Raw genomic sequence first — 72,089 nt, forward strand, 5'->3', positions numbered from 1 at the left:
ATGGACCCAAATTTAAATTTAATATAATTTTAATATACAGTGAAAAATTAGTATGCTTTCGACAGTTTTTGCAATGATCCCAAAATGTGAAAACCGTACTAAATCCAGCCATAGTGAAAGAAGCGGCAGGTCAGCTCTGGCCCACGGGGGTAGATAGTCTGCCACATCTTCGTACACAATTCAGGGTAGTTCATTGTTCCTCGTAACAATTGTGCTGAGCTGATAAGTAAGTTGTAAGGTAAAGCTTTACAGGTAGACCACCTGTGCAGATTATAATCAGGAGAGTCACGAACATTACAACGGTGACATAGCCATGTTTTCTATTTCTGATTAAAATAAATATGTACTATATTTCACAAACCTCCTAAAATTTGCTAAGAAACTTTTCCTGGGACTACAAATGAATAGATGCATTCATAGTTGGATTATATACATGTATAAATATATAAGCTATTAATTTTTAAAACATAAAAAGCAATGATGTTTCCTTATTTGATAAAGTAATTATAAAAGTAACTTTCCCCCTCATTACTTAAAGATTATTTCAGAATTTTGTTTTATCTCCTGCTAATTGTAGCTCCTCAGCTGATACTCAGCTCATGTGATGGGGGCTCTGCTCCTGCATACAGGAAATGTAAGTAAGAGACTGTTAATGAACATGATTTTTAAGTCGTTCTAGGAAAAGGGCCTTTATATGTACATATATTCTAAAATGAAATGTAAACTTAATAATTGTTGTGGATAAGCAGCTTGACTGCTTTAATAAAAGAGAGTACACTGAATTTATTCTAATGCTACATCCCTGGGAGTCTCTGAGTACCTACAGCCAGGAATAATATGTCCAAAAAAAAGGCTTATTTGGTATGATTTCTTGAACACTGAACCCACTGAGGGAAGTCCTCCAAGGAGTATATGAGAAATGGCCAGTTTATTTTCCTCTTATTGGTGCCAAAGAGAAAACAGTTTACTTGCCTGTGTCTCCAAGGATGACACTGAGTCCCACAGAACAAACACAGGGAAATGCCAGGTAAACTGCGTAGATCTGTCATTATGTAAAACCACACTGCTTTTAAAGTTTTGTCATTCACAGGTTAGATGTTTCCTGTTAGTATAATTCAGGCTTTTATTTTCATTTTAATTTTGGCATGTACTTTTTTTTTTTACTTGTATCGTAGTGATTTGATGTCTGTAGAAGTGAGGAGTTTCTCTATTTTCTTCCCAGAAATTCATTTCCAAGCTGACATGAGCACAAAGACCTTCTGTGCTGTGTTGGAAAATATTTTGTGTCTTAAGAATAAAAATTTTCATTAGAGTTAGTCAATACATCACAGATATTCTCCTTCCTGGCAAGAGGAATGCAAAAGTACAGACATTGTGCTGGGCTATTGTTCTCAACGGAAAAATAAAGCGTTTCAAAATGTCAGTCATTGTCATGGTGGATGTTTCTTAAAGTCATATTTATAACCTGTTTTGAGAGTGTATATTACATTATTATTTTCCATAGCTGTTAAAATCACATTCATAATGTTAACTATCATTCATTGAGTGCTGTGTACTAACATTATGAATCAGAAAGTAGTTTATATTTAACCCTTATAATAATCCTGCAAAGTAGAAATTATTATCTTATATTATAAATGAAAAACAGGTACAGAACAGATATAAATTGCCCACATCACAAAATCAGTAGCATGATGATATTATAAACCTTTTCAGTTTTAAGTGAAATTCATTGAACTTTACATTAAACAGTATACCTATAAAGTAAGTGGATACAACTGTGATGTGATCATAATTATAAAAGAGCCTGACTTAAAACCTTTGAAAATGAAACGGTGCAACGACACACAGGGAGTAGAATCATGTATACAAAAGAGACATGTGCCAACTCCCTGGGTTCACTGCAGGCTTTCAAATGGGTTCTGTGAAAATGTCCCTGTGTCACACACAATTGTGTTTCTTTAGGTTTTCCTTGATAACTTTCAAATCTGCTTCTGATAATGAAGCATTTCTTGCAAAACCTAACCCTTGATGTGGGGTGAGCTTCAGGCAAAATTGGGAGTTGCTAGCTAACAAAAGTAGCTAATATTTTAATGAAATGTCCTAATATTAAACTAAATGCCAAGCACTGTTTTTCTATTTATTAAATAGTTCATTAACTACCACAATTATATGTTGTAGGAATTATCATTATCCTCTTTTTAGTTGAAAAACCAAGGTAGAGAAAAGCTAAATATCTTACCCAAGGTCATATTGCTTGTGGAGGAGTTAAAATTTATATCTCAGTTGTCTTGACCTAGAGTCCATAGGCTTACTCACTTTTTCAGACTGTTGTATGTGGCTGGCATGTTCAATGCTCTCCCAGTCCTTCTGTCATTTAGTGATGTCACCTTGGCCCCTACTCTTCAAAACTTCTCCTCTTAGGTACTATTCTGTATTCCAGAACTAATTCTGTATTTTTTTAATGTCCCAGTCACACTACAGAAACAAAACAATAACAACAAATTACAAGAAAGTCTTCTTATTTTCTAATTCAATACATATTATAATAATTCAAAAAATGCCATTGAATGAATGAAAGAAAAAAATAGGTTAACTGCCCAGAAGCCAACTCATTTACTTAAGATCAATAAATAGCAGGAGATTTTACTTGATATGGTATTAGTAAAACATATCTTTGCTTTGTTCCAAACATATTTTTAAATGTTTGCTATTTGGGGAATATTATAGTCTGTGCTATCAATTTACTTTGAGTTACAAATGCCGGAGGAAATTAGAAATAGAAAAAATATCTCATAATGGCCTTAAATCTTCCAGCTATTGATGTTAAACATACTAAATTCAGCAATTTGGAGGAAATCGATATGAGTATAAATAACCATCAACTTTCTTATACCCCTAAGCAATTTATTTATTACCAGCTATGAAAATGAATCAAAAATCTTTAGGTCACATTGTTTTATTTTTTTACAACTGTAATTTTAATTGTTATACATGAAAGCCCTATTCTTTTTAAAGATTCACTTGAAAGATTATACAAAGCAAGCTCGCTATTACTTTAATAGGAACCTATATTGTTCCAGTGAGTTAGCTGAGGTCAGTTTCAGTAAAGTGGTAACATTCATAGAGAAAATTATAGGCATATTTGGATGTCTTTTAAAAATGTTGATTGTGATCTTTAGCCTTGTAGAAGGGAACAAGCTGTATGGAAAAATATATTTGAAAATGATATCTCAGACAAGGGTTTGATCTCCAAAATATATAAAGAATTCGCATGACTCCACTCCAGGAAGACAACCCAATTAAAAAGTGGGCAAAGAACCTGAACAGACACTTCTCCAAGGAAGACATACAGAGGGCCCATAGACACATGAAAGAATGGTTAACATCACTAGCCATCAGAGAGATGCAAATTAAAATCTCAGTGAGATACCACTTCATACCAGTAAGAATAGCCATCATTAACAAATCAACAAACAAGTGTTGGATAGGTTGTGGAGAAAAAGGAACCCTAGTACACTCTTGGTGGGAATGCAGACTGGTACAACTAATATGGAAAACAGTATGGAATTTCCTCAGAAAACTGAAAGTGGAACAGCCTTTTGACCCAGCAATTCCACTGTTGGGACTATACCCTAAGAATCCTGAAACATCAATTCAAAAGAACCTATGTACCCCAATGTTCATAGCAGCATAATTTACAATAGTCAAGTGCTGGAAACAGCCTAAGTGTTCATCAGTAAATGAATGGATCAAAAAACTATTGTACATTTACACAATGGAATATTATGGAGCAGAAAGAAAGAAGGAGCTCTTACCCTTTGCAACAGCATGGATGGAAATGGAGAGCATTATGGTAAGTGAAATAAGCTGGGTGGTGAAAGACAAATACCATTTGATGTCACCTATAAGTGGAACCTAAATAACAAAACAAGCAAGCAAAATATAACCAGAGACCTTGAAATTAAGAACAAACTGACAGTATCCAGAGGGGAGGTAGGAGGGGATAATGGCGGGGAATGGGGGGAGGGTCATCAAGGAATATGTATAAAGGACCCATGGACAAAGCCAAAGGGGGGGGGTAGGATCAAGGGTGGATGGTGGGGATGACTGGTGTGTGGGGGAGTGTTGGGGGGGAAATGGAGACAATTGCACTTGAACATAAATAAGATTTTTTTAGATTTTATTTATTTATTTTTAGAGAGGGAAGGGAGGGGGATAGAGAGAGAGAGAGAAACATCAATGTGCGGTTGCTGGGGGTTATGGCCTGCAACCCAGGCATATACCCTGGCTGGGAATCGAACCTGCGACACTTTGGTTCACAGCCTGCACTCAATCCACTGAGTTACGCCAGCCAGGGCTCAATAAATTTTTTTAAATTAAAAAATAAAATAAAATGTTGATTGTGGTTTGGGCTGGGGTATCACATGATATGTGTAAAGGACAGGGTCACACAGGGACTTTTGAAGAACCTGGGGACAGCAGGTGGGCACTAGCATTTATTTAGAGGGCAAGCAAGTATCAACTCAGCACTATGTAAATTCAGTACAACATAAAAACAAGCATTCAGTTGTGTTCCAACACAATGTTATATTTATTGGGGTGGCAGAACTTTACAGTGGTATTGACAGAAGGGAAAAATGCCCAATATGTTCATGACATTGTGTCATATACAGGAAGTAGAAAAACATGCACCTTCAGAGGTGATAGTCAGTTTGGGTATTCACTATGTTAATCATGCACAGAAAACCAAAATTTACTGAGTACCTGCTGTATGTGCTGAGTACCAGAATATGTGCTAAGAATTTTTTTTGTGAGTCTCTTACATAAAATTACTTCATTTCTCTGAAGTAATTTTATATTTGATAGATAAGGAACATGAGGTAGAGATGAGGAAATTTAGGTACAAGGAGAGCAAGCAATGCATCCAAGAACATAATTGCTAAGTGGGGCACACCAAGATTCAAATCTAGGTTATACTATCAATTTCACAAATAAATATGTGTGTCTAACTCAAGAATTGGGCATTGTTTATTCTATGAGTCAATAATGCAAAAAAACAATTACAGAACTTATTTTTCAGTTGAATTCGGTACAAATTTGACTTTCTGATACTATAGGGTATGGCAGTAGTAAGGCTTGCTTGAGTATGGTTGGTAGGGTAGTAAAATGGGTATAATAATTTATAGTTTTAATTTGAACGTTTCACCTAAAATGTTATATGGTATGTTTGAGTGTGATATTGTTATGTTACAGAATTACATGCTTATGATTTGGTAATAAAAGAGTTTGTAATAAAAAGGGACCTTAGTTGTGCTGAACACCATATAATTCCAGTGTTTAAATATTAACTGTATAGCACAGATTAATATCATCTGCCTTAAAATTGCATAGATAAATATTGCCTTAATAATACTGTCATTCTTTATGATGAGTCAGGAAATGCTTGAAGCATGTGTGATATCAACTAATGCTTTCAAATAGTTAACATAGTATGTAAAGTTATATCTTTAACAGATCAACTAAGCCTCAGAAGATTTAAGTAATTCTATTTACATAGTCTATGAGGAGTGGGACTGGGTTTCGACCCCAGTCCTCTGACAGCACTGCTCTCATCTGTGTGTGTGTGTTTCCAGGGTCACTGTGGGAGAGGGCAAACACAGTGAGACAGTGCATGGGGTCCAGCAACAACTAGGGTCTTATCTTGTGTTGGAATTTGACAGAAGACATTGTGACAGTCTAGTAATACTATAATCTGAAACACAGAAAGAACAATTCAGAAGGAGTGTTATAAAGTTTCCCAAAGCAAGTTTCTCTTGTGACTTCATGATCAATGTGCTTGTGTATTCTAAGCATGCCTTACACAGATTTTCTGGGTAAGCAGAAAAGGGCTTAATTTAAGGGGGTGCCAATGGAGGTAAAACATTTTTGGGTTCACTGCAGAGGCTGGCTAAGCTGGTTACTACAGTAAAACTTTGCAAAGCTGCTCTGATTGTCTTTGAAATTAATTTATAACAGCAAGACTGAATCTTTTTCCATCTGCTGTAAAAATTTTCTAGGGGATTTAGTTACTTAAATTCCCTACTTTATGTAGTTTAGTCCCATTTTATGACTGTCTATCTTTTGAAATAATTTCAACAACCCAATCTGTTTAATTTGTCTGATTGCAAGGGAATGATCGCTAGATGACAAATCTAACAGTTTAAACCAGCGGGCTTTAGGTAGTATATCTGAATGTGCCATGAAAGGAATAAAGAAACTCACTCCAGATCTCCCTATTAAAGAGATTAAAAATATAATCCCTATGGAAAAGCAAATCTCAATAGATACTTTGGTAATGGAGCCAAAAGAGAGAGAGGATTTTCCTAGAACTCAAGGGTCAGTACTTTAGTATACTTAAATAGCAAAGGAGATGAGAATGAACCACCCTGTTATCCATTTGGTAAGGTATGGAGAATATCTCCCCTTCAGAATAAATGAATGAATGAAGTCCTGTCTGTGGAGAACCATATTGGAAACCCACAGTTGGCAAGCTCCTTCAGGATTTGGTCATAACATCAGTATCTCACTGATATCTTACCTTCCATACGGGCTTCACTCATCTACTTTCTCATTTGTTGTTGAAATGTCATGAGTACCCTGGTCAAAGGTTGAATTCTTAAAAAACAGTATCAACACCACCACTAACAGCAAAACACTTCGAGGACAACAGAAAATCTGTCTTTGATGCAAATGTTAATTTTATTATTTTATTTTTGTACAGAAATGTGTTTTTCTTTAACAAAACAGAGATATAACACAAAGCTACACATTAAAATCTACACATTTTTCTTTCGTAGAAGGCAGAGGCTCTCATGCAACAATCATTTCTAGAAGTACCCACAGAAACAAGGGACATGGATTGTTTGGCTGTTTATATAATCATTAAGTGCATTTTGTTATTTGTCCTTGGAAATGCAGCATAAATAGGTGCAATGACAGTGTTTGTACAGGTTCCTTAGAATTTACTTGAATATAAGCAAACCTGTATTTAATGTTTAAGGTATATTGTAGCACTTTTTAAACTTCTTTGAGAAATATTCATAGTTCAACTAAATACTGTAGCAGTAATTCACATTTATAGACAAATTAGTGAAAGTTTGAAAAGTTTGAAGCAGGAAAGAAGAGTCATGCACTGTGCTACAAGTCACCTAGTCTAAATTGTATTTCTTACAAATCAGCTCCCAAGGTACCACAGCTTTAGCAAGATTCTATATTTGCCTTAGGTTTCCATTTTTTTCACTGACATAGTCATTTATTGCTTCCTCCCTCCCACTGTGTCTGATTCCCGACACTGTCGAACTCGTGGCTCTCCGGCCTCTTCTTTCCCTCTCTTCTTTTAATACCCTGATGCAGCAGCAATAGATGGCAGGATGCATTTCATTCAGGCACTCAAGGCAGTCAGAGTTCCACTTGAGTTCCTGTAGCATCTGTTATAACTTGGTTAAAATTACAGAAAGAACTCAACTCTATTGCTTTTAGATGAAGGACAACAGAGGTGAATTTTAATGGTTCCTTGTGGAGAGCTGCTTCAGAGAAAGAATATTTTGGAGTGACTAATCCTGAGTAAAGGGACTTAGTTCTTAATGTTGGTTTTGCCATTAGCCAGGTGGTTTTATTATTTATTTTCTATAAGCCATTATACCCTTCTGTTAGTCTCATGTTGATTCTGCCCACTTGACAGGAAATAGAAAGGCCTCTTGCTAGCTCCCTATAACAGGAACAAGCAAGTTCTCTCTCTCTCTCTCTCTCTCTGAGGATAAAGAGGATTGGAATCAAAAGTGGGTTTGGATAATATCTACCAATGGGCAATTAGTGATACTCAGACGTTCAGGGTAAAATAACGAATAAGAGTATCGTACACTCCTCCTACATTTTCAGTGACTATTAAAAAGGAGTATGAAGGGAAAAAAAGATACTGGGAATACTTTACAATCCTGATCACATCTTATCTGGATAACTATGATAATAGTAACTGTGGCCTTTAGGTTCTTTCTCTGGAAATATAAATTCTTCAGGAAATTGGAATAATCCCAAAGCCAAAATATGTTTGTACTTGTTACTATGATTTCTTTCATAGAGTTCTTCCTAAAGGGATTATTATTGCTAAAAGGAAAGTTAGAATACTTATGGAAGCTCTGTGGAGCAGGCATTTCTAAACAGAATGTTACTTAGAAAAATGCTTATGATTATCCCAAGCGTTTATGCAGGTGATGGGTCATATTGAATATCTTCCTCTCTTCCTCCATTATGATCAAAGAGAGAACAAGTTTGATGATATGAAAACAAAGGGAAAATAGGCTGCATTGGATGAACTCTTTCAAAGGATGCTCTGACAGATATATCCAATAGATTAAAGAGCAGCCTTGCCAACATTTTGTGAAATGGAAAAGCTAAAAGAGTCACAAGGTTTTAAGGGAGATTCATGTATGCTTCTGGCATCTCTTTGCCTAACTATTTTTTTCCTCAGAACTCTCAACTTTCCTAGCCACAGCTGCTGATGTTAACAAACACAAGGGCTGGACAGGGCAAGAGGAAGATTTCTGACAAGACTGTTGTATCAGAGAGAATGCATCCTATACAGAGTGACAAGAAGTCATTCCTTGCTTGTTTCTTATTTTTTCACAATGACAAACTTTTGTGTTTTAGAAGAATCAAGAAGTAGAAAGTTGCTTTTCTGTGCGAGTATGGGTGCATTTAACTTAATTCATTGAGCACATATTGGACATGCAAAACTGTAGAGGATAAGGAAAATTGATACAATGTGGGTCCCGCCCTCAAGGACTTTAATCTCCTCCCAAGAAGAAATCTAGGAGAGCACAGTAAAAAATGCTCTTATCTCTCTAGAACAGATTACGATGGCTTTGTTTCTAAATCCAGTGTAATAACTGTACATTTCAAAACTGAAGTAAAAGTGTGAAATAAAATCTAGACCTTTATTTATGTAAAACTTCATGTGCAAACCCATTGATTGCACATATACAGAATCTAAATGTACCTACCTCAGCTGGAAGGCAGTAAAAATGCATTATTATATGCTTATGCAATCCAGCGTGTGTGTGTGTGTGTGTGTGTGTGGAAATTCTAGAGGAGGCCACAACTAAATTAAGTAATTTAATATTTGAGTAGTTTAAAAACACAAAATTAAAAAAGGTAACAATACAACAAATCTGTACAAACCAAGGATGAATAAAAATTGTGTCTGAACATGGATTAGTATGGAAATTAATATGGAACTTTGGATCTTTTGATATGGAAAGAGAAGTTAAATAGTCCAAAAGTGAATTATTTAAATTTTGAATAATCTAAACTTTTCATATTGGAAACTCTGATATTAATACATGTACTTACTATAAAAGCACAAACATATATACATATGTGTAACTTAATCAGATGATAACCAACTTCGGTAGCAGCCAAAAATATGTTTTGAAAGTAGAATATGAAAGAAAGTGGTATGGAGAAAATAGGAAACTATTTTTTTAAAAGTCCATTTAGAAATACCATATACAGAGAGAAACAGTATTGAGAGCATGCAACTACTAAAATATAAGTTATTTCAGTTTCTAAACTTTCAAATCCAAATTCCCAAAAGCTAACTCTTGAGTACCCTATAACCTCATCTTACCAGGGACATGTCATCGCTTCTGGCATATGCTATTGGTCACACAGATCAAGGCTGGTCCATGTGGAGGGGGACTACACAGACACACAAATACCAGAAAATAATGATCATGGGAGCTATTTTAGCAGCCAGCTACCACTGTCTGCTCTCTGGACATCACTTGCTCACCCCCCCCATTAACTGTGTTACAAGTCCTTTAAAAATGTCATCCCATTACAGCATCAACTCAAAGTCTAAAATCTTGTCATTTAAATCAGGTATAGCTGTGTATAGGGCTATTTGTGTCTAGTTCCTGAGTTACAGCTTCTGAGTACAGGTTCCATCCATCTGAAGACCTAAGAAACTAAAGTGACGGGTTATTTGCCTCACTCACCCCACCAATAAATTGTGAGATAGGGCTTAAACTGATATCCATAGGCATTACTATTCAATAAAGGAGAATGAGAGTCTTGCAGAAGCAACTAGTCCATGGAAATTCTGAAATCCAGCCAGGCAAATGTTAGAATTTCCTTGATTAGGATTTAATCCCATGCCTGCCCAGGGATGATTCTGCACAGTTCTTGATTCTACTCTCTGGGCTTTTTCTATTTCTTGAGCTATCCCTCTTTCTTCACAAAAGACAGCACATGTTTGAATCTGAGTAGTCTGCTAAGCCCACTACCTGCCTGAAGAAACTTTGGGATCCATTTTGAAATGTCTCTGTGTCTTTCAATCTAAATTGCCAATATTTCACTTATAGAGTTTTCCATAAAACTTTATGGATTTATTGAGGATCTTACTGGGATTCACTCTATTAAACAAAAGCTAACTCATTAATCTCTCCAAAATAAGCTCTTCTTTACCTTGGGCTTTGATTGAGAAGACTGTGGGAAAATATCCTAAGCCCTCTCCGAAATCTATTATTTGAATAAGTAGATGTGAGTATCACACACTATTATATTCTAGAGGGCTTCTTGTCAAACTGAATAGCATTCCAAAACACCATCTGAGACCTTCTAAAATATATTCAAATAATTTTATAGTTACGTCTTTGGCTTTATCATTGGTCCATAATTTCCTGGTAGTGCCTTGAATTGAACCTGTATTCAAAAAATCACTTCATGATTTTATTATCCTTTGCCATCTCATCTGTAGAGGCTGAGTATTTCCAAAGCCATCAACCTATTATTTTTTCAAATATTGTATTTTTGATACAGGGTAGACAACTGCAAGCAGGTATGGAAGATAAAACATTTTGAGTCTACAGAGTATCTTAACCAAAGTTTTCCAAGAAGTAATTATTGAGCATCAGCTTTGAGTTGTGCCATCTCTTATCTGAAGTAAAAAAAAGAGACATAGTACTTACTCTCAGAGTGGCTACATTAGATTGGTTATAGATAGGTAACAAATAAATAAATACTTTGAATAAATTTTAATGATTGAATCAGAGCAATGAATGAGCTAATAATGAGGGGTATTCTCCATTTCCACTAGGATAGTCTGGGAATGCGTGTGATGGCTTAGTGCAGTTAGAAAAGGCCTATCTTTGAGGAGATGTCATTGGATACAAATGACAAAGAAAAGAATGCCATGTAATGGTCTTATAGATAAATAACAGCATGTGCAAAGGTGCTGAAGTGGGAAGAAGACTGGCATATTTGGAAAAAGAAAAAGGTTCAGCTATAGTTTTCCTGTGTGTATGTGATTTACATGTGGGGTTACGATAAAGAATAAATCTAATATTTTTATCCAAGATGACAAATTCAACTGATAATTTAATAAAATTATAATTTAGTAGCATTTTTATTTTCCATAAATTCTTCTCTGCTGTGGAATTACTTTAATACAGTTTATCTTAATATAGTTTCCTTTGTTTCACTGAATCTCAAAGCATATTAATTTGTGGAATCATTATAACTAATATCATAAAAATCTTACTCCACTTTGTAAGTTGTATCATACTCTTTCCAAAATATACTATTTAACACAAATTGTATCTCTTACAAAATATATTCTCTGTTTATACGTCACAAGGTGAGACTTTGAAAAATAGAAAGTAGGATTGTCACAGTAATAATTTCTGGAATGACTATTTTAACTTTTCTTTTGTAATAACTTGTAAATGAATGTGTGAATGCACTAGAATTATTTCCCCCAAAGAAAAGACTGACTTTATACTATTTAGCCTTTAACTTTATGCATCTTTCCTGATCTTAGGTTTTATTATCCTCCTGCCTCTAGTAGACATGCAACATAATACTCACAGTCACAAACATAGGCTCAAACCACAAATAATATTGTTTGCTATTTGAAAGAGAGAACAAAGAACCATGAGGCTGTGATGGGAGATTTTCACAAGAGTCTAAAAGAAAGTAGGATGAATGAACATCTTTCTCACTACGTCTTTCCAACTGTTTCTGTTTGGTAAATGTTGGCTTTCTGTAATGCCTAAAAACACACATATATGAATGTATAAAAATAATATTAAGTGTGTGAGTAATTAAGGGTAAGCGGATGGTTGTTCATAGCTTTTATAATGTTTAAACTGTATTTTGATTCATTCATGTACCTATAAATTTCCACATTAGAGCATGGACCAAAAAAAAAAAAACCAAGGCATTAGCTGCACTCTCTGAGCCCATAAAAATTAACACATAAACCTAGAGAACATAATTGCCAAATTATTTATGGAATGCTCCTCAGCATTAATATTTTTAGGCTGCCTATCCATTTCCAAAACTGCCTATGTAAATCTGGAAGCAAATGAAATGAATCCATCCAATCAAAAATATAAAAACCATTTACTAAGCCCCAGATCATTCAAAAATATACTAAGGTAAGTGCAGGCCAATGGTTACTAGTGTAGATTTGGACTTAGTGGGCATTGAAGTAGAGGAATAGCTGTGGGTGTTGGGGTTTAGAAACAAGCAAAAGCTTAGAGATATCTGTATATGATCAAGGTTGAGTTTTATATAGTTGTCACTCCCTGGAATAAAGATGTAAAACTCCAGAAGACCAAGAAAAAGGCAACAGGAGGTATTAAGGTTTTAAAAATATTTTAATATCCTGGGGGTAGGATGTCATTCACTGTCTACTACAGAAGTAGAAACAGAAAGTCAGGGAAGAAAAGGAAGTTTTATGTAACACATTCCTTTTTCATCCTTTTTGCAAGGGTTGTAACTGGAGGCAGAATATAACAGACCCCTGGGAGTGTGACCTATGAGTTGCAAGTCATTTCTGGTAGCTGGAAGTCTGGGACCACTTAAAAGGAAGTATTAGTTTTGACTAGAGAAAATTTTAGGAAAAAAGGGAGCTGACTAACCAGCCTAGTGAACCCTCAGTTTTAATAAAGAACATTGTATTCTTTTTTCATTTTTCCAGTGCCATGGGAAAAGCCCACAGTTTTTGTATTTTGAGTTAACCAAGGAAGAGATCTTTGAAACACATTTTGGTTAACCTTCATTCTGTGTATTGAACATTATAGAAGCATATTACTCTTCAATGTGTTATTTCCAAAGCATTTTTCTTGATTTGAATATAATATTCAAAACAGAGTTTCATAATGGGAAAGAGTAATAATTTTGGCTTTCATATTTCAATGTATTCGAAGCCAGAACATGTGTGAATCAGAGGTCAAAAAAAGCCAAATAGTTTTTAAAAATAATTACCTTTCAGCCTAACTATCAAATTCTAGAATTAAAAATGAGTTATTGGTAAAGATCTAAAGTGATAAGGGATTTTTTTGCATTTTTATACATGATTGAGGTGACAATACAAATTCTTGTCTAAACTGGGGGAAATCTTTAAAAGTGCAAACGGGGGAGGAACTGATGCTTAGCTAGTCAGGACGCCAGGACAACGTGGGTAAATGAACACTGCCCGTGGCAAAGCAGACATATGAGCATCCTATACAGAGGCACTCGCCTCCACTTGATATGATCATTCTACTGTCACCATGCTAGTGTCATCTTCAAACCACTCCAAGTGACATCTCACTCGGAAATCTATTTGTAACTCAGTAGCTTCTATTGTTGTTATTATTATTATTATTATTTTCTGTTTTTTTTTTTCTCCTCAGGTAATCATATCATAGAATCACAATAGCTGTTCATGGGTGGCATCTTTCAGCACTTCCAACCTTTCCTTCATGTTTGATTAGAAAATAGATGGATTTCCTACCATGTTAAACTTATTTATGTTCACTTGTTGGGAAAAAATACACTGGAAATGGAAATCTGGGAAATACTTAGTTGCATATTTTATTTACTTACAAAGGGCTGGAAATGGCACAGTCCTTGAATTTCTATAAGAAGATAAAAGCAAGTATTTATATTTCCACATATTTGAAATTCTGTCATCATCCCAAAAGCAAACCTCAAAAATGTCTCTTTTTTCCTTTAAAGGTTAATAATGTGAAACTTTTGGCCTCATCATCTCTGTAGACAGAGTGAGAAATGACTCATTAAAAATTTATTTTGATCTTTCATCCACATATATTCTGACTGATAAAATTAATTTCCCTTTCCTTTATAAATGTATAGTTCAGTCAAAAGAAATTTCTTGACATGTTAACAGTGAATTCTTGCAGGCTGCTTGAATATTATTGTTCAAATATTAGTTTGTTAATAACAAATATACTTATTTGTACATTTCCTTTTGATGAATGTGTCACTCTTTTTGCTGCACTGTTAAGCAGGAAATAAATGAGCCTTCTCAGAGTCTCTGTGGTGAGAGAAATTATGCTCAAAAGAGTAGCTTTAGCACAAAGTTCACCCATTAGAGTTGCAAGTAGATACTATAATATTCTAATCTCTTTCCAAGTTTAAGCAGTAAAACATGAAAAAAGCCAGAGACCAGTTAAATGTATACATTTAACTGGTAGCTGTCAACAATTATACATACAGAAACTATTTGAATTATGAATTTAAGTTGGAGTAATTAATTCCAAAAATATGCAGTTCATTTTGAATTAACAGTTTACATTGATTAGAACAATTTTATTAAGATATTAAAATAATAAAACTCCTCAAAGAAATCTTGCTGATGAAGTGAGATCAAACGAATGGAGAGAAACAGGAAAGGCTTTGGGGAAGAGAAGCCAGGAACAGTGGGTAGGGATTCGGACGTGGTTCCCTCTGCGAAAGTGAAATCCTAGCTCTTACCCAGACTGGAGGTGGCGAGGAAGCATCCCAGGTAGATTTAGCCCTGACACAGACTACTGTTTCTTAACACATGTGACATGAAAAGGGAATATGAAGAGTCTGGATACTTTGAGCAGAGATGAGGAAACAGAATCTCTGTCTGGCATACTCCCCAAAGAATATGCCAAACCCCTTTGATTCAGAGAATGTTAGGCAGAGGTTCAACAAATCTAGCCATTCTCTCCCTGGGTACGCACTCATGGTGCTGCTCAGAGTGAGGGTGGCATCTGCTGCTGTTAAATCCAGTCCGTCTATCCACCATGTCTCTTCAGTGGTGGCACCTAAGGGTCTTCCTCACACCCTGTACCAACCAAATCCATTGTCCACATGTCAGGTCAGAATTGTATTGTCCAATGCGTATCTGACCATGTCACTGTCCTACTCACAATCATTTAGTGTCTCTCCTGATTACCTGAGTTTTGAATTCAGGACAAACTGTATGTATCTGCAAACCTGTCATGTCAAACTTTTTGAGGCTTCCCTAATCCTTACTGCCTTTTCTACCTCTGATTTGTGAATATTAGGCATATTTTAACCTCTAAGCACAGAAGAACTCTAGATAAATGTCATTTTAGTTATTTATTCACTCACTGAACATTTCTTAGTACCTTCAATGTGCACAGAGCAATGCTGGCACAGGGTGCAGGACAATGAATAAGGTGGTCACAGGTGCTGTCCTCAAAGAACTTAGTAATTAACCAGGTGATTTTTTCCCCCTGAATAGGTTACATGCTTCTCTTCTGGCTTCTCATGGCATCCTATTCATACCTCCATCTTAATTCTCATAAAAAAATATAGAGAACTATGCTGTTTACTTTCCTGTAATCTCAATGTATCATAAGCTCGTTTAGTATAAAAATCATTTGCATCTTCATCCCCAGCATGACTTAGTTTTATAAAGTTTGCATAATTTAAGAGTGCTCATATATATTCTGAAGATACCTACTAATTGCCAGCTGCATAAAAAGTGTGGATTATAAAACAACAGGTGATGGTTAGGAATTTTATATTTAGAAAACAAAATAATATAAAATTTGAAAAACCTTAGATAAGAATGAAAGTATAAATTTACTGAGAAAACTCTACTAAGGATCTGTCTCACACACACACAGATAAGATCAGAGAGAAATAACATGAAATGTAGATAACATTAAGGAAATCGAGATGGAGTAATTGCAATGTAAACTACACTAAGAATCTAGTTATTCTGTGGACCAATTCAAAGTATGAAAATGAAGTGTTACAGGGTGGATGGATGCTCATGAGAAGTGGTGGTGTATCATTCGACAGTGAGAGGAAAAATGATAATTTAGTATGGAATATTAAGGATAAGAAAGATTTAAATAAAAATATAGAGACTAAGAGGCTCTATAAGGAGGAAATGGAGTGGCTGGTGACTATGCAACATTTGGATTCTGAAGGGCTAGGGAATCACTGAAGGCAGAGCTGGAGGACAGCGGCATACAAGTCCCCAAGAACAAGGATCAGGGTTTACAGAGGCAGAAGTGTTTAGAGCATCCTGTGGATCACAGCTATTCAGGTAGTACAGCAGCAGGGAAGTATAGCATTAAGATGTCAGATAGGCGGAAGAGCCTGAAGCTAGTGAGATGGAGAAGACAGAAGGTATGCACACAGGAGGCAGTCAGTCCAAGGTCAAGGAGAGATGTGGAGGAAATGGCAGCTGAGTCAAATGACTTGGAGAAGTGAGGCAGATAAGGGTTTCTAGGAGTCAGTCAGGAGCCTCTGGCAACAGGAAGAATGAAAATCTGTAATATCTGCTCACTCTTTGTTGATGGTCGGCTTTTCAGTTCTTATGTCAGTACTGGGTGAATAGGAAAAGGGTCCTCTATGAGTCGGGAAGCATGTGCTAATTCCAAGGCAAAATACATCTCAACAATAATAAAGGGATTAAAAGAAACACCAACCATGTGGTTAGAAGAAACTGCTTATAAAATAACGGCAGGGCACACAAACAGCAAGCACAGGACGGCTCATGTCACATAATGACGACATAGTTCTAACCTGGAAGAAAGACACAACTCCTACCTACCATCAAAAGAACCTTTAAAAATGTATGTATCCTGAACAAAAAGAGATATGAGTCAAAAAATAATACCACAAGGGTTTTAAATATATTATCACCAACAATAAAAACTCACATAAGGTTTTAAAAACCGAAACACCTCTCACTCATATATGAGGATATTAAAAGTTGTAATTATTTTTAAAGCTGTCAAATAGAAGGAAATGGCTTTTTTCCCCCATCTTCCTATCATCATCAATTTGGAAATCAATGAAGAAAAAGGCTAAAAAAGATACAGAAAAGCTCATATGTAACCTTAGTTGAGACTCAGAGGATGCAGAGGAGATTGTGAAAACAGTAAATAGTAACACTTTGAATGTGCAGATAAACAATGCTGAATTGAAATGACAATGACAAAGAAAGAGACATGCCCCTGTGACAACAAATAATAGAGACAAAAAAACTTCAAGGAAAAGTGACAACTGTGATAAAGAATAAATATACCTCTCAGGGAGAATCAAACATTTTTCTTAAGTAACTAAACTTAAAACAATTAACTACTGTCTTTTATATTTTATATTTATCTACTATTCTTCAAATATCACTGGTAACGATATTTGATATGTGTTGGCATTTAAAAAATACATGGTATCTTTTTTTACCACAATTTGGGATTATTCTACTTTGAAAAATAACTTCTGTCTGACAATAAGGTTTTAGATTTTTGTTCGGAAGAAGCCGCCTTATCAGTCAGTGAAAGCCCAAAGGTCAAATGTGAAACATTGTGTTAAAAGTCAAGAAACTAAGGCAGAAAAATTCCTCCAGCTTCATCCCAGTATAAATTGCAGATCAAACAGTGATCTGCACTGACAATGGCCATCCAATCTAAAATGAATTGTAGTCCATTTAACATCTAAAATGTCACACTCAGATTTGTGTGTGGCTTTAATTTTCAACTGCCCAGCCTTGTACTTGGTGTTTGTACCTTCTAAATGAGCTTTTTGACCTTCAGATGATAGAATTTTATACACTGAAGGAACAAAGAGAAAGCTTTGTAGTCAAAGATAGCTTACTTGCTTATTTATTTTTGAAATATATTTACTTTGTGAATAAACAATGAAAATATAACTTGAACTGCTTTATTTTTAGCAGACAGTCAATTACAAATAAAAGTACTTAAATGTAGCATTCTGTGCAATGGGAAATATTGAAAAATTGGAACTTGCAACACATTTTTTTCACGTAGAATCACAAACTAACAGATATAACTAATATTTAGCAAATACTTGGTGTCCACTTCATGCCACATACTTTATACTGATGGCTGCTAAGCCTCACAGTACAGCTCTTTAAAATATTCTCAACTTTGTTATTCTTTGCAAAGAGCAGGTCACTATGGAGATAAAAATAAAACCACCATTATGGAAGTTTACTTTGAAAGAGCAAATTTAAAAAAGAGAATGTTTTACTTCTTGCCCTTTACATCCGAATTTTCCAGATTCCTGTCCAATACATGTCTTCCTGAAAGTAATATTAAGGAGAAAAAAATGATTTAGAGCTCTTATTAGTGTAAATGAAAGATAACCAAGAGAAAAGAGTATGTAGAAGTGATAAGAATGAAAAAGAAAGCATAAGTGACTGAATAAAAGGAAATGAACATAAAGTTAAAAACGGGCTTTTGAGTCACAGTAGTGTTTGATAATCAAGCTCACCAATTATTAGTGCTGTTAACTTGGAAAGACTCACTTCTCTGGACCTCCATTTCCTTACCTGTAAGAGAGTTTTGGTCATGCTTATCTCAGATAACTGTTCTAGGAAATATATTAGCTAATGCCTGAAAGCAGACAATTGAATGTAAAATCAACAATATGTTTTCTTTCCCTACCAAACTTATTTTTTAAATGAGCTGTAATTATTGTCATGTAATCAACAAAATAAATATTTTTCTCTCTGCTGCATCAGGCAATCCCACAGTTTTCCTGGCAATTTTTCTGGCCGGAGTAATAGCTAAGTATTTAATAACACATATAATGTGGGTATTGACCAATCAGAACAACAAAAACTGTTCTAGAGAGTTGCTAAAACATTAGTCGCTAAAAAGTGGTAGGGGGTGGACTTACATGATTGAGAAATGGTTTTCTTTTGATTATGTGAAGGAAAAAATCAAGGAAACAGGTTTAGTTTCATGTATAAATAAACTACCAACAGAAGAAGGTGTATAACCGTAACAACTATAAAATAAAGAGATCAGGCTTCCAGAATGCAGGAGCATAAATAACCATAAGAATGAAGCCCACAAAGAAATTACAGAAAAAAAATTACAAGGTTATTAGCTTTATCTCAAATCATAAAATAGATTTAGTGTTCTTCAAACCCTCATTTTACATTTTAATCTAACTAAAAGAAACCTCTTATAAAAATAAAATGATAACATGAATACTATACTGTATCTTTTCCTGATTGATTTATTTAAACCCTTAATTCTCAATATTTAGATAATTTTAATTTTCTTAACATTAGAAACAAAACAAGATGCCAGTGAGTTAGTCATAAAACTTCAAGAAAACAGCTTAAAAACTGGAAACCATATGTGAAAATATGGTTTGTGGACACTTAAATTATTGTTTTGCTTTAACTCTCTTTTAAATTTATTTTCAGAAATGATGTTATTGGATTTCTGGATTGCCGAGGACAAGAAGAACAGCATAGTCAAGCTGTTTCAGTGAGCACGTGGGTGGTAGTGTTATTGACATTGTTATGGTGAGGTGATTATATTTATGTTGTACTACAAAGCAAATGAGTAATGGTGCTTTGTTTTGGAAACTGCAAATTTAATCATGAAAGAAGAGAACATTGTTGTGAAGTTGAAAAGATTAGATCAAAAAAACCTTGGGGTCCTAAATATGAATTGCAAATATCACTGTGAACTCATGATGTGATTCACCATTAATAAAATAAATTCCTAGATCTTTCTGTGGTAGCCTGAATAATAGTTCCCCAAAGGTGTCAACTCCCTAATCCCTAGAATCTGTAAATGTTAATTTAGATGGCATAAGGGATTTTGCAGATGTAATCAAGTTAAGGATTTGGGTTTAGGGAATTTATCCTGGATTATCCTAGTGGGCCCCATATAATCAAATCGTCCTTATAAGAGGGAGGAAGTAGAGTTAAAGTCAGACAGGAGGCAATAAAATGGCAGAAACAGGACAGAAAGAGATGGAAATAGGTCAGGCTGCTGGCTTTGAACATGGAATATGGGATCAGCAGCTAAGGAACGCCTGTGGCCTCTAGAAGCTGGAAAAGTCAAAGGAACAGCTTCTGCTTCGGGGCCTCCAGAAGAAACAGAGCCCTTCAGGTCCATTTCGACTTTTGACCGCCACACTTAAGAGAATAAATTTCTGTTGTAAGTCACTGTTTGTGGTAAGGCAATGTCTACTTTAAACGATCTATTTGTGGTAAGGCAATGTCTACTTTAAACGATCTAGAAAGATGGCAGTAATTTGCAATGAGTTCACTATGTGGATTGATTGAATCTGAATAGATTTATCTGAATAAAATTGTCTACCAGAAGGAATAAATCAAGTGTCCTTGAAGAAATGGCTAATTAAGTTGTGAGTAAGAACAGTCAGAAAGAATAGGTTGTAACACCAGGTAACAAAAATAATATCTTGTGAAAACAAAGAGTATCTTGTGATATGTAAGTTCGTTAGTGTCATGTCAAAAACCCAGAGATCAATTTGAACAGTGCCCTTCCTGGGTAAAATTGAGTCAATAAGAGTTTATTCATTCTTTGCTATAAAACTATACCTCAGTACAAATAAATGACTGATAGGAAAGTTATTTTTCATAAAATTATGCCAATTACCTTTAAGTGAGAAGATGATATTGAATATCACAATATCCAACTTCTCACAATGAAATGGGTCCTAGAATAAGGCATCAACACCTATTGACACCACACGAAGGCAACAGGCCATCGTGCATCTCCTGATAGAAATGTCCATCACCCAAGAAACACTTTTGTCAAAAAAAGTGGACCTGAATCTTTAAATCTAATTTCATTTCTCCAGAAATATTAGAGTCAGTATAACATGTTAACTCCACAAGTTTACATATAATATCTAGATTCCGAAGGTTCTATAAATAAGTTACCTGAAATTAACTTTTCCTTCAGGTATGGTAAGGATGTTGTAGCTATGTATATTTAAAATATTCTTATCTTTTATAGGCATATACTTACATAATTGTAAATTAAATGATATGATGTCTGAGACTTGCTTTAAAGTAATACTGGAGAAGGGTTGAGATGAAATGAGACTGACCCTGAGTTAATAACTGTTGAAAGAAGGGAAACGACTTCTTTCTACATTTGAAGTTTACCCTCATGCAAAATTTAAAAAATTATTTCCATAATTTCTATGAAAAATGAAACCTGGAAGGATCAAATAAGACAAGTAATGAAGAGTGTACCTTTTAAATGATTATTCATGCCATTTAAAAATTAGCACCATTGCAAACAGCTTATGAGTCATTTTGGAGACAAGTTGAGCAGATATATTCTAGGAGCACACTTTTATACAGCAATGACCAAACTCTGAAGACATGCTGGCAATTCAAACTAGTAGTTTGACTAAATTGCTGGGATATTTTTTTATAATCTGCCTTAAAGCTGAAGGAAAATTTCTCCCATGCACACACTCATATAAAAAGAAGAAAATTATAAATCACAGCAGCTGATCCTCAGAATAATTTTATTTGTGTGAGAAGTGGAGCAGATTCATTTCCACTTGGATGGTGAATGAGCTTCAGCTATTATGAAGACCCTCAAAGTTCGTTATTGGAATTGCAGGTACGCCTGAAACTAATCTCTCTTGAGCCTTATGAGAAATTTCACCTCATGGAAAACATGAGTCTAAGCCCACATCTTTCCCAGACTATGCTGTACTCAGAGACCCATAGTGAATTATATTCCCCAGCCTTTTCTCTGGAGCAAGCCCCTGTGGTTCAGGTTTAGTAATGTTTAACTTTATATTTATTTTTAACATTTATAAGAGCTTGGCATTAACTTTTTGCTCAATACTTACTGAACACTTGATAAATGCATCTTACTCAGCATCGGTTTCTTTGCTACATATTTTAATGAGAAGTGATTGGATACAATTAAGTATTAATAGCTCCATGATCCAGAATAATCTCCCTTTTCAAGATTGATTTAATCACTTCTGAAAAACCCCTTTTTATCATGTAAGATAACTTTTGTAGAACCTGGGCATTAGGGTATGAACACCTTTGAGAGGCCATTATTCTGCATACCACACATTTACTTTAATTCAAATAATGCATTACTTATAGTATAATTTCAGATTTTGTTGGGAGGAGAGATGTGGATGAACTATGTCAGGACTGTTTCCAAAAATGTCTCACTAAGAGTAGTTAGGTGATGACACACACAACTAATTTATGGTTCTGATGTCTCTCTGTCAAATATGGATTAAGTACCTCTGGATTACCTTGATAACCAAATCTAAGTAAGAGAATTCTATGTAAAGCTAATCTGATCATATTCATAGGAAATGTTACGTGATTTATTGCCTATGTCTCACAACCACAGGTCTTTGTATTCTCCTTCCACTCCAACAGTGAGTGTATTTAAGGGTAAGGAAAGTTGGCTAAGCAGGTATCATTTTCTTGGAATGCATTTTCTGTCAATGAGTGAAAAGATTAAGTTATTTAAAAATAAAGTGTCACTCAAATAACAAATGGCATATAGCTTACCTGTGGATTATACTGAACATTAATCCAGAAAGACAATCTAGTTGCACTCACAGATTAATTGCTTCAAGGGACCTGTTGGCAACACAAAACAATGTCAATGACAAATATATAGAATGATAACTGAGAGAAGAACTACACCATTGCAATTTAGGCAGATAATACTTTACTGACGTGCCTTAATTCTTGCATTTGAAATGCACCATTTCTAAAATTGTACTGCAGTCCTTGCTACAGTGGATTATCATCCAGTGGAAAAAGGAATATTAGAGAAATGAAGTATCAACTTTGATTTATAATTCTAGCATACATAATTCATCATACAAAGTAATAGCTGGCCCTGGATTTTCTACCATTATATAAGTAAACAAACTGTCATAATCATTCTATTTTAACTTCAAGGAATATGACTAATCCCTCTTCCCCCAGTTAACAGGAAGTGAGAGGCCTTGAAATATAGTGTTTCTCCTGCATGGAACACGTTTTCATTTCCCACTTGACTGGCTCCTTCTTATTTCTATAGTCTCAACAGTAAGACCTTCAGAAAGGCCTTCATAAGCTATTTTTATTATCATTTCTTTCATTTATAACACTGTTTACAAATTGTAATAATGTATGTATTACTGTTTGTTTACATTTGTCCAAGCCATGTCTCACGTCTTAAGATTTTGGGTGGCTCCTGGAAGCTTCCACTTGTACATGGGTTTGCTGGCTTTCACTTCTTAGAGTGAAGAGACAGGGGCCATATCCATAAGGTTTTCCATCTGTGGTGACTCAGTCCATCCTGAAAAATGTGGTGCTCTTAACGTTTTTTACACATGGCGGCAAAGTGACACCTCTGCTGGGTTCCTTGGCATGTAGTGTGCGCATTTTCTGTCTGTCTCTGTCTCTCTCTGTCTCTCTCCTCTCTCTCTCTTTATCTCTATCTCACTTTTTGTTTGTTTGTTTGTCTCTTAATAACTGTATTCTGCATTATGGAAACCTATTACACTTTTCATAAAATCACTGAAAATGTGTAAGTGCCTTGAAGTTTCAAAGCCTACCTCACTATATAACACTCTTTCATGTATAACACCCCCGCAAGAAAGATACTAAAGTATGTTTGTGAAAATGGGAGAAATGGGAAAATGAAAAGAACAAAAAACAAGTACCTCACTCTCATGGAATTCAAGAAAATTAACATTTCCACAAGTGTTCCATTTTAAAGGAAATTACATCTAAGAAAGTAAAGAGAAATTTACTAAAATGGTAGTGGATCCCAGGAGGCCCCATCTCCAAATGCAGCTAAACGTAACTTGTTAGAATAATGAACACCGAACCATTTTATACATTCCTGAGATTGACTTTGGGATTTGAAACTGCGGTGTGGCAAACCTGGGAAGAATGATTCCATGGCACTAAAAGATGAAACATGTTCCTCTTACTCACACACAGACTCTCAAATCTGGTAACTAAAAAGTGGATTTGGCTAATTCCAGAATAAAAGCCTAGTCTCAAAACATTATTTTGAACACTTCGGAAGAGAAAAAGAATGTAGATAAGAAAGTTGTGCAGCCATTAACAAGTAGTTTCTAACACAGACCTAGAAGTTGGAAAGATCCATGCTTGACCTCTGTCTAGAATTTTCTGCCTCTTGGTGTATGTACTCTCATCAAACATCTTGTCTGACAAATATTTACCCATGTTTCAAGAATCAGTTTTAGCATCATTCATATTTTGGTACTAAAAATCCTTCTTGCAATTATTTGAACAAAGGACCTGTGATGGTTAATTTTATGTGTTAATTTGGAGGGTGTTTTGGGATGAGATTAACATTTCAATCAGTGATCCCTGAGTAAGCAGATGGCTCTCCATAATCTATCTGGGTGAGCCTTCAGACTAGAGCTTCACCATTGGTTCTCTCGAGCCTTGAGCTTGCCAGCCCACACTGTAGATTTCAGACTTCCCTACCCCTATTTTATGGGATGAAAACATTCTAACAAAATAATACTAATCATGCTCTCTGTAAACATGGGGGAAATAAATGGGATGAACTGAAGCATCATCTCTTTTTCACTTTTATATTATTATCAGCAATACTCACATAGTAGTATAAAAAAAGTTATCTTTGTGATAGGTTTGGAATAATTATTCATATTAATTTTGTTATATTTGTATCATTTTGTGCTTACTTTTGCTGTGAAGTTTGCAAAGCACTGTACATTTGTGTTCATTTAAATATGCAATTAGACAAACCTTGTAAAATGCTAACTCGGACACTATTGCTATAGGAATTACTTCCCACATGTGACAGGAAATGATATGGGTACATACACACATACACAGTCTACTCGGATACATTTAAAATCCACAAAAGTAGGGTCAATTTTTAACATTCTTAATATGTAGTTGACATTTTACAAGGTTCTACAAGGTTTGGTTCTGAGTAGAAAAAATTAAAAAAATAATGTCTTACTCAAAATAGATGTTAATTCATCTGTAAATGGAGAACTAGGAATATAGAAATTCAGAAAGGGTGTCATCATTACAACAGCCTTATTGTCTTTCGTTCCCTGGGCGAAGTCTGCACACAGTCCAGGGTGGCTGACAGAGCTACAGCCATCATCACATCAATATTCTAAGCAATAGATAAAAGGGATGGTTCTTCTTCCTTTTTGAGGAAACTTTATGGTTATAAAATTTTTATTTATATCTCAATGACCAGCACAATGCAAGAGATGCTATGAAATATATGTTGTTAGTGTGGTGGTAACATACTCAGATTTTTTAACTGAATAAAAAGCAGAAACAGAATATGAAGAGAAATCCAGTAGTTTCTGCCACATGAGTAATTGGAAGAATTCAGAGGTGAATTCCTTGTAATTATGGAGGAACTCAAATCTAGCAAGAAGTCAAGCCCATGATGCATTTTAAAAGTTAAAGTATATATCTTATAATATGAACTGCAAAGGATGGAGGACTTTAAGAAATAAAGGGCAGCCTGGTATAAAACAAACACAGCAGAATTAGGCCCTGAATACAAATACCTGCTGATGACTGAATTAGCAATCCAAGGAGTGTTCTCAATACCACTGCTGAAATTCAGTGCCGCTCACCATGACACAAATCTGAGAAAAACCACAGGTATGCAATTCATCTTCAGACCTTGAGTCACCTTTAGTGTGAGAATCCTGGCTTTCGGAACTACCTTAAGCCTCCAAAAAAAATCAGGTATGATCCCTTGCCTTTAACCTAATCAAGAATTATGCTTCTCATTTTAGATATAAGTGACTCAGAGGGGGACACAGCTAATAAGTCATCACTTGGGAGCTGGGATACTTGCTTTCTTTCAACTTTATTGCTAATTCAGTGAGTTATTTTTTCCACTTCACTGTGTAGTGAGAAGGGTTAGCTCCATTGGGAGCACTGAAGAAAGTTATGTACTAAATGAACACTTATGAAAGTTATATTCATCACATCATTTCTGAAGTGTGTGTTCCATGCTTTCTCAAAGGGAATAAAAATGGTAAATTTTCAACATATCTAAGGCACATGGTTAGTACGAAATTTCCCAAATGCTCAAAATCCTTCTTTTTCCTACATAAGATATTATTTCTATTTGACAACACTCATAGTAGCATCTCTAAAGGCAAGCAGAACAGCTCAACCTGTGGGAAAATAATAACGATAACTTCACAGATACACCTCACTAATCTCTATGACACATTTGTGAGTGAGAAAACTATTGCTATAAATTGCATGTAGGGTGAACGTTTGAAAAAAATTAGAGGTGGAGTTAGGACTGAAGAGTTTTATTTTGTTTTCTCACTGTCTCTGTTCTTCCTCTCAGAAGGTAATGGGGTAAGGAGCAAAAAGGATAACACAATAACATCCTGCATCAGTGTTCATATTTTTGAAAATGTCAAAAGTTTGCTTATGAAATCCCCAGGATAGTCAACTCATTATCCAAGTTCCTTTGTGCTGATGGCTTTATGTTTTACAGGTGACTGATGAATACAATGATAATTGAAGAGCCAGTCTCTGGTTTTCCCCGAGTTTTGCTTCAATATTATGGGGATAATTTCTTTTGAGCACAAATGATATAATTGCTTTTATACAAAAGTGAAAATTCAAGGCTCTAAAGATTTGTTTGATGTTGCCTTGAACCTGTTACCTTCCTTTTATACTTGAAAGCCTTTTAGGCTGTAGGTGTGAAGCTCATTCGAAACCATGCATCTGATTGAAGGTGGATCCAAGATTAGGTACCAGCCTCTCCTTTTTTATCAGATTTACTGGGGTGACAATGGTTAATAAGATCATATAGGTTTTAAGTGTACAATTCTATGATATATGATATGTATATTGTGTTGTGTGCCCACCACCCAGTCAAATTAGTCTCTTAATTATGGATCCAGTTCTCTTTCCATAGTATGATCCCCTTATTAAGGAAAATTTTTATTTAATTAAGTAAAACACTAAGATCATCAGAGGCATTAGTAGAAGAGCTTCTACTCCCAATTCGCATTCCTTACAAGCAAAGTTTGATCTGTCCAGAAGCAGATGACCCGACCCTGTTGTCCTTGGTTACTTAAATTCCAAAGCATTTTGCTCTCGTATTTTTTTCAACTGTGCTTATAGTTTCATTGTACTTTTATTAACTCAGATATCTATAATTATGACAGGTTAAAATATGACTTGCTCTAAAAAAATACAAGATATATCTAACAGGAATATAGTTTCATCAGTGGAAAGTGAATGATTTAAACATTGAACTTCAGTTGGAAAAATTTTCAGTGAAATATCCACATGCATTCCTCATTCTACTTCATTCATTTTGAGATAATTATGTTAAGTGTGCAACCTAGAACTACTTTCTATGAGAAACATAAAGTTTTATACATATTAAATATGTAATTACATATATTTTTAAACTTGAAATTAAAGTATATTCTTTATTTTTAATTTAAATAAATTCTGCACACATAGAAACACACATCCAATTGCCCTTCCTCCTTTTCTCAAGTGTGTGCTGCACATGTGTGTTAAATAAAGAGAAGCAAGTGATTAAGTAGGGGGATGATGTTAATTCAAATTAAAGCCCTCAGTCTTAAATCACAAACCATTTTTTGTTTATATTATTGTTTACTTTTAATGTTTTTCCATGATCCATTTTTCTAGGCAGGTCATAGGGATAACAGCATTCTAATTATTTAAATAAGAAACACAATTTCATTCCCAAAGTAAAAACTAAGCATGATATCAAAAGATTGTGGGAAGAATAAAACTGTTCTAATTTGCATTTCCAAGAGAGTAGGTAAACACTGTGCTCACCTCCTTTCACAACCACATCACAATTACAACTGCACTGCAGAACAACCACCATTGAGAACTGCCTGAATATTAGCTGAAAAGAACTCCTATAACTAAGCATATAAAGAAGAAGCCACACTGAGACTGGTAGAAGGGACAGAGATGCAGAATAGGCAGGCCACAGACCCACGTGTGCCGGTTAAAAATCAGGAAGCATATCTTGACTGCAGAGGTTCTCCCTGAGGAGCAAGGAGTCCCAGCCCCATGCTGGACTGCCCAGCCTAGGGTTCCAGTGTGGGGAACAGAGTCCCCATAACTTCTGATAGTAAAAGCCACCCAAGACTGTGGCTGAGTGAGATGGAGGGCTTCTGGAATCCCAGGCCTTCCTCTTAAAGGACCCACACACAGACTTAATCACTGACAAACTCAGTTTCTCTGAGCTCCAGCACTGGGCAGCTGCTCAAAAAGTGCCAGAAACATACAGGGTGGAGCTGAATTATCTGGCTTCAGGGTGAAGGATATAAGGGCAGCCTTCTCCCACATAGAGTGCTGGCAGATGTCATTATTACTGTGTTTAACCTCCCCTCCAACAGAGCCCATAAGCAGGGGACATTTTTGTGTGTGCCTTTACTGCATGCATAGGCAGGAACAAAGCCTGAGTCTCCATTAACCTGGCTAACACTGTTCATTCCCATTGAGTTTTCACATAAAAAGTTTAGGTGCTAATGGTCTATCAACAAGGCAGAGTTATCAGTTAAATGAAGTACCTGTTAGACCTGGAACACAAGTTCCAACAAAGGCACAGACTGCATTAACAGTTGGATAGGCATTAGTCATGAGAAGTTTGTCCTTGATGTTCAAAGATAATAGCCATCAGGTGGGTTTCTCTCAATATGCGGACATGTAAGGAAAAACAAAAGTGTGTGACCAGCTGCTCACAGGTGAGAGCTCTATTAAGCCTTTCACTTTTGGCAGGTCTACCTCTTTGACTCATGCCTTACATATGCCATTGACTGGGAAAATATACAGAATCCCCTATTGTTTTACTCCAATTCAATCGACCTGCTGCTGTTTCCCACTGCTCTTCAGCTGTATCAGAGGGTTTGCATGCTGCCTCAGGGAGCATACTATAAGCTTAGTAGCAGATCACTTTTAAGTAGAGCATCACAGCATACATGGCTGGAAGGGATAACATGTTTTAAGCAAAGCCTTTTATTTTATAAATGGGAAAATGTAAGTTTACAGAATTCAAATTGATGGCCAACAATTGTACACTGTCTAGTAACACAAGTGAGGCTGGTGCCCTTGACAACATATAATGCTGTTTTTTAGAATAGTCTACTAACAACAGTATCATTCTTTCCCTTGCTTTACTCTTCTCTTCCTTCATTCTTCCTTTCCTTTCTTCCTTCTTTCCTTCTTTCCTTCCTTCCTTTTTTTTTATATAGGCAACCATTCATTTGTCAATTCACTTATTCACAATTTTTTTTTGCCAAGCACCTAGCATGTTCTAGGACCATTTAGTAATTGAGCAGCAGCTATAAAAAATATAGCTAAGGCTTCAGGAACAAGATGGTATAGACCAACTTTTCCCTTTTCCTTCTCTCTAAGTATGAATAAATATATTCCCTGGAAGTCACTTAACAGATTCAAAAGGCTAAAAAGAAGAATGTGGACAGGATTAGAGGAATAACATTGTGAGTACCTTGTTTTTCTTCATCTCCCATATACCCTGGACTGGATGGTATGTAATAAGAAATGATCAATAGGCATAGAAATAAAAAAAAAAAAGAAGGAATAATACAAAAAGAAAAAAGCCCCTGCTTTTTCTGATCAAAGGACTGGAGAAGTAGAAGCCCAAAAGAGAACCAGTGGGGAACCCCAAGCACTTCTCCACAAATTAGGCCTCTGGTGATGATCCAATTCACTAACAGCAGTGGCAGCAGCCGAGCCTCAGCCATTCCAGTCCTTGCCCCATAATTTAGGGCAGGTGACTGGTGTAATCTCTCAGCAGCTGCAGAAGCAAAGTCCTAGCCTTCCTACCCCCCAGTCCAGGAGAGGGCCCAGAGACTGGTCCCACAACTATGACAGTAGAAATACCCCGTGACTCCCTGGCTTCTACCCAAGTGACATAAAGGTACCAAGTCCAGTGGCCTCTTACCTCACCTCAGGAGATTGCTCAGTGACCCCACAGATGACACTAGGACTTGACCAGGGAGTTGTAGCAGCACCAGAAAACAAAGCAGGCAAAAATAACATTGCAAGGGCTCAGAAATGAATTTCATGAAAATTAAAGCTCAGAGAAGCAGATCATAACCTGTACACTAAACTTAAACAGTGCTAAAATAGACTACTTAGGTAAAAGAGTCCCCTAATAAATAGACAAAATGTTCAGAAAACAATAAAAAAAATTTAGTATACCAAGAAACACGATAACTACACTTTAATAAGAAAAAAAAACCCAACAAATGACAATATGAAAGATGAGTCTGATACTGGAATTATTTGACAAAAATTGTAAAAGTGGCTACCTTAAAAATGCTTTAGAAATCAATCACAGATTCTCTTAAAACACACAAAAACAGAAAATCTCAGCAAAGACATAGAGGTTACAGAAAAGAACTAACAGGAAATCACAGAATTAAAAACTACAATAAATGAAATAAAAAAAAACAAAACTTAATTGGATGTATTCAATAAAGTATCTTTGAAAAGGACAGAATCACTGGACTTGAGGACAGATCTATAGAATCTATTTAATCTAACACAGAGGGAAGATGAACAGAGCCTCAGGTTTCTGTAGAAAAAAATTTAAAAAGCATATCAGAATACAGAATAGCCAAGCCATTTTTGTAAAAGAATAAAAGACGTACACTTCCCGATTTTAAATGTGCTATAAAGGTACAATAATCAAAACATTGTGGTCCTCTGTAAGAATAAAAACATTGATCAACGGCACATAATTGAGTGTCCAGGAAACACAATGCATTTATGGCCAATGGCCAATTGATTTTTGACAAAAGGTGCCAGGACAATTGAGGAAAGAATAGGGCTTTTTTTTTTTTTTTTTTTTTTTGATAAGAGGTGCTTCAACAACTAGATGTTCATATAAAGAAAGATGAATTTAGATTCTTACTTCACATTGTGCACAAAAATTAAGTAAAAAAAACCCCATAAATGTAGATGAGAATTAAAATGAAAAATCTTTGAGAAAAAATGTAGAGAAAATATTCCATACTTTCAATAAGGCAAGGCATTCTTAATAGTTTAAAAGACATGCTAAGAAAATAAAAAACAAGCCACAGGCTGGGAAAAAAATTACAAATTACACACACATACATATATCCGATAAAAAAGAGAATTATATGTAAAATAGAACTATCTTATAACTCAATATTAAGAAAACAAACAACAAAGTTTTAAAATGAACAGATTATATAAATAGATATATCACACAAAGAAATTACAAATAGATAATAAACATATGAAAAGATGACCACAATTTGTCATTAGGGGAAAATAAACATTAAAACCACAATGAGATACCACATTATCCCCACAAAAATGTTATAATCGGAACTATTGAGTTTCGAAGATATGGAGATACTGTGAAGGCACGGAGCAACTGAAACAGGAACATACTGATGAGGGCATGAAATGGTAGCACAACTTTAGAAAATATCTTGGAACTTCCTTAAAAAGTTAAACATACTTAACATGTGACTCATCAATTCCATTACTGGGTATCTGCTTAAGAGAAATGTAAACACATGTTCACACAGAAAACCTAAAGGAATGTTCACAACAGCATTATTCATAAAAGTCAGTAACTAGGGACAATCCAATTTCCATCACCTGGTGAACAGATAAACTGCAAGTGGTATATCCATGCAAGGAAATATGTTCATCAATAAAAAGGAACAAATTCCTGATGCATGCTATCACATGGATGATCCTCAAAACATTGTGCAAAGGTGAAGAAGTAGATGCAAAAAAAGAAAACCACATATATTGTATGCTTCCAAAATGTCCAGAAAAGGCTAGTTTATTACAAAGACAGAAAGTATATATCAGTGTTGGTCTGCGACTGGACGTAGGGAAAGGGATTCACTTGCAACCAGGTAAAATGGATCCTTAGGGATGATGGAAATGTCTAAATGAATACCATAATGACATGGAGTTTTACATTTATAAATGACAAGCAGTTCATACTTCAAAAAAGCTGTTTTAAAAAGTAAACAATGAGAATTCCTCTTTCCAGAGCAACACTGCACACACACTCACACGAAAAATAAAAGATTTATTGACTGATAAAAGCAAAAGGATTTTCCTAATTGAGGGTTTGAGTCCCTATGAAGAGTTTTTTAATTAACTATTTGTGTTGTCTGCCATATGATTAACTTACTACATGAATGTTCCAATCAGGTATACAAGTTGCCTTAATGCATTAAAACACCTATACCAAAGTAATATTTATCAACTTACAAAATAAAATTTTCATCACATATTTTGTGTTGCTATTGAAAAACAACCCTAAAGTTATTATTAACAAAAATGACTTTTAAAATATTTCAGCAAGCTAATTATGTAAATTCTAAGGGCTTGCTTGCAGAATATTTTAAATATAGAAAAAATATCCATCAGTTAATGGTCTAAAGTAAGATAAACATAGAAATAGTGCTATGTTTAGGAAGGTAGAAAAGATATTTTAGACAATTATATCACAGTAATAAACAATAATTAATACGTATTTTATGCATCCTTTGAAAATGTCCTGGCGCATATACTTTATTTACTCATATCATGATTGCTTTAGCCCCCAAATTTGTAAGTATCACAATGGAATTACATTTTCATAAACTGAAAGTGATTGTGACATTGAAAGCAAAAATCAGTGATTCTGTAGGGGAAAAAAGCTGATGTTAAAATTCTAGGAGAGGAGAAAATTCTTAAAGAAAAATAAATGAATTTTAAATGTTACATTTTAGCCAGTGTTTATGGTGTGTGATATATAAATACATAAGAAGGCATGCTGAGATGGTTGGGGATAGATAATAAATAGGTTGATGGACAAATGTATATATGAATATATGTGGGGGACCCCCCAAGTGGAATTTATTTATGAAAAATAAATGTTTATTCTTACCTGTTTAAACTTCAACCTTCTTCAAAGTACTCACCCTTTGATGCAAGACACCTATTGAGATGTTTTGTCCACTGCTCAAAACACTTCTTGAATTTGTCGATTTTGATGCCTTTTAGGGCTTCTTCCATTTTTCGTTTTACCTCTTCTGTATGGGCAAAACATTTCTCATAATGTTTGCTCATGGGCAAAAAGGGAAACAAACAAAAAAATGTAGCTTGGAACAAGATTGGGTGAATAGGGAGGGTGGGGCAAGGGAGTCATGCCATTTTTGGCCAAAAACTGCTGAACACTCTGTAGGGAGTGGCAGGTGTGCTTATAAACCACTCATCATGAAATAGGCAAACAGGCTGAAAGTCTTCCAAAAAAATTCACTGCAGCCGAACACAGCTTCTCACAACACCACCAGCTGGTACACTGATACAGATGGGTTCCTGGGACACCCACCTAGCAAGGGAAGCAAGCCTATACTACAAGTGGCCTGCCCTCCAGAATATAATTCTGTTCATTTTTTTTAGTCTCCTCCTTGTACATACCTGTTTATATACAATTATTTTTTGTTTCTTTTCAATGCTGGAGTCAACTCATATGTGGCTAAATTTATTTTTTATTAAAACATAGTTAATATGCAATACTAAGTTAGTTTCAGGTGTTACAACATACTAGTAATTTGACATTAATATACCTAATGAAGTGAGGTACAAATTTCAAATTATAAAATAAATGTCATGGGAATTAATGAAGATCATAAGGAATATAGTCAATAATATCATAATAAACTTATATGACGACAGATGGTTACTGGACTTAGCATGGTGAGCACTTCCTTAGGGACATATAATGTTTTATTTATTGGATTTCCCAAGACTCATTTACATGAACTTGCCACTGGGCAGCAAAGACCTGGATATGCAACCTAAATCCTAAAACAATGCTGTGGGAACTGGATTTACAAAAACCAATTTCTATCCAATTAGAAATCAGTTCCCAAAGCATGATATGCTGTTTTTAATGTTTTATAAAGTACTGGAGGCATTTTTTTCTATAGACAATTGTGAAAATGTCCTATCTCATTACTTATATTTACTTACTGCTCTGTGAATCTCGGATGAACCAGCCCCCATAATCACTTCATGCATGCCAATAACACAGTTGATGTTCCATTTGAGCGCTAATATAAGCACTATCTTCAGAACTGTTTCACATGCACTACACAATAAAAGCTTCCAAATGAGTGAGGAAATTGTCTATCTCCAAAAACATATGCTTTATATATTTTTAATTTTAAACTTCTTCAATGACTGAATAGATGTTTCCATCTTAATAATGAAAATATAATCCCCATATCAATTATATGCTTAAGGGAATTCACTTTACTTCCTAGCTGGTTGTGCTGTTACTTCCTGCACTGATTGAGCAACCAAAAATTTCTGTATGCAATTTATGGAGGGCAGTACAGTTTGTTGAGCAGCAAACCAGCACTCTTTAAATTTATGAACACATATAAATTATACATTTGCAAATCTCTAACTGAAAATGTGACATTTTTAAAGTACAAAATTTTTTTAACGTTGGTTCTTTGGAAATTCGTGTAAATATATACTTTTGGCACATAAAATACAGAATATACATGTTTCACATACCTAAAAATTTATTTGAATCATCAGTCCAACTGAACTTTCTATCCATGGAAATGTTCTAAAATTTCCAATGTCCAATATAGTAGCCAATAGCAATACATTTCCACTAAACATAAAAATGCAGTTAATGTGACTTAGAAATCTAATTTTTAATTTTATTTAACTGTAATTAATTTAAATTTAAATTATCATACAGGTCTTGTGGCTACAGTATTGGACAACACAGAAATAGAATCATACTTTACAATTTTTTTTATTTTTATTGTTCAGTTACAGTTGCCCCATTTCCCCCCTACCCCCCTTGCTCTCTGCTGCCCTGTCCAAGCTCTGCTCCCAAAGACATTTCCCTACCCCATCGTCCTTGTCCATGGGTCCTTTGTACATAATCATACTTATTATATTGACATATACTAATTTTCATTAGAATTCTAGGTCATATCTCTGTGAAACTGAGGCAAGTAGAGGGTTAAACAAAGCTGGCAAATATATATAGTGTGATGTTTAAAGTCATTATTCAAGTTCCACTTGTAGCATGTCATTTGCATTTGCTATTTATTATTTGATTCTTTAATTATTTGGTCTCCAGTTTACCCTTACAATATTTACATTTATATGTAAAGTTATTTAGTATATTTAGAAATAATTTTATTCAAAAGACAATATTTCCATGGGAATTTTTGATAAATATATCAACACAACCTAAACCCTCAAACATACATAAAGAGTTGGATCAAGTCGATCCTTATTACTCTAATCAAATGTATCTTTCAGGAGGTATTTTTTCTCATTGTGTCATATATATAGAATACTAAGAAAGCATTAAAAATATATTAAGCAAGGAAGGATTCTTACTAGTCAAGCAAGAAAATCATTTATGGAAAGCATAGAGAAAGCATTTCTCACTAGATTAGTATTATATACATAATGCAAATTGCAATAGACCTTATTAAAACTTTAATTAGGGAAATACTAATGATACTAGAGTATGAGTGTATTCTAGTTTTTTCTGCCAAAATTCTCAAAGAACTTTCTGTATTACACATTTATTTCTTTGCTTTATGTTTCTATATAATCTGCTTTATATTTTCTTTACATAATCTGTTTTCTATGTTCTAAAACTTTATCAAACATCTCTCAAAATAAATATTAATAATCACCACAGTGCTGAATCCAGCCAATTATTCCCATCTCCTCTTACTTGACATCTTAGCACAGTTTGGCCTGTGTAGTTTGGCCTGATCTACCTCTGTCTTTTTGGAAATCTTCTTGTCCTCTGTCTACACTACACTATATCACACTTGATTGCTTTCTCTTTTATCACTGTGGACTTTTCTCGCTTATTAAAAGCCCACCTTCTCCATAAATCCACAAGATGTCAGAGTTCCTCAACTATATTTGTTCCAGCAATCTTTTCATTTTCACTTTATGTTATCAACCTAGGTAATGACATCCACCTCCACGGTTTCAATTGCCTATATGTTTATGTCTTTCAAATGTATATATCCAGTTCTGACATTCTTCCAAGCTCTAAACCCAATTGTCCATGTGTTTATTTGGATGGCTGAAACAGCTCTAACTAGCAGGTCTACAGAAACGAGTCGTTCCCTGTCATTCCCAAAAGAGATCTCTCCCAGGAATCACCATTTGAATAAACTGCAGCACAATTCACCCTGTTGCAGAGTCAGAAACCTAAGTATCATATCTGGTACATAATTTACCAACACTAACATATCCAAATCCACTCAATCATATGGATTATTTTATCTAAATGCATTGAGTTATTTCCATCACCACTGCCACTTCACCAAAATCATTAACATGCAAAATTGTTTTCATCTTTCAGTAAGACTATTAGAATAATATTATTTCCCAGTCTTCTTTTTTTTTCACCCAGAATTCAGGTTTAATTTTACTACACCGAAATCTGACTTGCCATTTAATTACTGAGAAAACTTCCATAACTTTCTATTACCCTTATGATAAAATCAGCATCCTTAATACAATCTAACACTTTGCATAAACCATCCCTAATATAATATGCGTATAATAATTATTAAATTCTTACTATTAGTTATGAGCAAAATTATATCCAAATCCTGCCCTCAATAAGTTTGATAATAGAAAAGGAGAAATAAATTAATCAAATAATTCTACAATCAAATGTAAAAATGCAGCTATGACCAGTATGAGAAGAGTTCATAGAGCTTTGTGAACCTGTGATAAAGGGGTCTGATTTAGGCATAGACGTGCAGGAAGTCTTGATCAATGTCTAAAATGTTTGAGCAGAAATCTAAAGATTAAGAAATTACGAGATTTTTAAAAAATGAAAATGACTGCTCCATTAGAGAATATCATCATGTTCAAAGCATAGAAAATTTTGATCCTTTACAGATAGAAAAATACTTTGTTTGGATATATATGTATATGTATATATATACACACATATATACATGTGTACACACACACACATTTTATGACCTACGTATTTATTGGTGTGCACTAAAAAGGTGAATATTCTACTGTTAGGTACACTGTAACATATATTGTGAATGGCTTAGTGAAAACTCAACTGTAATTATGGATGTTTATTTCTTCTTGCAACTCAGCCACTTTTTGATTCATGGATTTTGATGGTTTCTTTTTAGGTGTACATAAAGATTTATGATTATTAACTTCACATGATGAATTGACCTCTATCATTATGAAACAATTTTCTTTTTTTTCTGAAAATATTTTTTCCTCTAAATATAGGCGTACATCATTTTATTGTGCTTCACTTTATTGCACTTTGCAGACACTGCATTTTCATCAACATCAAGGCTACATCCTCTACCAGCAAAAAGATTATACCTGGCTGAAGTCTCAGATGATGGTTAGCATTTTCTAACAATAAACTATTTTTAATTAAGGTATGTACATTTTTTAGACATAATGCTATGGCACACTTTATAATAGACTACAGTACAGTATAAGCACAACTTTTTATTTTTTTATTGTTGTTCAAGTACAGTTGTCTCCATTTTCACCCCACCAGAGCCCCCTCCTGAGCACAATTTTTATAGGCACTGGGAAAACAAAAAATTCATGTGACTCCCTTTATTGTGATATTCACTTTAAGGTGGTGGTCTGGAACTGAACTCAAAATATCTCTGAGGTATGCCCACATGCACATGTACCCTAAAACAGCCATCCCTTCATTCTTTTAATTAGTATTAGCGCGGTATATATTTGCATCCTTTTACTTTCATCTATTTGTTTTTATATGTATTGCATTTAATATAATTGTTTTTGTATCTAATCTGATAATATCTACATTTTGTGTATCTGAAACATTTTCATTTAACTAGTTATTCATACAGTTAGGCTTAAAGTCTTTCATTTTGCTACTTGTTTTGTATTCCTCTTGCCTCTTCTTTCCCTTCTTTTTTCTTCCTTCTTTTGAATTAGTTGACTGTTATTTAGATACTCTTTTATCTCCCTATTGGCTTATTAGCTCTAATTCTTTATTTTGTTATTTTACAAGTTGCTTGTATTAGTTTTCTAATGCTGCACAACAAATTACAATTTAGCTTCTTAAAATGACACACATTTGTTACCTGTTTCCATGAGACAGGGTTTTGCATTTGTCTCATAAGGTTGCAATCAATGATATTAACTGGGTAGTATTTTTTTCTGAAGCCTCAATTAGGGAAGAATCTACTTGCAAACTTGCTCATATTGTTTGTAGAATTCACCAACTTGTGGCTGTTTGTTTGACTGAGGGTCCCATCTCCTTACTAGTTGTCACCTGTTTGTATTTTTAAGGCCAGTAGGAGAATCTCGCTCTTCAATTTGCAGTCAATTATTATATAATGAAATGGTGTTATGGGAGTGACACATCATCACCTTTGCCTAATAAGTAGCCTGCCTAATCAAGAGAATGGTATCTCATTACCTTTACTATATCCTCTCTCTTAAGAGCAAGTGACAGCCCATGACAGGTTCCACCTCCACTTGAAAAGATTTTATATAAGAGAGTGAGTCACTGGTGGCCAAAGGATGTGTTGACACTACTGCTTAAAAGATAATAGTTTACAGTTTTAACTACTTTCACCTGATATACAACTTGACCTAAACTACAAAGATACATAATTTGCTCTCATTTCTTCTCTCGCTCACTTTGTGCTACCTTTTACTTTTGCACATGATAAATCCTACAACACATTGTTGTTTTTATTGATACAATTCATTTATTATTTTTATAAAACAATAATTATCAAGAAAAGCATACACATTACTCAAAGTTATCGTTCCTGGTACTTTTCATCTCTTTGCATACATTCAGATTTCAATGAAATGCCATTTTCCTTCCAATAGACTTCTTTCACATTTCTTTAGTGCAGATCTGCTCATGACATATTGCTTCAAGTTTTGATGTACAGGTGTCTTTAGTTAGAAGGGATGTTTCCTGTATATAAAAAATAAAGGGCGCCTTTTTTTTATTCTAATAGTACTTTAAATATGTTATTTCACTGTCCTGCTCGTTACCAGTCTGGTCTACTTGAGTCTTGCTTTTAAGATTTGTTAGGTGGCTCTACTAGCTTAGGGCGAATTATTCCCTATTACTAAAGCATGACCTGCCTGGGTACTCTATACCCAGTGCCCCACGGATTAAGTTTCCCAGACTAACTGGTGGATACAGTCACTATTTCTGACCCTAAACAGCTCTAGAAATACTTGAAACTCTTTTTGGGCAGTGTCCTCAGACAATGCCCATTTCTAAGCTGAACACTTGAGAAAACTGTAGAACTGAGTTCTCTCTCTGAGCAACTCTCTCCTTTTTCCTACACGCTGCTGAGAACATTACCTGTCTTGATCTCTCCAGAATATCAGCTTAATCTTGTCAGCGCAGGTAATCCGCTGGGCTCTGCTTGGGTCCTCTCTACCTGCACCGCATTCTGGAAATTTTTTAAAGGCAGTAAGCTTTTTGAGCTGCTATTTGTTTCCTGTGTCTCCAGGATCACTGTTCTCCTTTACAGATGCCAATTATATTAGAAGACAGACCCGGTATTCTCTTTCTACCTAGGAGTTTTTTAAAGACAAAATTAATGCTGGGAGTTTCCCTTAAAACTTAAAATCATTGCAATGTTTTTCCCTCCGGCACGGCATAAAAAAAAAACTAGCCGGACACCACCAACTGAATTAGCGAAACGCCCCAAATTCTCCAACACCGCCTATTGCCTAGCGCGCACGCGCAAAACTCCTGGGCACCATCCGGACCGTCTATAACTGCGCCTGCGCCATACTAGGTGGCGCACGGAAGCGCGAATCCGCGCCTGCCAATGAGAGCACACAATGATCCTTGATTCCCGCCCATTAACCGGTAACCAATCGCCAGCTCCGGCGCGCGGTCGGCGGTGTATCCAAACAGGAAAAGGTATTAAGGAGGATAAAGCTGAATCGCGGCGCGAGGAAGGATGCAGGCGGAGGAGGCTGCGGCAGAGGCTGCAGCCCTAGAGTAAGTGTCTGCCTTGGGGCGGGCGGGGGTGGATCTTGCGGGTTCCCGAGTGAATTGACAGTTCTCTGGACCCCTTACAGCTGCTTAAGTTCGACTCCGTGGTGGGTGGAGTGATCCTGACCTCAGACTCCAGTCTTAGGTTATCGGTGTGCCTTTTCTCTCTCCAGAGGTACGGCCCGCGAGGGACTGCCTGTAGCTCCCCGCAAGTGTACACCTTCCGGGGGTGTGCCCTGGAAGGGGGCGGTTTCATCCCTGCCAATCATTCCATTTCTTCGTAGACTGCACCGTCCAGCTATATCCAGGAAAGATTCCTGGAAGGGCCTTTTCATTTCTGTCCCTCCTGTCCTACACACTCTCCCACTGGGTTATTTTATGTCGATCCCTGCCTCCTAATGGACCACTACAGCCCTTATCATGGAAGAACTCAAGAGAACCTAGATCCTAGCATCTAGACCTCTGTCCTAAGCCCCACCCCGAGGTTAGTGCACTCTGCTTGGTGGGCACCCACTGCCCATCAGTTTTGCCCTGATTTTTTTCCTTTCCCTGTACATTTCCCTTGACTCAGATGGTTTCTCCTTAGTGAGACACTTGCCACCCCACACTCCTTATTCCCCTCTCCCTTGTCCTGCTTATTTTTCCTCATGCTATTTATTAACTGCATATGTTCTCCACACATACACACCACTCCTGGTCCCAGGTGGCCCTTTCAGCCTGTGTGTAGATACTGGTCAGGGCAAGACTGTTGGCATTGACATATACATCTACATATGTGCATCTGTACAAAAGTTCTGCAGAACTAGTAACCCAGAAGACTGCAGTTTCCCCCATTTCCTTGCCCCTTTAGTGCCCTGGCCAAGCTGGCAAACATTCTGGAACTGAAGGGTCAGCAGGAGGGTCGGCAGGAGGAGGCAGAACTGCCCGGACAGATCCTGGCTGAGTTTGTGATGGTATGTTCAAGATGGAAGACAGCTTCTCATAAGCCAGGAACTGTTGCTCCTGGGTCTTTCTGTTGAGGTACTGGGCCGTACTGATGGTGAGCAGACTGGAAGGCAGCCTTGTTGGCCTGAAGTACCAGGAGGTAAGGATGTTCCCTGCCTCTTCCCTCCCTCTAAATAGGATTCTCGAAAGAAAGACAAGCTGCTGTGCAGCCAGCTTCAGGTAGTAGACTTCCTGCAGAACTTTTTGGCTCAGGAGGACATTGTCCAGGGCCTGGACCCCTTGGCTTCTGAAGACACGAGCCGTGAGTAGTCAGAGCGTTGGCATAGGGGCTGCTTTGAGTGGGGAAAAAGGAGATGTCAGTCTGGTCAGCTGTATAGCTGATGGAAAGACTGAGGCCCCAGTGTTACAGGCTACCAGGCCAAACTTTACTTGAGTCCTCATTCTGGTGGCTCATCTCAGGACAGAAGGCAATTGCAGCCAAGGAGCAATGGAAAGAGCTGAAGGCTACCTACCAAGAACACGTGGAGGCCATCACCACAGCCCTGACCCAGGCCCTGCCCAAGATGGAGGAGGCGCAAAGAAAGCAAGCACAGCTCCAGGAGGCCCTTGACCAGCTCCAGGCCAAGGTGCACCAGGGTGAGGGAAGGACATTTAGAGAGGAGGGGGGAAAGGGTAAACATACTAGGTTGCATCCACTGTCCACATTCCAAAATGCAACCAGAAAAATACACTCCTCCTCTCCTTGTCCTCATTTGCTTACCTACAGAAGCAAATGGCCATGGAGAAACTCAGAGCAGCCCAGAAGCAGTGGCAGCTGCAGCAGGTGGGTCCATTCCCTTAGGAAAATATCTCTTTCTACCACTATGCTATTACCTGGACTAAGTCCTCTGCCTGGAAAACCTTCATCTCCTTTCTTTCTGTGAGGCATTATAGTACATATGGATACCAACACAGACTTGAATCTTAGCATCACTACTTAATAACTCTATGACCTTGGGCAGTCACCTGACTTTCTGTGCTTCTGCTTCTTCTTCTGTGGTACAGAGGAATATTAGCACCTACCCTAAAAAGGTATTAAGATGATTAAACAATTAATACAGCCAGTGCTTAAAATATATCTGGTGCATAGCAAAGTAAGTGTTATCATCATCTTTGTGCCATCTAGACTGAAGGGGTTAGGGGAATGGCAGTAAGACCTCAGCTTCTGGTGAGCCATGTCTGCATTCTCACTTCTCTTAGGAGAAGCGTCTACAGCATATGGCAGAAGTTTCTGCAGAGGTGAGGGAGCGCAAGACAGGAATTCAGCAGGAGCTTGAGCGGCTGAATCAGGAACTTGGAACCCTGAAGCAGCAAGCAGAGCAGGAATGGGATAAGCTGCAGAGGTGAGACTGGGATCATGGGCTACAGGCTCAGGGTGGTCCAGCTGAGGTTCCTCCCTTGACATTTACCTCTTTTGTTCCAGGCACCAGACCTTCCTCCAATTGCTCTACACATTGGAGGGTAAGCTGCAGTTCCCAGAGGCAGAGCTGCCATGGCATTCAGATCTTCGTGAAGCTAAGCCTCAGCAACAGACCCAGCCTCAGGAGCAGAACACTGGAGATACCATGGGAAGAGATGGGGGTGTGTCCTCCAAGCTGAATGAGAAATGGGACAGATGGGCAGGGAGGTAGAAAATGTGGGAGATAGCTCTTACCTGCTGTTCATTCCATGCTCTCCAAGGCCAGTTGCCATAACTTCCTGGGGGGCAGCAACATAGGAAGGGATCCAGCCCAGGGCCTATGTTTCTAGACTGCTGAAATGGAGGGAGGGAGCGCCTCTGTTCTGCCTGTCTGTATGAGCTCTGTTGTTCTTGGTGTTGTGGGAAGTGGGGAGGAACAAGCAGTTTGTTTTATGGTTGAAGCTTAGCACGTTATCCCCATGTCCAGCCTACCCTGGTCTAACCCCTTCTTATTGTTCCCCAACTCCCTTGCCCCACCCTCATCTTAGGTGGACGGTGAACTTCTGAGTACAGCCTGAGTTCGGACTGTGACCCACCAGGGGGCAGGCCCTGCATTCTTTTGATTAAAAGCCCTGGAACTCTCTCATTTGCCTATTTGTCTATTTATCTTCATATGGTGGTGGGAAGTGCCATATTCAAAGGCCAACAACATGATAGGTGCTGGGACTGGTGTGCATTTAGAGGGTACAGATGGGTAGGGGGCCCTGGCCTGGGGCCTCAGGAGTTGCTTGCCAAGTCAGTACGATGCAAACATGCTGAGTTTAATTTGGGAAGAGGAGAAAATGCTTTATGTAGGTGGTTAGATATGGAAAGATCATTTTCATCACCGATCTGAATGTTTATTGAAGCCCTGCTATATGCCAGCCCTCTTGCTGTGAACTGGCACTACTAGTCCTTGGCCCTGGGGAACATAATGATTGTGAACAAGTAAACAGATTGATAAGATGATTTCCGAGTGTGGTAAAAGAGGGTAGCAAACTAAAACAGTCGTGCGATAAAGAGCAGTGCTGAGAGAATATAGAGAAGAATCAGTACCAGCCTGTGTCTGAGTTAGCATTTCCTTTTGTTTGTATGTGTGTTCCTGTATCTATTTTTGTTGTTTTTCACTTCCAGCTTATATTTAATAGTCTCAGTTTTCAGATGTACAACATAGTAGTTAGACAATCACGTACTTTACAGAGTGGGCCCCCAGTATTTCAAGTACCCAGCTGGCCCCATGCATAGTTAGTACAGTATTACTGTGTTTGCCGCTTTCAGTATCCATTCCTCTCTGGAGCTGTTGCTAGCTTTGTGGATGTTGGGAGGGCACTACTGTGTGAGAGATTATATCCCTGACTCGCTGTGTGGGAACTGCTCTCTGAGAAAGCTAGTGGGATACTCATTCTCCATAGGTGTGAGAAAGACTTGTCCCTTTGTTTTTGGTGAGAGAGAGCTTCAAGAAACCTTGGTCCCTCTTCTATCTCAGATGGGGATGCCTTCTCTCAGGTGGTGACTGAGATCCCTGTGCGTGCTGAGGGTTTGCTCTGCTTTCCTGAGGTGTCCCTAGTTTTCCCTTACATTGTTCTTATAAATGTACTAGCCCCATTTTTTAGGTATGAAACAGGACAGATATCAGGGGCCTTGGAGGGCCTGCATCAGGACAGAGTGAGGGGTCAGTGAAGATCGAGGATGCTATTCTAGGGAGCACACAAATACCCAGAAAGCCTTCCTCATTCTACCCATCTTCACCCCTTCCCACGTGGTCCCTGCCGCAGCTTGCTCTCTCTTGCACCCCAAATACTCAGTCATATCCTCCCCTCTCTTCCTACTGAGTAGGTTCCCCTACCCCTCCAGTTTGGTTTCTTTTTCTAGTCTCATATACTCTGAAGTTTTTGCAGTACAGAGGAAACAGCAAGACTATCCATCCTGGGAAAGGAGTGGCTACCAAAGGACTTGGGGTGTGATTTGGGATGGGGTGAAGCTCCCTGTTCTTGCACACATGGTAGCTGACAGAGAGTCAGCAGGGAAGGGAAGACTCCGTGGAGCTCCTGAGATACTCCAGGCCAGGGGACTTAGAGGTCTGCAAACTGCTGGGAACCAGATTTCTCTCAAGGTGTATGGAATGAGTCAGTTCACAGTGAAGCCAAAGATGAGTGGAGGCTTCAGTATCTTTTTGTTCAAATCCCCTAAGTTGCCTGTGTGGCTGGAGCCTTCCGGTGGGCAAAAGTGTCTTGACTAAAAGGAATTAGGATTTATTTTCAGATGGAAGCTAGATTTCAGCTTCCAGCTGTTCTCAGTCCCCTCTAGGTTCCCCCAAAGGCTCTCCTTTTCCTCGTTCACTGACACTTGCCCAGGTAGACATGTGCAAGAAGGGAGCCTATCCTTGAGAAATTATAATCTCTTACACAAAGGCATGGACACTTGGGAGTCCACAGCAACTGCTGTAAAGGCCCCATTCGGCCAAAGATTTTCTCTTCTTCTTTTCCCTCCAAGGGAGGGGCATGGAAACCGTTGAGAGCACAGGGTGTGGAGACTAGCCAGTGAATCTACTCAATCAAGACACTGTTGCTCTGCCTCAGCCAGAAGAAGACTTCTTGGGTAACAAAGTGAAGAGTAGGCTTACTCCGTTAAATGAATAGGAAAACGTCCGTTTTCTATTTTCTGTAAGAATAATTTTTTTAAATATAGTAATTTTTCTTTATTGTGGAACATTCTTTATTCAAGTTTTAATTTCACATCATTTAGGTATTACATTTTTCTAAGAATTTTTTATTCCTGTGTTTTACATTTATTCATGTGTAGTTGTCATAATCTGTTTATGTCTGCATTCAGTTTTAGGATAGCCTAATGTCATATTCCTGATTTTCATCTAATCTTTTCCTTGATCCATCTTTTCAAGTGTTTATTCATTTTTAAATACCCAAAGATCATCTTTTTATATTTGCTATTATATGTTTATTTTGGTTCATTTATGTGTTGTAATATCCTGATAATTTCCTACCCTCACACGTGTGTACACACAATCCTGGAACGCAGACAGAATTGGCTAAGATACGCATATACTTTTCTTTTGTTCCCATGGAAAAATAGCCTCAGAAAATAAAAACCTTTATCTGTGACGAGATAAATTGTCCAAATTACTGATTGTTCACCACACTGACATAGCTAAGCTACATTTCCTACCCTCCTTTGGAGTTAGCTGAGGCCGTTGTGCCTGGGCTGTAGCCAGGCTGATGGGCACAGAAATGATGTATGCTGCTTATGAAACCCTCCCACATACCGCCTTCCGCCTTCTGACTTCTGGCTAAATGAAGAGGATACTTTGCATCAGGAGGAAGGTAGATGCACAAAATTGAGGGAGCCTGAGTCCTTGCCACTTGGAAGAAACAGCCCGAATGAAGACAACTGTGTTTGACCATTGTATGAGTGAGGAAGAAAAATTCTGTATTACAAGAAGCCACTGAAACATAGAGGTTGTTATATCAGGTACCTTGAACCTTATGGATTCAAGTCAGATTTCTCCAAGCAAATATCTCTGGAATTCCTCCTTTAACCTTTTGTGATAATAATTAAACATTTGTTAGATTGGGAAAAGCCACTTCTCAAAGGATCATCTCAAAAACAAAAAAAAAATTATACGCTGCAAATGGAATGTTGGTCAAAAGTAGGGATAGGAGTTTTATCAAATTCTCCATTTCCCACTAAACATATACATGATTTGGAGCAATGATTGGTGAGATATTTGTAACTTAAAATATGTAATAAATCATAAGATATTCCTGTGTTCCTAGGAAAACTAAACAGAGAATCATGTTGCCTCAGTAAGGTTTATAAACCATTTTAACGTGAGTTTTAAAATGAATCTTCCCTGTACTGACCCCTGTTCTAAACACCAGACCAAGGTTTGTGTGTCAGGTTTGTAATATGCTAAGCTTACACCTGTAAATCCAGGGACACTGCTAAATGTTACTCTGAGTTTGAAATATTCTGTCCTTCTGGGGGGAGATTGCTTTTGCTTACTCAGCTGCTGCACTTCCTTTGCTATGAGCCATTTTGTTGTGCACATTCATGTAAGTGTTCTCCCCCTTTTTACTTCTCACATCACTTGCAGTACGTTATCTCTGACCTGTTTGTTAGTCTTTCCTGAGAATTTATAAGCAGGTGAAAGAATCACCATTATAACTGTTTCTCGAAATTTGTTGTTAAAAAGTGCTTGCAGTGCCACGGTTCAGTGTTGTAAGTGAAAATGTTGGCTTTCAACATGGCGTTTCAGTCTAATTTGAATATCCCAAGCAAATGCAAAAATACTTTAAATAAGAAATGTCTTGATTGCATCTGTTCCCAATTGGTACTCTCATTTGTATTATTTTCATTTTTTATATTTATAACAACATAATGGGGTAGATATTTATCAGCAGTTAGAAGTTATTTTAATAGACAATAAAACCTACAATTTTATAATTACTATCTTAAAATATGAAATGTATTTGAAATTAATTGACAAACCTTTAAAAAGAAATGTATTTATCACAGCTATCTTTAGCGTATCACAAAAGCAAAGAGCCTGTTGGGTAGCAGCTAGGAATGAGTGGCCCCAGGGGAAACAAAGCAGGGCCCTGGCCTTTACAGTCTAACAAAGAGCTTATACAGAAGGCTAGAAGCAAAAGGAAGAATGTCTCACCAATTAATTCAGCAGTCTTGAGCCTGGTTTGATAAGATTGCCAGGTGTCCAGAGCACTACAAGCAAAAATAGCGCAGGAGAAATAGGGGTTTTTGAGACTGCTGAGAAAGGGGGACTTCTACAACAATCTCACTAAGATCACTGATTGCCCTGAACATCACCAGCAGGACTACTGGGGTGCAGGGACAGGGTTCCTTAAGATTCTATGCTGGGAAAGGGAGACTTTGTAACCACTTCACTAACTAGACAGAAAGCCTTTACTAATTAAAAGGAAAGCCTTTGTATTAACCCCAAGTTCTAGAAGGGGGAGAAGAAGGGATAACTCAGGAAGCTGGCTAAAGTGTATAACCCTCACTCCCCAATAGTTGGCATACTTGGATTAGCTAAATACCCACTTGTAGTCTTGGCTCTGGTGTATAGAGCAAGCTTACTGATTTACTAACCAACTTACTGATAACTTTATTTCCTCTATATGTGGGGCATTTAGACTTGCTGAGTGTCTGCTTGCAGCTTTGTGCTGTATGTGTTTCCTAAATAGACTTGCTATCTCATTTGTACTATACATGTTGTCTCCTGCTTTAATTCATCTTTTGTGGAGGGAAAAGAGCTGAGCAACACACTGGAGGGGGTGGGGGCGTGACTTGAGGCTCTCCTTGACAAGTCAAGATCTGTTACACGCTGAGCGTGCAATCACCTGGCACTCACCATATTTTATTAAAAAAGTGCTGTTAATATTTCTAATTGTGTGCTGTTTGTCTTTTCTATCCTTGTATTATTATTACAAAATACAGTGTTTATTGTGTGATTGGTAGTCAAGACTTGTTTCTTTCCTGGTCTGCACACATTTAAAATTGCAAATGATTTAGAGCAGATGGAGCCTTCAAAGAAATCTTCAAATGAGTGAGGGAGGCTTATTGCACACTATAATGAAACATTTTTAAATATATAGATGTCGCATTTTTTACTGTAGAAAAATATACATGACAAAATTTACCATTTTAACCATTTGTACATCTATAATTCACTAGTACTAAGTACATTTGCATTGTACAGCCATCAACATAAGTGGAATTATATAGTAATTTTTCCTTTGTGACTGGCTTCTGTTACCATAATGTTTTTAATGTTCATTTATATTATGGTACATAGAATTTTCTTTATTAAAGCTGACAAATATTCCACCTATGTATATACTACATTGTGTTTATCCATTTATCCATCACTGAAGACAGGTTGCTTCACCTTTGGCTGCTTTGAATAATGTTACTGGGAATATGGATATGCTATATCCATGTGTATCCATATGAGTCCCTGCTTTCGATTCTGAGTATATAGCCTGGAAGTGGAATTGCTGGGTCATATGGTAATTCTATGTTTAATTTTTAAAGAAACCACCATACTGTTTTCCACAGTGGCTGTACCATTTTACATTCCCACCAGCAATGTCCAAAGGCTCCATGTCCTCACAAAATTTTTCCTTGTTTTTTTTTTTTTTTATTTTTTAAATAAAAAATGGTGACCCTAATGGAGATGAAGTGGTATCCCATTGTGGTTTCGATTTTCAGTTCCCTACCAATGAGTGATATTTAGCACCTAATCATATACTAACTGGCCATTTCTTTGGAGAAATGTCTTTTTAAGTCTTTTGCCTATTTTAATTTTTTTATTTATTGATTTTAGAGCAAGTCAAAAAGAGAAAGAGAGACAAACACCTATTTGTTGTTCCATCTATTTATGCATTCATTGGTTGATGCTTGAATGTGCCCTGACTGATGATTGAGCCTGCATCCTTGCTGTATCCGAACAATGCTCTGGCCAACTGAGCTACCTGGTCAGGGCAAGTCTTTTGCCTATTTTCAAACCAGGTTGTGTTGTTGCTGTGTTATAGGGGCTCCCTATATATTCTTGATATTAATCCCTTAAGGTATATAATATGTAAACATTTTCTTTTATTTCACTGGTAACCCTTTCACTCTGTTCATTATCTCCACTGATGCACAAATATTTCACATTTTGATGAAATCTAACATCTATTTTTTGTTCTCTTTTTGTTACTGTTGTCTTGCTCTTGGTGTCATATCTAAGAAACAATTGCTGGTTTCCCTTCTATGTATTCTAAAATTTTCTTAGTTTTAGTTCTTTGGTTCAAGTCTTTCATCTGTTTTGACTTATTTTGTATGTAATTTAAGGTAAGAGTCTACCTTCATTCTTTTGCATGTACATATACAATTTCCTAAGACCATTTGCTGAAAAGTGTCATTTCCTCCTTGAATGGTCTTGGCATTGTTTTAAAAAATGATTTGAACGTGCATGTGAGGGTTTACTCTTTGTAACTTTGCTAAGTTTATTTATTCTAAGAAGTTTTCCTTTGGAATCTAGGGTTTTCTACATGTAATATCGTGTTATCTGTAAACCAATAATTTTACTTTTTCCTCTCCTATTTGGATGCCTTTTATTTCTTTTTACTATCTAATTCCTCTGACTCGGACTTCCAGGACCATGTTGAATAAAAGTGGCAAGAGTGAGAATCCTTACCTCATGTCTGATCTCAGAGGAAGAGCTTTCAGTTTTTAACCTTTGAATATGATGGTCACCATGTGTTTTTTGCATATTATCTTTATTATGTTGAGAACATTTTCTTATATTTCTGGTTTGTTGAGTGCCTTTATCATGAAAGTTTTGAATTGTGTCAAAAGCTTTTTCTGCCTTAATTGAGATAACCATGTATTTTTTTTTTTTGCTTTCATTCGGTTAATGTGGTGTATTTCATTCTTTGATTTTCATATGTTGAATCATCCTTGTATTCCAGGAATAAATTCTGCTTCGTCATTATGAATAATTCTCTCAAAATTATTTTGAACTTGGTATGATAGTATTTTGTTGAGATTCTTGCATCGACATTCATAAGAAATATTGGTCTGTAGTTTATTTTTATTTTTTGTTTATTTTTTCTTGAAGTGCCTTTGCCTGGCTTTGGTCCCAGAGAACTGCTAGCTCATAGAATGAGCTAGGAAGTTGTCTTAATACATTGAGGCTGTTATAAGAAAATGCCATAAGTTGGGTAGCTTATAAACAACAGAAATATTGCTCACAGTTTTAGAGACTGAGAAATCCAAGAGCAAGTTGCCACAAAGTTTAGTATCTTGTAAGGGCCTGTCTCCTGGTTCATAGCCAGCGCTTTATCGCTGTGTCCTCATACAGCGGTGAGCGCAATGGTGTCTGGGGCCTTTTCTAGGGTGCCACCAAACCCTTTCACGACGCCTCCTCCATCATGACCTGATAACTTCCCAAAGGCCCCAGTACCATCATCTTGGTGGTTAAGATTTTAATATGTGAAATTGGAGGACACAAGCATTCAATCTACAGCAGAGTGTTCCCTCCTCTTTAATTTTTTGGAAGAATTTGAGAAGGATTGGCCTAATTTTTCTTTAAATGTTTGGTAGAATTCAATAGTAGTGCTGTCTAGTGCTGGGCTTTTCTTTGTTGGGAGGTTTTGATTACTGATTAAATCAGCCTTCTAATTATAGATGTATTAAGATTTTCTATTTCTTCATGATAAAGTCTTTGTTCTGTGTGTGTGTGTGTGTGTGTGTGTGTGTGCTTGTCTGTGTTTCAATGTTTAAGTGAGGGAATTAGGCTTGGAGTTCCTTACTCTACTATGTTGCTGACATCACTCTCTGTCACTTTATTTTTATATTTGTGTTACTAACACAGTTGCTGCTTCTCCTTATTCTCTAATTAATTTTCTTCATGTAAATTCCTTCATTCAGGATCCTTTTCCTCAGGATCCTCTGATTACATTCTACCACAGTGTCTGAGTAGCCATGATTACTGAGTTTTAGAAGTGTTCCTCTAGACCCAGTACTCTCCTAGCTGTATCACAAGAATGCTGTCCATCCAAGAAAACATCCATTAGCAAGTAAAGATTCAGTGAGGAGTTATGTAGTCAAATTCTAGTCTGCTTCTTTAAGTAAGCTATTTTTAAATTTTTTATCTTTTAAGGAAATTCAGTGATTATAAACATATCTAAACTTTTGTTTTAGTACATAAACTTATGGGTATTTTAAATCTATTAGGTATAAGGCACTTGCCTATGCAATCAAATGAGTACAAAGGCATTTCATAAATTTCCTCTTATGAGTTATACATGCCACGATTTGTCCAAAGCTATAAACACTTTTATGTCTACAATTTGAAAAATAACACTTAAATGCTAACATTGAGGGTATTCTTGGTCTATGCACTCCCTAAACAGTTTCCTTTACTGCTGTGGCTAGAACCAAACACCATACAGACACATATAAACACTCCAAAAGTACACTGTGTGAATGTCTTTTGTCCACCACTACGTTGTACTTTTGTCAAAATGAAAAGTTTATGTATGTTTTTCCTACAATCAAGGGCTTTTAGGGTGTAAACAAAATTCAAATACAAATGCCTTGAGAGCTATCCTATAAATCATTGGCAGTAGCATAAAATTGTTCACGAATAAGAACTCACTTTTCTTGTTTTTCACCCAAGTGCTCTCTGTCACTTTTGCACCATTGTATATGTATATGTATGATTTTATCACTAAAATCAATGATTAACATATACATCCCTTATCTTGCCATGAATAAAGTCTGTATTTTACAGTGAAGGCAGTATGGTTTCATGCAAAGAATAGTGACCTGGCTTTTGAGGATCATGGATTCATGTTCCAATCATGGTGTTAGTCAGCACCAGTGTTTAGGGACTCAATGTGCTCATATGTAAAATGAGAATGTTGGAGTAAGTTATTTTTAAAGGTTCTTATGTATCTAATCCTCTGTTATTCTAAAATACAGATAGTAATTTAAATTTTGAAAGTGGGTGCCATAATATAAATAAGAACAAGAATATTTTCATGTGTAGTACTTCAGAAACACATCTACCTGAAGCATTTTGGATCAAGTCAGCAGGAATGTTCTACATAAATAGTGAAATGGGCACTGGGATAAATTGTTAAAACATAAGACAACAGAATCAAACATGTGCTACACCAGGCTTTGAGAGAATGTTGTAGGTTGTCTGTGAACTATGCCTCGAGGGTAAAACAGATCACATCTCTGCATGTTTTCCTGGAGGGAATGTTCATTGCTGGCAGGGAGGATCTTTGCAGAATGACAATATCTGACATACCTTAATATCCTTCAATTCAGTCCTAGGAGACTATGAAACAAATAAAAGTAGTTATTAAAACCTGACAGAAAGCCCACCCTTTCTAGAATGTAAGAAAATATTAAAGAAAATAAAAAGAGTGACAAGCATCAATGCCAATAGAAAAAGAAACTTGCTTCACAAAAGTGGAAGAACCTGTATGTTTATATGCAAGATCCTCACAAAAAAACTTTTTCACAAACCAACCATTCACATATGAGAGAAAAGACTGCTCAATATTGCTTATTGCCAAAAAATTGGTTATTTTAGGACTTGACACCTGTTTAACATTGCCCCGAAGAAAATCTAAGTAAGAATCTCCATGAAAGGAGATTCTTATTTATTTTCAGAAATAACAAAAGCAAAACACAAAATATACCTGAAAGGACTTACAAAAGCAAACAAAATGCTATAAACACTCAGTTTACTTTAGATACTAAGGATAGTATTTTTGAGTAATTGTGTCGAATAATTCTTTTGGTTAATATGCTTTTTTGTTTGTTTAGAATTTACACATAATTAAAGACTTCCACTTTATAAATATCTAATGTACATTGCTTTTTATATGGCATTTCCATAGGCTATGAAAATATACCATGCCATTATCTTCTGTTATTTTCAGATATTTCATTTCTTCTACATAGATGGTACTGTTATGTCATTTGTTTCTGTTCATGAACGTCAATACTAATAGAGAAAAGAACTGATGAATAACGAGAATGCTAAAGAGATCATTGATATGAATAAAATAATTCAAAAAGGTGAAAGTTTGTGAGCTTTGCAAAAGTGTTTCATAAAAGTGAAGCTTATTTATGTGAATTAAAACCCAGGAACTTTTGGCCATGACTTTCTGTCCTAACATTTGTATAAGAGATGCAGGCAAAATATAGAAGACCAGGTATGAAAGAACGTGGCAGTGTCATTCTGGTTCTAACTCCTATGGGAAATAACTGAAGATAAGACCTCTGGGAGAGGATTCTGGGAAGATGGCTGAGTAGGAAGTACCAGGAATTTGTCTACCCACTTAGACAACAATTGCTCTGGCGAGGTCTGTGTGATGTAACTGTTTTGGAAATTTGGAGGATATTGAAATCTTACAACTTCTGGGGAAGATTTAGATGGTGAATTTTTATTAATGTTAGTCAATTTCAGATCTAAGCTCAGTAATAGCTACCTAGCACCTAAGTTCAAGTCCCTAGGCAAGCAGCTAGCTATGCACATATTCCTAGAGCAGCTGCCACATAGTTTGCAGAAGCCTGGGTAGGTGATAAGATCCTGCTTCCAAATATCATTAATCTGTGTTCTGTGTATTGATTGTTTATGATTGTTCTTGTTTACAATTATGGAGGTGCACACACAGATATGGACAACCATTGTCATATAGCCACCCTAGTGATGCAAACCCCAACTTCTGTAGCTGAAGCAACTTACAGGAGCTTTCAAGGACTGGCACCTTTTGTGTAAAAACCCCTTTATTGTTCTCTTATTTCACTTTTGCGAGTGAGACATTAAATATGAACACATTCAAAAGCATCTTCATATGCAAGAAAAATTCAAAAGTCTATGCCTGCCCAAGGAAAGGTGCATGCTCATGCACCTCAGAAGACAAGTTTACATGTCAGACTTATTTTGGGCATGAAGACGTCCTAAAACAATAAAAACAAAATGAAACAAATCTAATAAGCAACAAATTCTGGAGGGAGGGGAGAAACTGATTATCAGAGATACCACATTATTAGATTCAAATGCCACAAAACATGCAAAGAAATTAAAAAGTATGATCTAGTCAAAGGAAAAAATATATAAACCAACAGAAACTGTCCCTGATAATGATCTGATGGTGGGCCTGCTAAGTAAAGACTTTAAAATAATTGTCTTAAAGTTGCTTAAAAAACTAAATAAAAACACAGAGAAAGTCAAGCAAATGTATTCATAAAATGGAAATTTTAATATATAGAAAACCTAAGAAGAAATCTTCAAAATCCTAGAGATGATGTATAAAACATCAAAATAAAAAAGCATCAGAGGAATTTAAAAACAGATCTGAGCAGGTAGAAGAAAAATTGATGAAATGGAAGATAAGACTATTGACATTGAGTCAGATGAACAGAAAGAGAAATGATTGGAGAAAAGTGAACAGAGCCTACAGAAATTGTAGACCATCATCATTTGGACCAACATGCACATTGTGGGGGTCTCAGAAGATGAGATCAAAAAAAGTATAGGGAGATTATTTGAAGAAAAAATGGCTGAAAACTTTCCAAGTTTAATAAAAGATATAAGTATAAACATCTAAGAAGCTCCATGAGTTCAAGTAGGATAAACTCAAGGACACTCACATTGAGGCATATTATAATCAAACTGTTGGAAGGCAAAGATATAAAATTTTGAACAAAGCAAAGAAAAAGCAACTTATTATATACTAGGGATCCTTAATTTTATCAAGAAATTTATCATCAGAAACTTTGGAATCCCAGAAAGTAGTGGATATAAAGTGCTATAAGAAAAAAAAAAGTCAACCAAGATTTCAATTCCAGCAAAACTGTCCTTCAAAAATAAGGGGGGAGTTGAGCTATTCCCAGGTAAACAAAAACAGAGGGAGTAATTACTACTAGACCTTCCCTGCTAGAAATGCTGAAAGGCCTCATAAGGTTGAAATGAAAGGACCCTTGACTCAAAGCTGTGCTAATAAATAAATATCCTATAAAAGGAAAATAAATGCACAATTATAAAGCCAGAATTATTGTAAAAATGGTTTGTAACTACACTTTTTGTGTTTTATGACTTAAGATACTAATACCTTAAAAATATTTATTAGTCTAAAAGCTAGTACTATTGCACCTTTGTTTTGTAATTCCATATTTCCTTTTCTACACAATCTAAAATTATTTAAAAATTATTAGTTCATGTTTGGGACAAACCAAGGATAGAGATGTAATGTTGTAATATTAAAACTGAAAGATGTAAAGACAGTTATAAAGGAGCTGAGTTTTTAATATTTTATTGAAGTTAAACTGGTTTCACATCAAATTAAAATGTTATACCTTTAGAATGTTCACTATAGTCTAAAAAATAGCTATATAATATAAACAAAAGTAAATGATAAGAAATTAAAATATTTTACTATGGAAAATCAACTGAATGCAAAAGAAGCAAGGTAGGGAATGAGATGGAAAAAGCTACAAGGCAAATAGGAAACAAATACTAGAAGTAAGTCTCTTATCAGCAACTACTTTAAATGTAAATAGATTATTTTTTCCAATCAAAACACAGTAACAGAATGGACTTAAGAACATGATCCAGTTGATTATATGCTATCTATAAGAAATTTAATTTACATCCAAAGACATAATAGAAACTGAAATGATGAAAATAATAACCATAGGTAGCAGAGATGCTATATTAGTATTAGACAGAAATATTTTAAATAAGCAAAAGGCTATAGGAAACAAAGTACATTATATAGTATAAAGTTTCAATATAGCAAAGGTACAACAATATAAATATTTACACACTTAATAGCAGACCATTAAGATAAATGAAGCAAAATTGCCAAAATCGAAGGGGAAAATAAATAGTTCTACATTCATATTGGAGACTTCAGTAACTGACTCTCAATAATGGATAGAACAATCAAACAGAAGGCAAATGAAAACATAGAGAATTGAATGAAACCATAAGCCAACTCCATCTAACAAACATATATGGAACCCTACCCAACAATAGAATGCATGTTCTTAAGTGCATATAAGATGTTCTTCAGGATTGATCATACGTTAGGCAACAAATTCTTAGTAGATTTTAAAAGATAGGGATCATAGAAAGTATTTTTTGTAACCACTATTGAATAAAGTTAGAAATAGTAACAAATGGAAAAGCGGAAAAATTATGATATTGTGGAAATTTCATGATCTACTTTTATGCAACCAATGGATCAAGGAAGAAATCACAAGGTAATTTTAAAAATACTTGGAGACAAATAAAAATGAAAGCACAACATACCAAACTTATGGGACACAGCAAGATCAGTGGTACGGAGGCAATTTAGAGCTCTAAACACTTACATTAATAAAACAGGAAAGATCTCAAGTTGACAACTTAATTTTGTAATTTAAAGAACTAGAAAAAGTAGCAAAAAATGAATATAAAGCTAGCGGAAGGAAGAGTATAATAAAGATTAAAGCAGATATAAGTGAGAGACTAGAAAAATGATAGAGAAAAATCAATAAAAGCTAAAGTTAGTTTTTCAAAAAGATCAACAAAATTGACAAATCTTTTGTTAGATTGACTAAGAAAGTGAGAGAGAAATCAATTGGAAGTGGGGCTATTACTACCAATTCTAGAGAAATAAAAATGTTATAAGACAGACTTATATACAACAGTATGACAATATATTGGATGGTCTAGATGAAGTGCACAAATTCCTAAAAATGCAAAATCTATCTAGAATGAATCATGAAAAAAATAAGAAAACCTGTATAGACCTATAACTAGTAGGCTATTCAGTCAGTAATCAAAATCTCCCAACATATAAAAGTTCTGGACATGATGGCTTCACTGCAGAGTGCTACCAAACATTAAAAGAATTGATGCCAATCCTTTTCAAACTTTTCTTAAAATTGAAAATCAAAGGATGTTTCCTAATTCATTTGAGACCAGCATGGCCCTGAAACCAAAGTGATAGAAATACAATACAAGAAAACTACTGATCAATGTCCTTTATGAATGTTAATGCAAAAATCCTCAACAAACACCAACATAGAAAATTCAGGAGCACATTCAGAGGGTTACACACAAAGACCCATTGGGATTTATTACTGGAGTGCTGGGATGGTTCAATGTGTGAAAATCAATCAATGTAATATACTACATTTAAAAAAAAAGACAAAAAATGATTTAAATTGATGTGGAGAAAGCATTTGACAGAATTCAATACCGTTTCATGATAAAAAAAGTTAAACTGGGAATAGAAGGAAATTTTCTCAAAATAATAAAATCACATATGAAAACCCACAGCGAATGTCATACTCAATGGAAAAGACTGAAAGCTTTTCCTCTATATATCAGTTACAAGGAGCTGATTTTGTTTAATAAAATCAGTTTTATTTACTATCATACTACAAATTCTCACCATAGAAAATAGACAAGGAAAAAAATAAGGTATTTAATTTGGAAAGGAAGTCATACAATTATTTCTGTTCACAGATAATGTGAAGTTATATGTAGAAAACCATACAATCGTCACTAAAAGAAATGTTAGAACTAATACATAAAATGAACAAAATAGCAGGATACAAAACCAATACATAAAAATCAGTTGCATTTTTATACCTTAATGATTAACAGTTTGAAAAGGAAATTAAGAAAACAATTTTATTTATAATAGCATCAACAATGCAAAATACTTAAGAAATAATCAAGGAAGTGAAAGACTTGAACAATGAAAACTGCAAAACACTGTTGGAAGAAACTAAGGAAGACGTAACTATGTAGAAAGACATCCCATGTCCATGAGTTAGAAGATTAATATTGTTTATATGTCAATATTACCTGAATGATCTACAGATTCAATTCAATATATATCAAAATTTCCATGACACTTTTTGCAAAAATAGAAAAATTTATCCTGTAATTTATATGATATCTCAAGGGAAGCTGAAAAGCCAAAATACATTTGACAAAGAAGAATGAAGCTGGAGAAACCACACTTCCTGATGTCAAAGCTTACCCCAAGGCCCCTGAATTCAAAGCAGTGTGGTACTGCCGTGAAGACACACAATTGGATCAACTGAATGGAATATAGAGGCTGTAAACAAACCCTCACATATAGGTTCAAATAATTTTTGAAAAGGCTGTCAGGATATATAATTTATTAGCAATAACATCAAAGGTTAATGGATCGATCTAAAATTCACTTGTGCAGGTTGTAATAGTCTTAGACAACAGTTGGCAAACACAAGGCCCGCAGGTCGAGTCTGGCCCTCCACCTTGTTTTATCCATCCTGGCACCTTGTTTCTACCTGGCAGCAGCACCGGGCTCTCGCTTAACTGTTTAGGAGTAGTTACATTTATACAGTCCTAAAATTACATTTGGCCCTTTGAAGGCAACCGCAAGGCTGAAGTGCCCCCCCATGAAAATGAGTTTGACACCCCTGCCTTAGACTATATCCTTCATCTCTGAAATAAGACCTACTAGCCCCCTTAGAACTTATTCATAGGTCACTGATTCTGGGATCCTGACAGGCATATTTGAAGCCCATACTACAGGTTGCTGCCTGAAGTTCTATTAATAATTAAGTCACCTTAAACTCTATATGAGATAATGTGTATATATTTAGTCCCAGCCTTTGTTGATTAGATTATTCAAAAATGGCAGATGGAGTGGCATACTCGTGTCCATGCTGGAAATCAGATAATAATATGTAGGACAGTTATGAGGAGACTCAAACTGCCATATTCCTGAGCACCCCTGAACATTTTTGCTGGGCTAGCCAAGAATGCAAGGCCCTGACCACTCTTCACCTGGCTATTTCTCAGAATTGTGTGTGCAGCAAGCAACATTGAAGAGTTAAGTGATATCTTTCTCTAAAAGAAAGAGCAGGCTTGCTTACTGCCTCCTATAGAAGAGGTGGACTCCCCATGGTCAGTGTTCTTCAGACGTGATGCAAACCCACTAAACATGTAACATGTATAGGGATTCTCCACACTGACCCCATGGCACTACTTTGGGAGCAAAGGGATCCGACACGAACATGATGCTTTTGTTACCTGCTGTGCTACGAGTAATAAAGTTCTTTGTTTCTGAAGAAAAACTCAACAGAGGACAGAAAAGACAAAAAATAAATAATAGTAAAGAAATGTACAAAATGATAAGATAGAATTTATCATATCAATAGCAATCCAGGTAATTGCTAAATATAGATTTAATTTATTTAATAAAATGTAGAGGTCCTGATAATGAATTCTAAAATGATCAATGTTATATACAAGATATAAACTCATTACATAAAAAGAAATGATAAAGTTATGGAATGGTCAAATGTTATATCAAATAAATAATTAGAAATACTACTGCTATTAAATATGTAATGTGTGCCAAATAGTTTGCTCTGTTATTTCATATTTGTAAACTATCACAAAACCCTGAAACAATTGATCTTGTCCATTTGTTGGAATGCAGCCATATGACTTGAAACCAGATATTTTTAAAAAGTAGAAAATGAAGCTGTGATAGCTGAGGTAATTTCTCAAGAACTCACGCAGAACACACAGCCTAACTAGTATGCGGTCCGGGTGTTTTGGTCCTCCCTTCTGTCTGCTCACCCACCTGCCTTCCCTCCCTCCCCTCCTCCTTCCCCTCTCCCTTTAGTTCTTCAGTTCTTTTCTGTATTATTCCTAGCTCCAAAGCTGTTCAACTTACAGGTCTATCACTGAGTCTCTTATTCACTCACCGGATATGAATAACATAAGTATGAGATCAGTTGGCAACTGCCTAAGATATTATGATAAGTAGAAAAAGCCACATTGCATTAACAGCTCTGGGGACATAACCAAATTATTTCAACCTATTCACCTATTTGGCGTTTTACAACTCACATTTTAAAAAATGATGGCATTATCTAATGTAATAACTGCAAATCATTTGTTGTGGCCTTGGGAGGTATGTTTGTATGTGTGTGGAGAGGCACAAGTAGGTGTTGAGGGGAAGTTGAAAAGGCATAGAACTGTGCTAATATCCTTCACTTGTGAAGTAGGGAGTTCTGGGCTCTTCAGGTTTTCTATAGCCTGGGGTAGAAAATTCCTCTTTCACAACCTCAGTATCTCCAGTTACAGTGAAGAGCCAGGTTTCAACTCTCTAATCTTCTTTGTGCAACTCAGTTGGGAAATCAGACAGGAATAAAGTTACCTGCTGCCCTTTCACAGCATTGGTACATTATATTCATTTAGTAAGTCTTCATGAATGAATAAAAGAATCAACAAAAACATTACTAAATAAATATTTGGAGTTATGGATAAAAATGTGGCCGAAGTACAATGACATCCTTCCTCTCTGCATTGTTTATTTTTCTGCTGTTAGTTTCAGAACCTTCTTATCAGACCTATTCCTGTCCATGATCTTGCTTCTGTACCTCTAAGGCTCAAGCTCGGTTGCCCTATTTATCAGTCTCACACCTCAGTCCCCTCAGGCTACCACTCTCTGCAGTAACCATTGGTCACAGCACAACTTTTATTACTTCTATGACAGGAGAACACACAGATAGATACTTCCCTAAACTCGATTTAAGTTATGGGATATGCAAAGTAGACAACTCACTCATGCAAAATGATTTTTAAATTCTCAAATGCTAATATTAAAAAATGTGTAAAAAAGGAACAATTTAAGCCAGTCCTAATTACAACATAGTTTGAAGCCCAGAAGCATCCCCAGGGAGCTTCTTAGAAAATATATTCTGTGTTATAACCACAACTTTACTAAATCAGAACCCCTTGAGTGAAGGCCATGAATCTGTGTTTTAATAAATACTCCAGATAATAATCATATAAAATAAATCATGTAAAATAAAATGTGTGAACGGGTTGCTTATTTCTTTTTCTATAGCAAAATAGCAAAACATTTCTGGATTTTTTTAAAGAGCGAAGACAAATTTCCAATGAAGGTTAATATTGGTTACTGTTATGGATAAGTAATTAATTTTTGTAAAAGAACATATTAAGAAGAAGTGTGATGATTAAAGAATACATGTATGTTACTTGAATGCAACATTCTATAAATGGTTATTTTATCATCATTACTGTATTTCATTAATTCTAAGATGCTTCCTTTTACCTTATAATATATTTAAAATCAGTATGAGTATTATAACCAATACAATTAGAAATATCTCATCTTGATTGACAGCTGTCCTCTTTCTTGATTGTCTTAGAGTAAATAAGATACTGTATTTTGGGATAATTTTGCTATGTCATTCATTCTTTTGTTTTCATATTTCTGTTTTGGTTGTGGAACATCATAGAACACTGATTTGGTGTAGGGCTTAGCCCTGCAGTTAACGTATTATGCTACCTTAGGAAAGTTTCTGAAATTATGTGAGCTTCAGTCTCTTCATTCAAAAACTAGATAGTCAAAACTGCAATATCTTCATTCACATATTAGGAAAGGCAGTTCTCTCTCTAACTCTAAAATTCTATGGATTTGATAAAAATGTTATTTGAAACAAGACCACTGCATGGTGATGGATGTAGAGATTTAAGGTTGTAGGACTGACTTGAGTAAGAATCTCTTGGAGAAACAATGATAACTTTCTGGCCTAGACTCAAAGAATGAAAAAAGAGGGGGAGAAAATTGAATGATACTAGCAAAAATGATTAAGACCTATTCCCTCTAGCAACAGTGGAGATCATTTAGGAATCATGTTAGTTTCTAGGAGAGAGATTGCCAAAGGGAAAATAATTGCTCTGAAGGCTGTGGGTTTCCCAAAAGAGAAACATAGAGATCACAGTCTTGATACCCAAGGATTTAGGGGAGTCAGTAAAAAGAATTGCTCATCTGGGATTCATATCAGAGGGTTTGGCTACTTTCAGATTTCAGAGTCTTCGGAAGAGTCCCAGCAAAACCAGGAGATTTAATAAAGAAGACAAATACACTTTCAGCTCCTATATGCCTGCTTGGAAACAGGAGTAATTAAGGCATAGTGTTATTTGCTTAACTTTATTTCCTATGTGCTTTATAGTACAAAATGCTTTCCTATTTCAAATATTCTCAAAAATACTAAAGGCAAAAATAAATTACTTCAAATAATTTCATAACATTGTCTTTGGTTGAAATCCCTCTGTAGACATCCCTTAGACTAGGATTTGAACACAAGTAATTTCTTTGGGAGGTAGCTCTAAGAAACTTTTGATTTCACTGTGAAATAGGAGAGGGGAAGGAAGGAAGCCAATAGGTAGATTGAACATGCCCATGTTCAATGAGCATGCTGCTATTGTAGGCAACTGGGGCACACATGAAACATATTTCAGAGTTGTCCTCCATGTCAGGAAAGCTGGGATAAATATGAGAACATTTTCAGTTGTTGTATTTTGAAGTTATTCCCTGAAGTATGTGCTTGTTACTACTTACATTCTTCCTTGTCCATGGGCACAATACATTCTTCCAGCCAGAGAAAGCTACTGGGGTTCAGCTCAAGATAACTTGGTGCCACAAACAACAAGTGCTGGCGAGATGTGGAGGAAAGGGAACCTTAGTGCACTGTTGGTGGGAATGCGGACAGGTGCAACCACTGTGGAAAATACTATGGAATTTCCTCATAAAACTAAAAATGGAACTCCCTTTAGACTCCAGTGATTCCACTTCCGGGAGTATCTCCTAATGATCCCAAAACACCAATACAAAAAATATATGCACCCCTATGTTCATAGCAGCACTATACACAATAGCCAAGATTTGAAAATAGCCTAAATGCCTGTAAGTAGATGAGTGGATAAAAAAAAAAAAAACCTGTGGTACATTTACAAAATGGAATACTATGCAGCAGTAAAAAGGAAGAAACTCTTACATTTTTGTGGCAGTATGGATGGGCCTGGAGAATATTATGCTACCTAAAATAAGCAGTTAGTGAAAGACAATTACCACATAATTGCACTTATATGTGAAATCTAATAAACACAATAAACTAATGAACAAAATATAAACAGAAGCATAGATACATGGATCAGACTGACAGCTGCCTGAAGGGAGGGGGTGGAACTGGGTGAAAGATGGTAAAGGAATTAACCAAGTGACATCTATGCAGATCCTGTGATTTAGGGAGGACAGAGATTGGGGCTGAGTGGAGGTGGGAAAAAGGAGAAAAAGCATGAAAAACTGTAAGCATAAACAATAAAAAATAGTGTATGAGTAGGATACCAGGAGTTTATTCTATAGTCTGCGACTCGCATTCCTCAAATCCATCTATATTTTAATTATGTTTTTCATGTCTTATCATTGGTTTTGTAAGATCATGGCCAGTCAAAATTTTACCTAGATATTTGTAAACGAGTTTATGGAATAGAATTTACTGAACACTACAAAGTTTTTCCTGATTGCTTTAAAAAACTGTTTCAAAATAATGATTATAAAATCACATGTAGTTTTAAGAAATAATACAGAGATCCAATTTTCACTAAATTTCCCCAACTGCAATTAGCTTAGAATCTATCATTAATAATCAGTGTTTCCCTTTTATATCACAGATTTAAGGTTTTCCTAACTTTTATTAACACATCTGATGATCTAGGTTGTTTGCTCAGCAAACTAATCAAGATATTTAACCCTAACATACATGAATATCTGGTTCCTATGATATTTTTAGTCCACAATTTCTACAATTTCTCATTTAAGGTTGTCATTAAGCATGGATGTACCAAGATGTACCCCAGTGAATGTCCTAAACTTAAGATTTCACATATATATATATCCATATACATGTATACATGTACATATAGAGTAAAGATTTATATATATAAATCTTTGTCCTTGCTATGTAACAATCCCATCTAATAATCCTAAGGATTAATTACTTCTGGCAGCATAGTATTTTATTTTTTAGTCATTTACAAGTCTATTGGCAAGAGAAACCCTAAATAACTCAGTGGTTTTCACAGCATTACACAGTAGTCCCTCTGATCTGTGGTTTCACTTGCATGGTTTCAGTTGCCCACTGTCAACCTGGTCCAAACGTATTAAAAAGAAAATTTCAGAAATAAACAATTCACACCCAAGATATGAATTATTCCTTTGTCCAGTATACCATCACTGCACATGCCACCCACCCTAGTCATTATTAGCATTTTTGGTTATTAGATTGGTTATCAGAGACAGAGAAGGAATACATTCACATAATTTTCACCATAGGATATTTTTATAACTGTTCTATTTTATTATTGTTGTTAATCTCTTATTATACCTAATTTATAAATTAGACTTTATCATAGGTATACATGTATAGGAAAAAGCATTATATATACACACACACACACACACATATATATACACACATATACCTATACAACATATATACACACACATACACACACACACACCTATACAACCCATATATAGATGGGTTTTGGCACTGTCTAGGGTTTCACGCACCCACTGATGTCTTAGAATGTATCCACTGTGGATAAGGAGAGATTATATTTAGTGAAATTCATGTCTCTTCTAGGAGGACAATCCTCCTGCCCAAATGTACCTGTACAGAAGGACTTCTAATTCCATGGACTGTCATTGTATAGGGATGGGAAGTATATTAATTTGGTCACTGAGAAGGACAGTGAGATAAACCTTCTTTTGCATCGACACTTTGATTCCCTAACTCATATATTTTAGAGTCAGAGATACAGAACCTTTAACTCCAACCCCACATGTGTCTTTTGCAAGCTGGCATCTCAGCTTCATGTTAAAGGAGCCCTTTCAACATTCTATTAAGAAAAATGTTTCTGGGTGGTAAAATATATGCAAGAATCAGTGGATCTTGCTGTCATGGAACGTGTCAGGGTCTGAAAGGCATCCACTCAGACGTTCCTTGCCAAATCTCAAGATCTTAATACATCTCTATCAGAGTCCTGCCTTCAGCCTGAGCTACTGATTGGGGTTATGAGTTCATCCTCAGTGTATAACTCATTATTCTAACAATAAAATTTTAATTTTGATTGTCAACACATTCTGCTTTTTGGATGTAGGAATAGGAAATGAAGATATTTTTAAATGCTACTAAGGAGAACTTTTGTCTTGCAAATGCACACTAAATGAAAAGGCTAGCCTGAGCCTGTTATTATTATTGTTATTGTTATTGTTAAATTTTAGGGCTTCTCTGGTTTACAGTTGCCTTGGGCTTAAAAATCTATTTAAAAAAAACACTGATTTTTCCTAAAGATTTTATTTGTTTATTTTTAAAGAGACGGGAAAGAGGGAGAAAGAGAAGAAGAGAAACATCAATGTGTGGTTACCTTTCGTGTGTCCCCTACTAGGGACCTGGCCTGCAACCCAGGCATGTGCCCTGACTGGGAATCCAATCAATGACCCTTTGATTTGCAGACAGTGCTCAATCCACTGAGCCACACCAGTCAGGTGGTTTAAAATCTTGTAAGCTCTAGAGATATTGTAAGAGCTAAGGCAGCCCCTTCTCTCATACCCCATCCTAGTCCATTAGAGATGAGTCTTAGAACTGAATTGCTACAGTATATCATGGGTTAATATCATGCAACTTACCATTAGCAGGGCTAACCCTGTCAATGTTTTGTTTGGAGATCCCATAACCCCATTCTAAAAATCTGGTATCTAGGACCACATATGGCACCAACTGGTTTTGATTATGTTTCACTAAAAAAGAACCTGAGATATAAATTTGAGTGCAATTTGTTTATTTTGGAGATGATTCTAAGAAGCACTCTGAGGGATTGGGTAGTTTAAATAAGGAAAAAAAAGGAATGAAGTACAGGTATGCCAGTGAACATGCTATTTCTGCAGGTGACTGATTCTCAGACTCTCTTGGGACCACAGGCAAATGGTATATACAGTTTTTCTCCTCTCGTGAGTGAGTGTTGGATCATCTCTATTGACAAATGCTTTCATAAGTATCATCACCTTGGCAGCTTAGAACTGTCTTGCATATTTGCCAAGAAAATTTCTTTGATCAGAGGAAGTCATCACTCAACCTAGAAAGAACTACAGATTCTTGCAGTGAGAAATAATTGATATGTATAGAAAAGATATGGTTTTAGTATCTATTATAATACCCTTTAAACAAATTAATTAAAACTTTCCTAGATTGAAAGTTATTTATTTTAAATATAATAAAAATAAGGGAGTCATATGCTTTATTTTAGACCCATATGAATTAAAGTGCATTGTCCACCACTGTACTTTTGAGATGAGCTAAACTTTCTAGTATCACAAAAGAAAATAGTCTTAGGATTGAGACCAAGTAGCAAAAGTATAGATTTTCATCAAAATTTGCCTGAACATAATAGCCAAACTGCTTCAGGTGGAAATCAGTTCAGACTCTTTTCATTATGTGATATTAAATTATGCAATTAATTATCAGACCCTTTTTTGAGAACCCTGAATACCATAAATAAGGAAAATAATGGTTTTCCGTCCAGTTTCATAACAATCTGAACTTCAGATATTCAGTCTCAGCTACTGATGGTAATACAAGGTTGGATTCTTGTAAAAAAAATATTCAGTCTCTACAATTCAGAGTTTTGTTTATCCACTGAAGTCACAGACTTACCAAGGGAGAAAAGATTTAAGGGAATATCAAGAGTAAGTGAATGTGCAAATGTGTGCGTATTTACAATGAAGGTTCTGAGAGATATTTAAAAGTACCCAAAATATTCTCAGCCAAACAATCTTGCTGTACACATTTTCTAAATTTGGGAGCAAAACATCTTCAGGGATTTTTTTTTTATAAATCAAATCATTATCATCAATCATCATCATCATAATCATCATCATCTCAGCAAAATGCTCAAGTGATGATAAGAAATGGTGAAGAGAGATACCTGCATATGTGCAATTGAGTCTGTGGTTTAACAACCAGCCTTTGAACGCTGTCTACCTTGATTTCTTGTATCTTTATTTCACATTTTCATACCTTGTTGAGTGTCTGTTGACTCTACCTCTGCTGGACAAATATGTGTTTATTTCTCTAGCAGAGGTAGTTCCGGCCAAAGATTCATTTCACTAAGTTCCTTTTGTTTTGATTTGCTTAAGTATATTTAAATGCTGACAATACCAGTATTCATTCTTACAGCAAATTCAGTGCTTAATAAGTGTGATGCTCTGTTCTCATCACTTGGGATATAGTGGTGAAAGCAAAAAAAGTTCCTGACTTCACAGCCATAATTTAGTGGAATACAGCAAGCCAACAACCCAAAAACATGAATTACAGTATCATATACTATGAGGGAAATAAGTGAAACTAGAATTAAAGGGATATAATTAAACTTTTAAATACATAGGTGGTCAACACCAATAAGGTAGCACTTAAGCAGAGACAAGAACAAAATGTGGCAGAAATTCAAAACAATGACTGAAGGAATTAGTGTCCTAAAAGGTAGAGTCAGTAAAACAAAGGCCCTGAGATAAGATTGTTTCTTATCTTTGTGAAATAGTTAGAAGATAGTGATGATTAAACCCAAGAGAGGAGGGAGGAGAGAAATATAGCATATCTGAAAGGAAGCTTACAGCCAGGTCATAGGAAGCCCTTTATTCCATGATGAGGAATTGTTTTCATTTTGAGTGAGTTAGGGAGCTGGTAAGAATTTTGAGAAAGGGAATGGTATAGCCTGATTCAAAAAATTTCTTAAAAAGCATATGGCTACTACATGGAGAATAAAATATAGGGGGGCAAGAGGGATAATACTTGGACTGGGAAGTACCATTGAAGGTGGTGACCAATTGTCGTATTTTGAGATTATAGCTGACAGGATGTACTCGTTCTTGGTTCTGGGTGTGCACATAGCCATATTAATGTTTTTAGAGTAAATTGAGGGCCAGTTGTGGCATGGCTTTATTTGAAAAAAAAATTCTAGCCAGGATCTTGATAATCTTTCAACATGTCTCATGACACCAGGTGGCGTATCCAAAATAATATATATATATAATGAGATAAAAGAACTGACATAAAGAAACAGAATGAAGTCCTTTTCAAAACTGAAAACTTTCTGACTGTAGAGAGGAAGATCCAATTGTTTTAGCCTAGGGCAGCTTCAGATGGTGTCTGTCCATCCCACTTCCCATCATTCCCTAGAGATTTCCTTGTCTTAGTTCCCGGCAATAAAATTTGATGATCAGGAGTATCTTTGCTTGATCTTGATATTGATGCACTGATAAGGAAAGCTTGTGGGAATTGCAACCAGACAGGCATTTAGATAGGACTCTGTTGGGGTGAGAGCCTGCTGAACTTCCAGATAGACGTAAGCTCCTCGTATCTGCACTCATTAGCATTGAGGTAGCTGATCTTATTGATGTATCACGTGCTCCGAGGAATATCTGTCCTTGACACTGAACAGCAACAATGTTCTGGGTCAGAGAGTACTGGAATTTAAGAGCTGGGGAGTATTTTAGAGTGTTTTTTTTTTCTCCCTTGATAAAGAAGAAAACTAAGATACAAATGTCAAAGATAATCTTCTATCACCACACAGTTGAGTAGAGACAGAGCTGGGACCAGTTCACACTTTCTTTTAAAAGTCAATCTGAATTTGTAAAAAAAAAAAAAATTAAAGTTGAAGTTGTAAATAGAGAACAATTGGAACTGATTTTCATCTTTAATACCAGGACATGTTAGTTATTCATGTTGGTTTGTTATTCTTCACTTTGACAAGAACTGTCCTGTCTATTTTGGACACATGTCTGAAAATGTAGTCCCAGATGTTTCCCTTTGTATTATTATTTTTTTAAACCATGATGGAGTACAGACCAATGTGGTGAAATAGGAAGCTCCAGAATACCTGCCGTCCCACCAACACACTGAATATACAGGTGCACATAGAGCAATGCCCTCTGAGAGAGATCTAGAAACTGAGTGACTAGGAGCACATAGATATATAATGTAAATATGAATATATCTGACAGGAGAAACAATACAAGGATAGTAAGGAATTTCAGTACACCATATACAAAAATGGATAGATCATTAAGATAGAGTATCAATAAGGAAAAATTGGACAAAAGTTACCTGTTAATCCAAATGGACTTGCAGACATATACAAAACATTCCACCGAAAGTAAGAAAGTGTACATTCTCCTGGAGCACAGATAGAACATCTTTAGGACAGATGATCGTAAGTTAGGTCAAAAAAGAAATAAGTCTTAATATCTAAGAAAATTGAAATTGTATTAATATCTTTCTGATCACAGTGGTTTGAAACTAGAAATAAAATAGCAAGAGAAAAACTGGAAAATTTACAAATATGTGGAAATTAAACAACATGCTGCTAACAACCAATGGGTTAAAGTAGAAATCAAAAGGGAAATCACAAAATATCTTCAGACAAAGGAAAAGTGGAAATACAAAATACAGAATATATGAGATGAAGTAGAAGCAGTTCTAAAAAAGAAGTTCATAGCAGTAAATGCCTACACTGACAAAAAAAAAAGATCTCAAATAACCAACTTAACTTTATACCTCAGAGAATTATAAAAAGAAGGACAAACTATTGTAATTCCAATGTCAGTAAAAGGGAAGGAAAGAACAAAGATCAGAATGGAAATAAATTAAATAGAGACTAGAAAGATCATAGAAAATATCAATAAAACTGAGAGCTGGTTTTTACAAAGATAAAACTGACAAATCTCTAGCTAGAATATAAAAAAGGAAAAATACTGAAATAAAATAAAAAGTGAAAAAGAAGACAGTAAAACTGATACTACATAATATTATGGATTATAGGAGACTATTATGACCAATTATATGCAAACAAATAGTTAACCTAAAAGAAGGTAATAAGTACCTAGAAACATACATCCTACCAAGACAGAATCATGTGGAAATAGAAAACAGGCAAATCAATAATGTATAAGAAGATTATAGTGAAATCATAAACCTCCATAGAAAGACAACACCAGGAACAAATTACTTCACAAGTGACTCAACCAAATATTTAAAGAAGAATTAATACCTGTCCTTCTCAAACTCTTCCAAAGAGTTGAAGAGGAAGGATTACTTTCCTTCTACAAGGCCAGCTGTTGGGAACCACTTTATATGGTATCAAGAATTATAGCCCCTCGCAAGCCAGGCCTTGAATAAGGGCCTGTAAGTCTTGACCAGAATGCTGGGAATGCTGAGGCAGGCATGACCTGATACCAGCACTGGGAGTTCTCATGGGAAATCAGGCCTAAAGAATGCATTATAGCCCTTGAAGCTTGCTTTGCTTTGTATAGCTCTGTTGCAATGAATCAGATATCTAAATCCAAAGCAGAAGGCATGAACCCTTTATCCCATGAACCACGCCTTAAAGATCCTCTGGCATCAGCATATCTCACAGACCCTGACCTGAGGTAGATCTCTATGTTTCCTCAATTGTTATCTATAGATAATATCTGTTTTCTGTAACTATGGCCTTCACACGTGGATTGATGAGCTTTGCATGCATGCTATATACCCCTGCTCATATTGTTTTCACTAAAAGCCTCAGAAGAAAAGACTCAGGGCTCTTCTCCTCTGAGAGATTAGCCAGCCTTTTTTTCCTAAGCATATCTTGCATTGGTAGCCTCATTTCATCTGTGACTCTGGGGGACACTGCGGGATGGGGTCCTCCACAGCCAGCATTACCTGATACCAAGGCCAGACAAGAATATTACTAGAAAAGAAAACAATAGGTCAATATCCTCAATGAGCATAAATGCAAACATCCTCTAAAAATATTAACAAATTGAATTCAACTGATGTGGACTCTGACTAGCGGGGTCTGTGCGTTGTGGCTGCAATGAAGAAATTCACACAGACTGCAGAAGTCCTGTGGAGAAAAGGGAGAGCATGGCCACTCTCAGTGAGAGAGCACCCCAACCCTTGCCTGGAAAGGCTTTTATTTCTTTCCTGGGAGTATTATATCAAGGAAGGTCCTTATTTATTATGCACGGGTTTGCTTTAGGTGATTACCTTTTACAGATAACAAAGAAAAGGATGTTGCTGATTACTTCTTACAGATAACAAAGAAAATGATGTTGCAAATGCGAGGAAAAAAAGTGGTTGAACTGGTTACACTCCATCCTTGGGAGGTCTAGCACAGACTTTAGGAAGTTACTTCAAAGATATGCATTAAACATTTGCTGCCTTAATTCAGGGTGAGGGAGTTTTAGCAAAAGCAAGCCTCAAAGCAGCCTAGATATTTTGCAGTCCTGGTTCCCCATTGGAAAGTCAACCTGCAGGCCTGGCTCCTGTGTTGTGCCTTGCACCTGTTGGTTTTCCAAATCAGGGGCCGAGCTATATTCATCGTTGCCATGTGGAATGATTCCCTATATTCAACAGTACATTAAAAGGATGAAACATTATGATAAAGTGGGATATATTCCTGGGATGCAAGGATGGTTTAACATCTACAAATCAATCAATGTCATACACCATATTAACAAATTTAAAAATAAAATTCATATGATCAACACAATAAATGTAGAAAAAAAATAACAAAATGTAATGTTCCTCCATGATAAACGTTCTCAAAAATCGAATACAGAGCGAACATACCTCAACATAATATAGGCCACAAACTCATAGCTAAAAACTTACTCAATAGTGAAAAGCTGAAAGTGTTTCTTAAGATCAGGAACAAGACAAGAATGCCCACTCTCATCACTTTTATTCAGCATAATAATGGGAATTCTAGCTAAAGTAATTAAGCAAGAAAAATAAATAAAATGCATTTGAATCAAAAAGGAATGTTGGGGTCCGCCCTGCCTGGTCTCAGGAAACTGTAACAGCCCGTGGCTAAGGCTGAGTAAGAGGACTCCAAACCAGGAGACACTAAGGAGACAAAACTTATTTCCCTGGCATGAACGCTGCCTGTTCTGTGCCAGCCCCCAATGCTTGATCAGTTAGCCAATGACAGGTAAGATTTCCCA

The 72,089-nt window shown here is 36.0% G+C and overlaps 1 protein-coding gene and 1 long non-coding RNA gene across 3 annotated transcripts; one reads left to right on the forward strand and one right to left on the reverse strand.

Moving 5' to 3' along the window:
* Window positions 1-39,124: 39,124 nt before the first annotated feature.
* Window positions 39,125-39,921, reverse strand: LOC118500842. Its single transcript, XR_004903428.1, has 2 exons — window positions 39,558-39,921; window positions 39,125-39,158 (listed from the first exon to the last, which is right to left on the reverse strand). It is a non-coding gene; the product is annotated as an uncharacterized LOC118500842 (long non-coding RNA).
* A 246-nt stretch (window positions 39,922-40,167) lies between these two features.
* On the forward strand, window positions 40,168-43,231 carry ZWINT (ZW10 interacting kinetochore protein). 2 transcript variants are annotated; one of them, XM_036026941.1, is made up of 8 exons: window positions 40,168-40,208; window positions 41,053-41,155; window positions 41,325-41,448; window positions 41,607-41,773; window positions 41,914-41,970; window positions 42,387-42,529; window positions 42,610-42,781; window positions 43,134-43,231. In XM_036026941.1, exons 1-8 carry the CDS (start codon window positions 40,168-40,170, stop codon window positions 43,161-43,163), a joined length of 837 nt encoding a protein of 278 aa, XP_035882834.1. In that variant the 3' UTR covers window positions 43,164-43,231. The 2 variants fall into 2 exon arrangements, with proteins under 2 accessions (XP_035882834.1, XP_028368837.1); XM_028513036.2 differs by lacking the exon at window positions 43,134-43,231 and having other exon boundaries at window positions 42,610-42,832.
* Window positions 43,232-72,089: the final 28,858 nt, after the last annotated feature.

This window comes from Phyllostomus discolor, chromosome 5, assembly GCF_004126475.2.
Source record: "Phyllostomus discolor isolate MPI-MPIP mPhyDis1 chromosome 5, mPhyDis1.pri.v3, whole genome shotgun sequence".
NCBI lineage: Eukaryota > Metazoa > Chordata > Mammalia > Chiroptera > Phyllostomidae > Phyllostomus > Phyllostomus discolor.

Bases quoted from the DNA above. Each gene is read 5' to 3' on its own strand.
- ZWINT (XM_028513036.2), top strand. From the start codon at position 40,168: ATGCAGGCGGAGGAGGCTGCGGCAGAGGCTGCAGCCCTAGA. The intron at 41,449-41,606 runs GTGAGTAGTCAG...GGCTCATCTCAG, and splicing joins GGCTTCTGAAGACACGAGCC to GACAGAAGGCAATTGCAGCC. The intron at 41,971-42,386 runs GTGGGTCCATTC...CACTTCTCTTAG, and splicing joins AGCAGTGGCAGCTGCAGCAG to GAGAAGCGTCTACAGCATAT.